This window comes from Ambystoma mexicanum, chromosome 3p (assembly GCF_040938575.1).
Source record: "Ambystoma mexicanum isolate Mex_15411 chromosome 3p, UKY_AmexF1_1, whole genome shotgun sequence".
Lineage (NCBI taxonomy): Eukaryota > Metazoa > Chordata > Amphibia > Caudata > Ambystomatidae > Ambystoma > Ambystoma mexicanum.
The window spans coordinates 979,880,233-979,952,321 of NC_090925.1; the positions used below are offsets into that span (position 1 = coordinate 979,880,233).

At 46.0% G+C, this 72,089-nt stretch overlaps 1 protein-coding gene and 1 long non-coding RNA gene across 2 annotated transcripts; one reads left to right on the top strand and one right to left on the bottom strand.

The window, feature by feature from the left end:
• Positions 1–8,404: 8,404 nt before the first annotated feature.
• MAFB (MAF bZIP transcription factor B) lies at positions 8,405–11,887 on the bottom strand. Its single transcript, XM_069652270.1, has one exon. The coding sequence runs from the start codon at positions 11,584–11,586 to the stop codon at positions 10,615–10,617; it is 972 nt and encodes a 323-aa protein (XP_069508371.1). The 5' UTR covers positions 11,587–11,887; the 3' UTR covers positions 8,405–10,614.
• A 2,744-nt stretch (positions 11,888–14,631) lies between these two features.
• Positions 14,632–52,043, top strand: LOC138581160 (uncharacterized). The gene is made up of 2 exons (XR_011304458.1): positions 14,632–14,785; positions 47,710–52,043. It is a non-coding gene; the product is annotated as an uncharacterized lncRNA (long non-coding RNA).
• The last annotated feature ends 20,046 nt before the right edge of the window (positions 52,044–72,089 follow it).

A 72,089-nucleotide genomic window follows, 5' to 3' on the forward strand; every position in this document is an offset into this window, starting at 1 on the left:
TGAACAGATTTCAAGTATTTCCCTTCAACATTAGCTAATGAAATGTAATGTCTTGAAACACTTGTGTATAGGCGCGACATAAATGCCATATCATGTCATATCATATCTTCACCAGTCTCTCTCTATTCAGTTCAGTGTAAGAAACCCACAATGCATTTGTGTGCACGCTTTTAAACGTTAGGCAGAAACAGAATGAATCTGTACAGACCTGCCAATGGTGGCTTTTGCAATTCTGCCCTCTTTGGACTCCTGGCATACACTGGCATTCAGGAGGAGATCCTTCTGCAGGGAAAATCCAACAGTAGCTTTCACACAACTAGGATCACAATAGTGGTGAAATGCTCGCTGTCTGCAAGGACAGTTCAAAGCAACTAAACGAATCCTAACGGTTCAGCCTATATTTGTATGTAGCCTCTGGGTGCAAGGAATGATGCGCAGGGGCACGTTGGCAGCACATAGGAGGTCAGCTTTGGAGTGGGCATATCGACCAACAGATGGAGTGGTGGATGACGAGCATGAAGGACAACATGACATCATGGCCTAGAGGGTCATTCAGTCCGAGGTGGGTCCATGTCATGTCTTGCTTCAGTGGGCAGCAGAAATGCCTGGCCATTCTTAGGGTGTACGGAAGTCTTGTGACCACTCCAAGAAACCAGGCATTGGAGCAGTGCATAGATTTAGAGAGCACTTAGAGAACGATTTGACAATGGTGTCTAAAGGTGAATATTCCAAATCTTAGGCACGTGTATTTCAGCAGCCTAACAAGATACATGATTCACGTGTTGCAGAAGATTCCAGAGGCAGACAATAAAAGAACTCCATGGGCAATGCTGTTGTGGGAGAGAGGCGATAGATGGAGGCTAATGGACACTGACTTGCTTTGTATACTCACATCGCCAGGAAATCAGAGAAAGCGGCAGTTCTCGCTTGCATGATGGGGGGGAGAGAAATACCACTGGAAGTGAGAGATTTAGGGATCCAGAATTTCTCATCTTTCAGAGTCAAACAACTAAAAAGAATACCAATGAATTTCAAATGTGTCAGTGATTTTAACTAAAAAAGCATGCATACCCCGATTTGCATTTGAAATTATATTTTGTGACCACTAAACAGATGGCTAATAGCAATGCACTTTCCCTGTCCTCGCGCTGGGAGATTTGAACCGCAGCAGAGCTGCCACATCATCGCAAACACAATCTTCTGTCAATAACGCTTTTAGCTTCATCAAAACATGTCCAATTCCCGCCATTAAAAGTGTGCATGTGTTTGATTTGGAAAAGAAAATGCTGTTCATCAAATTGTCTTGGTCCTTATAAACATTGTTTGATACGTGTGCAATCATTTGCAAATATGGCCGAGTGATAATGCAAGCCTTATAGTGATGAAGTAATCCACCTGGTGTTGCATCTACTTAGTTCTCTCTGAAAGTCACTCTTTCTAATGATGAAGCCTCCTTTTTAGCTGATGAATGGTTATTAATGTAATGTTATATATATCTAGGCCTTGGCAAACACTAGTTAATTGTCCTGCTATCAATTGCCTGTTCTGTGTGTCTCTGAGGCTCCACTGCTTAAGTGTAAGTACTCTGATCCGGTCACTGTTTGCGCTAGCTTCACGGACATGGTCGCTTCAGAATGAATATATCCGCGGTACTGAAAAGTGTCGTCACCAATGAAATGCTTACAAAAAATAATATCGACGTCATTTTCTAAATAGATATATATGGTGATTTGCAAGCCAAACGCACAGTGGCGCCAGTCTAGTATTACTTGCCTGTATGTGGGTACACAACTTTAGAAAACATAATCCCATTAGACGAAGACCGCTGACTCGGGTCCCATGCCCAAGGCTAAACAGGTATGCAAGGATAGAGACGGAGGGGCTGATTTAGAAAAATGCTTTACAAAGGCGCAACCCCATTGGAAAACTTTTGGGAAATCAGGCCCTCCGTTTGGAAATGATGGGAAGCAGAGATTGTGTTCCTGCCCTGTGACAGATGCCATTAATAAATCAGACCGCTTATCTCACCAGCACGAATGAAAAATAAAGAGTGCCTGCAGGTCTTACAGATGCAGGGTAGGCCACCAATCTTGATCCAATTTAATGGATACGTGTCCGTGGGTGCAGGGCAGGCTGCTCATCTTGATCCAATTTAATGGATACGTGTCCGTAGGTGCAGGACAGGGCACCCATTTTGATCCAATTTAATGGATACAAGTCCGTGGGTGCAGGGCAGGGCGCCCATCTTGATATAATTTAATGCATACGTACGTGTCTGTGGTGCAGGGCAGGGCACCCATCTTGATCCAATTTAATGGTTACGTGTCCGTAGGTGCAGGACAGGGCACCCATTTTGATCCAATTTAATGGATACAAGTCCGTGGGTGCAGGGCAGGGCGCCCATCTTGATATAATTTAATGGATACGTACGTGTCTGTGGTGCAGGGCAGGGCGCCCATCTTGATCCAATTTAATGGTTACGTGTCCATGGGTGCAGGGCGGGGCGCCCATCTTGATCCAATTTAATGGCTACGTGTCCATGGGTGCAGGACAGGGCACCCATCTTGATCCAATTTAATGGATACGTGTCCGTGGGTGCAGGGCAGGCCGCCAATTTCGATCCAATTTAATGGATACGTGTCCGTGGGTGCAGGACAGCCCACGAATTTTGATCCAATTTAATGGATACGTGTCCGTGGGTGCAGGGTAGGCCACCAATCTTGATCCAATTTAATGGATACATGTCCGTGGGTGCAGGGCAGGGCGCCCATCTTAATCCAATTGAATGGATACGTGTCCGGGGGTGCAGAATAGGCCACTAATCTTGATCCAATTTAATGGATACGTGTCCGTAGGCCTGATTTACAAAAAACTGTTTTAAATGGGAAAGTCCCATTGAAAACAGTTTATTAAATCAGGCCTCATAACATTGGCGAAGCAGTTTACGAAATCTGACAAGAGAGGGGCCTTCTGGTACATACAACCAAAGTGCCTATATGTGAATTGTTTTACATCATTTCCCAACACCATACCACTTGACACCCAACAACCAGCAGGCCTGTTGAACAATCAGAGACATCACAGGAATGATAACGTGTCTGTAAAGTTGGGAATGAGGTTTCAGGAACTTCTAGTGCTCCAACCAACGATGAAGTGGCAAGTAGATTGGCACACGATGAGAAGAGCCAATGCTAACAGGAGACTAAAACAGTTTCACTACGAGAATACATTGGTTCCATGCCAATATGCAAGCTGGTCATTTCACTGACACTTAAAGACATTGACACCTACAAGCCAAAGCACTGTCTAGAGGGTCAATAAGTGGAATAATAATCGGCTTGTGAGGCGATGTGGGCACATATGTGCGTGATTGAACCTTGCAAGCAATACATTGCAAGCCTGGAGTAGGACTCTTGGCCATAGAGTAACACAGCCCTACCAGCCTTGTTATTTGGCTCTAGTTTCAGCCAAAAGACCTGTGGTGCATCCTTCTGAAAAGAGTGCAGCCAAGAGGCGTAATAACATGCTATGGAAAGTGCAGGGATCGCCAATTGCATGGCTGCTTGGTGCTGTAAGCCCTCCCAAGATGGAAAGGATATTCTTATTGGCCGATTGACCTGAAACAAATAACTGCTAATACCAACAACAACAACAAGTTAGCACATTTGGACAGAATATAATGACTCCAAATCATTGAGCAGCACTAATCTTCGCAGTTGAGTTATGGGGCCTGATTTACAATGTGTTGTTCAATGGGGTTTTCCCATTGAAAAACACATTCGCAAATCAGGCCCATGGTATCATTGAGTAGGAGCAGCCGTCTAGATAAGTGGCATAGCCTGTCTATTTCACTCCCTACAATGAGGCATTCACTAGAAAAGAAGCAGGGAGTTAACAGATGCACGGGTGACTGCCACGGCATCAGCAGCGTGCACTACACATAGGAGGAGTGCACTCACCTGTCAGGTGAGCTGGTCCTAATAGGCCCTGTTACATGAAGAGCATATTTCCGTGGATGCTAATTAACGGGCTCAAGCAATTCATGCTATAACAAAAATGCCTATGTTTGTATAATTAAAATGTGTTATTTGCCTAAAAATATTTTTTTACTCCCGGAAAAATCAACGTACCTCTGATTTTCAAAAGCATGGGCTGAAATATACACACCTCAAATCTTATGTGAACCTCGAGTAGGAGGCAATTTAAATTTTTATTTCAAAAACTTGAGCTTGGGGTGGAAATGCTCTTCAAGTGTGCACTGTGTGAGATAAACATGATATTCATGGTGTAATTTTCAAAAAGCAATATTTCAAAAGTGTTAAAAATAATCATGAAAGTATTTCTTTGATAACAACAAACATACACAAGCCCTTCTTTTATTTCGCGCCGGTGGACATGCTGTAGACATTTCCGATTTCCCAGGCCAGATGTGCGGGAAGCAGCTTTGTGAATTGCAGACAGTGATCCATTTTATTTTCAGAATTGCCCTTGCAGCCGGGCATCAGAGGTGCAATCGGTCACAGAGCAGCACCCACCACAATGCAACATGGAGAGCCCAGCTAAGGAGAAAGGGTCGAACCGACTTGCAAGTCTATTGCTGTGCATTGCATGTACTGTGCTCTTCTGTGGCTCTAGATGAGCTATGGTGGGTGCACTGACAGGGCACTTGTCTCGGAAAGTTTTAATGGAATGTAACTGCTAGATTTCATTTTTGAAGACACATTTGAAATAGCCAGCAGGCTTCAAACACGCCAAATGGGGGGTCTTGTTAATACGAGTCTATGCCACCCGTTGCTGTGTGCACTGCTGGTGATGCTACAGCGAGGTTTCCGGACGGAAAAGGCCGGAATAACTTGTGTATCATTCATTCATGGGAAAAGGCCCAAACACTAGGCCGGGTTGGTCGTGCAAAGTGAATGGATGAACTGAATTGGCGATAAGCCGGTAGTATGATATTATGTGTGGCGCATCTTGGGCTTTTGTAGCCAGGCCTGCATTGCAGTGTGCGTCAGCAGCGTACAGCGTAACGTGCAGCAGAACGTCAGATTACATTCAGTCGGTTCAAGTTGGTCTTAATGAGTGTACCAGTGCGCCTACAGTGCATGCGTTGCGCTACATTGCCCACTACATGTACATGGAATTGTGAATGGAGGGCGGTGCAACCTTTGGGACATGGTCTGGCAAGAAGCTGGGGGCTTCGCGGGCTCTCCTTGGATTGGGCAGGCTGTGTGCAGCTCGCCATTCCTCCTCACGTCAGAAGTAGGATTGCAGGATCTGCAGGCGTCTCACGCCACTTTTAATAGAAGTTATGAAAATGCGTATGACGACCAGGACTAACCTTCCAATTGAAAAGAAGGGAAACGTATTGCCTGGAGCTGGAGGTCTTGCCTGTGCTGGCATATAAATAGGCGGCTTGCTTTTTGCAGAAATCCTCAGCGCCCGTGAGAGCAGAGTGAAATGCAGGAAGGGGCCCAGCTTGGAATTTGTAAAAACGATCCCAGGACATACCTCTCTCTGCAGTGCGAAGAGCGCAATGCTCGTGGGAGCACTCCCTGCGCAGTGCGTGCACCTGTTACATGCACAGGCATGTCCAGCTGCCATGTTTACTCTCCCGGCCTCTTGGGGAAACCCACAGTTCCCCGCGAATGCCCACGGGGAGGGAACCCATGTGTAAATGAATGCCACAGAGGACACAGGCCTGATATGCAAAGCGTGTTTATTGGGGCTGTGCCATTGTGAACGGCTTGTCTAAATCAGGCCCATTCTACCCCACTGATATATAATACATGTGTTTTCCCTCTTGCGTGCAATGTATTTGTTTTTTTTATATGTGCAGCTATGGTGCTAATCAGAAGCATTGTATGTTGGCATGTTTTACACATCTTGCATAAATGCACTTAGGGCCCGATTTAGAAAAGCGTTTTGCAATGGTGCAATCCCATTGAAAAATGCTTTGTAACCAGGCCCTTAGACTTCTGGACTGTGTGCATGCCCAGCATATTGCTTCCCTGTCTTCCTTATTCAGTTAGGCCAAGCGGTGTATTCCATCCATGCATGAGAGCACATTAATAAGCCCGGACTGTTCCCACAAGCAATATTCCTCCCAGACTCCCACCCAGGCAATCCCCTGCATTTTCTTACCAAGAAAACACTATGGCGCGTCTGTGTATGTCTTCAATGTCATAGGCAAGGTTTCAGAAATGGTTCAGTCCTAGGGGGTTTCATGTTCCCACTCAGAGGCCCCCCGTCATCAGGGGTGTGTGCTCCTAGACATGTCGCTGCTAGTAGTGGTATGGCCCTCGCACAGTGGCACCGAAAGGTCATCCGCAGGGCTATTTTAGTGTCCGTGCTTCACCCATCAACCCTCTCTGCCTCCCTGCCGCTTCCAAGGGGGAGACCACCTTCTGATCATTTCCTATGCACGTCTTTCAGAATGAGGCTCTGCCAAGCAAATGATGCTCCGTTGTGGATCTCTCACGGCGTGACTTAAAGCAGCAGAGATAAGCCGCCCGGCCCATGCACCATGTTTCCATTGGGATTCCAGAGGATCAAAGTGACTGGGAACTCCAATCGATATGTAATGTGTGCGATGGTTAAGGGTGACACTGAGTAAGTGATGTATGACACAGGCGTAGGCGAAGCGATAAAGTCAAGGGGGTTACATTGAAAACAAAAACCTGAATTCGTTTTCAAACAAGGCATATGCAGAAATATCCTAGATCTAAAATCAGCTGAAGAATTTTAGAGTACGGCCGGGAGGGTTATATGTGATCTTATCGGCTGCAATTACAGAGTGGTAAATTTCATTGTTGAAAAAATACAGAAAAACACTGATTTCTATATTTTAAAACACAAAACGAGTGGTGAACATCAGAAAACTGAACTGCATTTGCCAACATTACCAGCATTGCAGTGAGTGAGCGATCAGTCAATGCCATTGTTATTGCCTGGTAAAAGCTAAAGAAGGAGGACGTGTGCCCTTGGTTGGTGCATGTGCAGGGAGCATGGCATGCAGCAATCACTGTCATGAGTGGCAGTGAATATGTATTGCTCTGAGGGTGCACAAAGTGAGACAGCGGGGCACAAGAGCTCATCGCCAGCTACGGTAGAGACCATAGAAGGGCAGAATGAAGAATATGAGGCATTAGATCAGAATAGTACCTTTCCCAGCACTGCGGGAACCAGGGAACTTCTATACCTGCCGGCGTCTGGCAGGCATTATGCACCACCAATGTAGATATGCAACTCCACATACTCACCAGGGGAGAGTAAAGAGTGGGCAAACATGAGTCCTACAGCAACTTCTTGGCCCATCCCTGTCATGCTTGGCACAGATTCCCGCCCCTCCTCGTGTCAGATACTGCCAGGCGCTGGCGCTGTAGGCCAGCAAGGCCCACTGAGACCAGTGCACTTTGTGTTTAGTGAAGATATTGACATTTCATTTACAGACTTCCCAAAACCAAGTCAAAAACCAAAAATGCGAATCATATTGTGTATAAAGTGTAATGCAGCAGGGAACTCTGCATGACCCCGTGACGGCACAACAGTCAAAGCCGCCTAATGCCAAACTGAACAGGGTGACCAGAAACTACCCAGGTGATGACGTCTTGGTACAGTAAATGAACCATGAATGAGGTGGCCTTTCGTGTGCGTTATGTTGATCTGCTTTTATACTGTATCAAATCACCACCAGTGTAGTTTCCGAGCACCCAGGCGTGCCTGTGGAGTGGCAGGCTGTGCCCCAGACCAGACCATGGTATCTACCCCTTTATTTTGACGAGCAAGGGGGTATCAATATTATATACCCTGTGAATATATCTAAGAAACACTATGTGTAAGCAAGTGCTCCGATACCCATATAATGGATCGTGCCAGCATCAGCATCAGCAGACATTAGAGTTATAGTAGAAGGTTGCTTTCAAAATGTATGATTTTAAACAGAAGTCGTGTTTAAAAAGAACCTCCAAAGCATAAGCGAAAGATGTAAAGGTATGTTTGGGCTCAGCGCCAGCTGCAGACACGTATATGTGACAGCTAAGCGTGGTGCTCCATCTCCAATCTGAAACACTACCACTAAACATGTGTGCTGCTTGCAAAAACCCATGACCTCAACCTGATGGTGCCGAGCACAAACCTGGGGATTAGTTCTGCTGCAAGGTTCCGCGCTGTTGTGGAAAAGGAAATGCATATTTGCAACACGGCTGCACTGGGCATGTGCACGTGTCTTGACGGTCACACTCAAATGCATAAGAGGTTACCTTTCTGTTGAGTTTGCCAATGGCTTCAGCGTGTGCTTTCTGTGACTTCCTACGGCTACTACACATCCCGAATACACTGAAAGACGCGTCACGAAAGAGCAATTCCTTGCAACTAGACATCAGGGAAGACATTTCTCGGAAACAAATGTCATTTCAATGATTTTAATAAGCAAAATAGGAAAGGATTTGAATAACAAAAACAGAAACCAGTCTGAATAAAACTACAATAGACCAGGTTTTAATATTTCCATATCATAAGCAGGATTTGAAATTGATCCCTCTGAACTTTACATGAAATAAAAACAATTTCTGCTGCTGCAGGTTTGATTTCAACACAGTTGAATCAGTAAAAACCAAAGATTGTTTCTGATGCATGACTGATTTCCACAATATTTAAAACTGCAAGCACCATGCTGTTCATACAATCTTGTTATCACTGTTAATTTATAAACCGATAAAAACTTAAAATGCATCCGGCCAGCAGAGCCAGAATTCTAAAGAAAATGTGTAAAAAAAAAAAAGTTTTCATTTTGGTTTTTGTCAGTGCAGGCAATACTTTTACTGTCCAGCAGAAAAAAAAGTATTGCAGCACTCTCTCTCTCTGTCAAGCCTACTGCAAGTGAAATACTCTTAAGGGGGTAAAACATGCCCCGTCCGTGGCGAGTAAATGAGCAAAGTTGCAGCGCTCTTCTGAAACATTTAAAAAGGGGGAGTGCACGCACTATGCTTTCCAGCGACCCAAAGGGGGCAAAATAATGTCTGCCGATTACACATGGCGCGGATTAGTGAGCAATAGGGTGGGTGCATCTCAATATGAAATGCAGGTTAGGATCACGTGCTGGGACTGCGTACTAATGGCGCCATAGATATTGTGCGCTCTGCAGGCGTTTAGCCGGGCATTAGCTTGGCTCCACACATTGGTGTTCGTCCGTTTTGTTTCTTCACCTTTCGAGCGTGCATGCACCTTGAAGCGTGCACTGTGTGGGTCAGTATCACTTGCATTGCAATCTATGATCGTTTTAGAAATTCGTTTCCCAGACCAGTTATGCTTTTGTAAACAGACAGTGGGACTCGGGTCTGCTATCTGAGCGTGCAGCGCACCTCGTCGTGCCCGAGCGTGTGCGCGTGTCGCTTCCACACTCGTGTCGATCGTGGATATGCGGCAAGTGTCAGGCAGGCAGACAGTTTTAACTGTGTCTTCAAATATTGGCGGGAAGGTCCTCGACTATGTGTGGGAGACAAGTGTAGTTTATGCGTGCCGCCCCCCGGCTGCAAAAGTGTCTTCTAGGCCACTAACCTGCTCCCGTTATCGCGCCGATCAACAAATCCCAAAATGAAAAGTACAAAAAAGTCAACTTAAAAGTGCACACAATATACAAAGTTGTTTTCTGAAAGCAATGCCAAATGCCCATTAACTTTCTTCCTTTTTCTTTAAAAAAACGTATACCAGCCTGCTGAAATGTTTCTCTACGGTCGGATGTGGCAACTATTTACAAGCTAACAACCATAACAGAAAACAACTGCCCAAGCAGTAAAACTTTATATTGTGAAGACTTCTTGCCAAATGATAACAAAACCACGAAACAAACAATATGCTCCATGATCAACAACATGCTAACGTTTAAGACGCGAAAAATGGTACAAAATAGAAATTATTACCATACATGTCCAGCATGCAGGATTAATATTTTTAATGCAGGTTTTCGTATTTTTCTATATAATCAAGCAGGCAATAAAACCGATGAGATGTCCTGTCCGATCTGTCCATATACTGTCCGGTTTTTTCCTCTCTCCTTCTCCCCGCCTTTCCTTGTGCATGAGACGCCGCCGAGAAGTCCCGTCTTTGGCCTCCGAGCAGGCGGCGGCGGCGCGCCTCGCTGTCTCCCCTCAAGTCTGCGAGTGCCCCGGGGCCGGCAAGCGGTCTTTCGCGGGAGTTCAGTCTTTCCCAGTCCTTGCCCTGCACCCGCCGGCGTGGGGAGCAGTGCGGTGGCGCGGGTCTGCCGCCCCTCCCCCCTCTACTTGTCCCAGCTACATCTAGTAGAAAATATACATTTCCCGTGGAAACCCCGCAGCCGCCCCGAGGCCCCTTACTGAGATGTCCCGCCCCCCTAGGATGGAGGCAGCTGTGGGTGCACACGTGGGAAAGTGCCAGTTCAGGAGGCGCTCTTGTGTCTGTGTCGCGCCCTCGGGGAGCGGGCAGGTGGATGGAGACAGCGCGCCCGCGGCTTCTGAGCAAGTGCGGGGGTTCCGGGCGCGCCGCTAGAGGCGGGCCCGGGTCAGTCCCAGTCTGGCCCTGCGGCAGCGGCTCCGGGCCGCCCTCCCGACGGCCCAATGTTCACCGCCGGCCCGCCGCCAGTCACATGAAGTACTCGGGCGAGGAGGGGTTGTCGCTGGCCGAGCCGGCCTCCCTGAAGCCGGGCCCACCGGCCAGCTTCTCGCACTTGATCTTGTAGGCGTCGCGCTCGCGGGCCAGCCGCGACACCTCGAGCTTGAGCTGCTCCACCTGCTGGATGAGCTGCGTCTTCTCGCTCTCCAGGTGGTGCTTCTGCTGCACCCGCTTGAAGCGGCAGGACTGCGCGTAGCCGCGGTTCTTCAGGGTGCGCCGCTTCTGCTTCAGGCGGATGACCTCGTCCTTGGTGAAGCCGCGCAGGTGCCGGTTCAGCTCCCGCACCGACATGGACACCAGCTGGTCGTCCGAGAAGCGGTCCTCCACGTTGCCCGAGGAGGGGTGCGTGTTCTGCAGCTGCTGGGACGAGGTGGACGAGCCCGAGGGCGAGGGCGACGCCTGCTGGTGGTGCTGGTGGTGGTGATGGTGGTGGTGCAGCGGGTGCCCGTTGCCGGACAGGTCTTCGTGGGTGACCCCCTGGTACTGGTGGTGCGGGTGGTGGTGCTGCTGCGCATGGTGGTGCTGGGGCTGGTGGTGGTGGTGCGGCCTGAAGGTGTCAAAGCCCTGCAGCTGCTGCTGTTGGGGCACCGGGTGGGGGGCGATGAGCGCCTCCACGGCGTCCTCGGGGGTCAGGTTGAGCGCCTCGGGGTTCATCTGCTGGTAGCTGTTGGCCATCCAGTACAGGTCCTCCAGGTGAGTCTTCTGCTCGGCCGGGCTGAAGCTGGGCGACGAGGGCACCGAGCTGCAGGGCGTGCTGATGGGCGTGGAGGACACCGAGCCTCCCGTGGGCTGCAGCCGGTTGCAGTGGCGCACAGGCCGCTCGCCGGCCCGGCCCAGGGGCTCCTTCTTCACGTCGAACTTCATCAGGTCAAAGTCATTGACGTACTCCATGGCCAGGGGGCTGGTGGGTAAATCGGTGCCGATGGGCAGCTCTCCGGCCATCCCTCTTCAGATGCGCCGTGCCCCCGGGTCACTCCAGGGTACAGGTGGAGGCGCCCCCTCTACAGATGAAAAGTTCTGCTCCGGGCGCGGGGCGGGCCGGCTTTCGGCGGGACAGGGGGTGGGCCCCGGCTGCAGTCGTGCGAGTCGTGTGCCGCCTCCCTGGGTGCAGCCCCCACCGGCGCGGGGCGCGGGGTCGACGGAGCAGGGTCTGTAACTTTGCAAGCCGAGCAGCTCTGGTTCCCCTCCCTCAGTGCAGGCATCCAGGCTGCTCTTGGCGTGCTTCTGCGCTCTGCGATGCGCCCGGGCCCGTTTTATCCCCTTCTGATGTCACCAGCAGAAAGGGGCTGGTTTCAATCACTGCACTCCAATGGCGTGGGAGCCGGGCGGCGCATTCGCACAGCACGGCGGGGCGGTGCGGGATCTGACAGGAGGCGGTCAGCTGACCAGCAGCTGGAGAGCCGGGGCCGGCCACGCCGGGAGGGCAGCTCGCCAATGCGCCCCGACCGGCGCGCTCCGCGGGGGCCCCTGCATGCAGCTCTTTCGTCATCCTGCCTGAGAACGCTCATGCGCTCTTCCTCGACACAAAACAACTCTCCGTTCGCGTGCACGAAAGCAAGAGTTACACGCGTACACGGCCCAGCACCGTGGGAACCCACCGTATCATGGCACGTGGATGGGAAGCTTCCCCGTGAACCTGCGCACCACCTCTGCCCCCTATCAGCAAGGGGGTCACCCCAGAGTCAAGGCAAGCGGCGTGGCTGCGCAAATATGCAAGGCGCCTACACTCCACCTACACACCAAGCAGACCCTTGTCGCCGTTTAGCAATGAGTTTCATCCCACGAGGAAGTTTCAGCCAGAACATCGGTGTGCAGATTCTCACCGAGGACGACCACTTTCACTTGCAGAGATGCGACTGTGTCAGCCAAAGAGGAGCATCTCTCAATTATACTCAACAATCATAGACGCGAATTGTCTGTTGTGAGACTCGGAAGTATACATACATTGTGTTTAATTCAGAAATCCTTAAAGCCACTTTCTTCCATTGGTATCATTAGTAACACCAGCTCACTTTATTCACACATGCTTACTGCCATAGGGTGGCGTGGGGGAGGGGCGGTGTTAAACACATTGCAGCGTGCACTGGTGTCGTGGTTCAGCTCCCATACATATGGCCGCAACACATACAGGAGTTCCCGGTGGCTTTCGCACAAGACTGGTTGCATAGAGAAAAACACAGCGTGTAGAATAGTTTTTTTCTTCTTCTTCATAACCAGGAACAGGGTTGTGTTTTCTTTTGAACATTTCGTAAAGCTACGTGACATTTTTTCTCGGTTCGAGCTCAAACAGATCTAAAGTGCGACCCCAAGTGGCCACTTAAGGTACAACACCACGGGAAAGCTCAGAAAATGCCAATACACCAAATGATAAAACACATCGATACCCAAGAAAAGGGCGCCTGCAGCCAGAATCCGTCATGCTGTCTCCGAAAAGGGAGACATCACGTCCCTTCCGGATTTACGAATCACCCTTCTCTGCTAGTTTGAGACCCGTGTAATGTAAAAGCACGAATCCCATGTGCCTGCTGCCGCTCCAGCGCACATCTGCACCACACGCCACTGCCTCGCTGGAGTAGCAACGTATGTTTCGGACCAGACAGATGTTTCAAGCCCGGCCCGAAAGAAAAGTTAAGATGCAGATGGAACAAGCAAACGCATCTGCCCCCGGGGAAATGCCACAGGCGGGTTATCTGGAGCGCGCGGCGTGGCACTACACAGGTCTGCGACCGGCACTAGCAACCCCAGAACGAACTTTCGGGCAGCAGAGGGAAAGCTAAACGGGCGCCTCCGCGGTCCAAGGAAAAGTACCGAGGCATTGCCACCGACCTCTTCCCGCAGAGAGCTGCGCCCGAACCCGCGGGGCCGCCTGGGGTCCAGGAAAGCACTCCACGCCAGGGACCCCAGGCGCCTGTGCACATTTACGGGCACTCTCTAAGCGTGCACTTTATACCCACTCGCTCATTCGTCATCACAAGCCGGACATACATTCAACACGAAAAGCCGCCAACCTGCGGTATTCCACGTACAGCCAAGACGAACAACGCGCACACGCAGCCCTGGAGGATTCCTTCTCATATCGCGCTATTCTGAGGGATTTCCTGTAATCCAGCACTGAATCCAAGTGACCCACGCGCCCATCCCTTTCCATTTACAAAGCTTGCCAAATCTATCCTTCCCGGCGGAGACAGTTCCCCGTCACAGTTCAGATTTTCTACGCGGTTAGCACCCACAAAATGTTGCACATTTACCCCTAAACCAAATCCGAAAGGGATTCTGCGCGGGTATTATTTTTATAAAATGGGGCTATGTCGATATAGCTATTATTTACAAATGATGCACCAGCGTCTTTCAACACTAAAAACACATGTCTTTTCTAAATCTATCATAAATGCGGAAGGGGGGGTTGATACACCCCCCGATTATTAACCCCCCTGTGCAAAATTAAAACACGTTTATATCCCGAAATGGTTGGGATAAACATATATCTCAACGGCTTGCGCCCAGACCAAAAATAACCAGAGGGACCTCGAAATCAATAATAAGAATAATAACCGCAGAACATAAAAATGCAACGGCCCAGGCATCCGAAAAGTGCCAGGAAAACCTGTCTATAGTCAACGCTGAGTACTGCACCCCCTACCAATGAATCGGGTAAGGTCAATAGTAAAGAGGGCAGAGTGGGGGGCACGGAGGGGAGGCCACGCGCGCAGAGCCTTCAGCAATAGCGTTACCTTTGCGGCTGGGGCGACTTTTATCTCAAAGGCACGGCATTGCATTGCGCCCGAGTAATCAACATGCGCCCAGTTAATCATCTACCCGCAAGAAACGCTTGATCGCTGCACGACCCTTCACGCGCGCACACTCCCACCATTTTAGGAGAAAAGTGCGAAATAGAATTCTTCATCTGGTGTCTTTTTTGCTGCCCCAACAAAATCCCGCCGCAATAGAACACTTCCTCTTTTCAACAACGATCGCCATTTAGTCGGCCCCGCGGTTGCCGCGATGGGAGGCTGCTCCGCTCCTCGCTCTGGGAGTTCCTGCGCTCCGTGCCTTTTTTAAAATAAAAACAGAAACACGCCGTAATTTAAACAATGCATCGCAACATCATCCCAAAGCAGATGGACCAGGAACCATCAAGATGGTAATTTTTTGCGTTATGTAGTGAGGGGATGCTAAGGTTTGTGTGACTGAAAGTTGCTTTACAGTTAATTATTTATTTCATAGTGTCTTTTCATATGTTATACTTACAAACACCCACATACTCTGTTTACAGATATGGCGAGTATTTACCGTTATAGGTGTGTGCAGGCGTGCAACAATATATAAACAATACTCAATGTATTATTTATAGTGCTTTGTAAATACTGTTTGTTGTCCATACTTTGCAACACAATTCTTATAGTGCGAATCAAGCCAGCGATATTTGCCGAGCGCGTGTACTATTGCGGGGATGTACATGCGTAGGCATCTGCACGCGCGGGTCATGCGAATACATGAATATAAAGGAGATACATGTAAGGAAAGGGTACGCATGGGGGGTCCGCTCGTCCCGAACCGCCCAAACTCGTACCTCATTTGTTTAGTACAAAGGTCGTAATTAGTTTTAATATCCGAGGCCTGTCGTACCTTTTGGAAAAAAAACCTAATGCATTCTTGTCTAATGGATTCAGCGTAGAGTGCAAATCGATGAGCATTTTGCTAAGCCACAGGAAAAATATATGCGTCCCCAAATGTTTTTGCGCCATGAGGCTGCTTTTGGAGCTGTGGCTTGTGCGCGCAGGCGCGTCACGGCGGCTCCCGCGCGGCGCCCACTGTGCTTGGCGGAAACAAAGCGCTTAGAGGCGGAGCGCAAGAGGGCCGGAGCCACCCAAAAGCAGAAGACCGGGTGCCAAGACTCGAGTGGGGGTGAACCACACCGGCAAAACACGGGAGGAAGCGGAAGCGCTTATGAGGCTCTCAAGGCCTGGTCTGTGAAGTGAGCCCGCGGCCCACTGCAGCAGCACAGACACTCTCGGGCACATACAATTCAGTCCTCCAGTAATGGCGCATTCGCCCCATTCCAGTGGTGTCCGAGCACACAAGTACTAACTGCCCCCCTCGGGTTTACGCCCGGCTTCCTTCTCATATCAGTACTCCCCAGCCATGTCGACACACAGAAAGTAACCTCCCCCATTCCCCGGCTGCCCTCCCATACACTTGCTGCCCTCCCACTCATGCTACCTCGCTCACTCCTCCCATGACAGTTATGTCCACACACGCATACAGTGACACCCCCATGCCCTAGCTGCCCTCCACGCTAACGCTCCCCTTTCTCATTCCATTGCTGTCCATGTGCACAAGTTCCGCGCGCACGCTCGCTGCATTTCCATGCACTTACTGCGCTTGAATTCCAACCCTGCCAGACACGCGGGCGCGCGCTCAAACACACACACACACACACACACGCACGCACACACACACACGTGCGTGCCGCCAGCTTTGATTCACTCCCATGCCACGGATGGCCAGTGACCGAACTGCTGCTCCATACATTTAGCTGCCCAGCTATATCCCAGGCACACTGCAGACCCACACAATGCCACAGATGCGGCCTCATACATTTGCAACCCCCCCCCACATCCTTGATGCATGCCAGTCCTGTCCACAGACACGCGCGCTGGGCCACACGGACCTGCTCTGCCAGAACCTGCTTGCACTCAGGCAGAGCTGTCCCCGCACACACGTGCAGCCCAGTGCCTGCAGGGCCCTCCAGCCCACACGCTCCTTCTTGCCTCATACAAACTATTGTTCTCCATCAAACAGCCAGGAGTGTGGGAGCAGAAATCGGTGCAAGCGAGCTCCTCACCCACCAGCGTCCTTAAAGGCAATCACACAAGGCCCGTTGCATGGGCGCACAGAGAAACACAAGGGTGTTCACCGAGTTAATAACACCAGCCATGGGTAACAGAACGCGTTCGAGACAATGATGCTACGTTATGTTGATGTATACCGCGCACCGCTACCGCCCAGGGCCTGAAGCGCGGGCAATGCAAGGCCATTGGGCCGGCGTGTCGGGCAGCCGATCTCACCGCAGCAGCTGCATGTGGCGAAGGTGTGTGGAGGTCGGAGGTGCATGTGTGCACCCGCGCCTCTGCCCTTTCCCTGGGCAATCCAGCACTGCAGACCGGACAGCAGTCCACGCCAATGCACAACGCAGTGGACTATCGAGGCGAGGGCGCCGCCAAACGCGCGCAAAGTCGAAAAGCCAAAGAGGGATGGCTACACCCGTCGGAATATACCATGTCAAGGGATATTAACTCAACCACTACTCCGGTTGGTCTTGAAGTAAGGACAAAACGTACTTGTTATGTGCGAATGCCGCCACCAGAGGCGTATAAGCCATTTGAAAATGCACATTGAATGTCGTGAGGTGTTTGTTTTGACTAAAAAACATGGTCAGACGAGAGTGATCGCACTAAGAGACCTTGCATCATCGCAGCACCCGAAGTTATAATGCACGAAAATACACAGGTGCTCGGGTAATGGACCGTATAACACCCATTCGATATTAGAAAACCCCGTCTGGCCCAGCTAACGCAAACCCGCAGCAATAATTAGGGCGTAACGTGTCACTATCACTACGCCGCGTCGCCGGGCCCACTCGACGCTACTTGCGCTGCTCCACACGCTCACTCCGGTCACAGCCGCGCATACCCGCTGGAGCAGGAGGACACGCGAGGGGGTGTTCTCTCGTGTGTGGTTCTTTGTGTTTTTATGTAAACAGGCAACCCGCATACGTAGGGATGCCGGGAGGGGGCACGGAAAGCCACGCGTGAAGCAGCACGCGCTGGCAGCTCGCGGACTGCAAACGCTCCAGTTGGGTAAAGCTGCTGGGTGGGCATCGGCTGCAAGGCATTCAATGCGCACATAGAGCCAATCTCCCGGAGGAGGTGGGCTCCATGCGCACTAAATAGACTCTGCACGTGCACAGTGCAGGAGCCCACGGTATGGATTGGGAGGGCCACTGGGTGGGGGACGCTGCCGTATGCATCTCTGTAGTGAATCCATAAGGGCAATTGCTAGACTATATTCAGAGAAGCAGCAAGCGTGCCCGATTTTTTTAAGCGTTATATTTGACAGTGTGTGTGTGGGATGCTAGTGCTCCAGACTCAAATCCTTATATTACACACGCCTAATATTCCCCTCCAAAATCACCTATGCAAATCTTCGTCTACCCCCCCACACCCAAGCTTTTCTCACATCTCCTAAGCCACAATATATCGCATTCTCATCTCCTGCCTCCTACCAAATTACCACCAATCCTTTACAGGGCCAAGCCATTTTGCACTCTGGTCGATCTGTTTGCTCCTCATATGGTCAAAGGCTTAGGCCCTCATTATAACTTTGCTGGTCCAGAAATACGGTGCCAGTAACAACGTTACCAGCACCTTTTCCAGACCAGCAAACTACATGTCTGCCGGTAAGAGCAGTAAACTACCGACATGCCTTACCTGCCAGCAGATTTTTCAATGAAGCACCGGCACCGTGCCTCAGTGTTCCCATTCCTATGGAGTCCCGAGGGACACCATGGGAATTTACCGTTCCTCAGCCACCCGTAATATCGGAATTTACCGTTCCTCAGCCACCCGTAATATCCTGGGCCTTAGTCTCAATCACTTTCCCCTATCTCTTTGAGCTCTTTTGTCTCACTCTATCTGCTGGATTCTTCCCTGCCTCCTTCAAATCTGCAAAGGTCTTACCCTTTTTGAAGAAGCCCTGTGCTGACCCAAACGTCCTGGTTAAATAATGCCTCGTTTCCCTCCTTCCCCATTATTCAAGGGTCCATGAGCAGATGGCGTTCAATCGTATCGCTAAGTACATTGAGGATAATGGCCTTGGAGTAGGGGTGCACTGAGTTTCGGCTGCGAGTAAATATTTGGCCAAATTCCAGCTGAAAATCAACTATTCAGCATTCGGCCGAATACTTTCTTGAATGGTACTTGAAGCGGAAGCTGCACCCCTAGTACGTATGAGGATAGTGGTCACGATCGATAGGCCGAGTTTGCATGAGCCCCAAAAGTACAGAGGGAGCACGAGTAAGCTGTAGACCGTGTCGGGTACATACATGTTGAAGAATAGGAGCAAAGTTGGTTAACTGTTGCCACTGGTATCAATGTTGGCGTTTTACATTTAAAGGGGAGATACTACAAAGGACCGTAAAGTTGCCCTCATTAACCAAAAAGCCCCTGCTGCACCTAAGGGGCTAAGCGAGTGTGCTAATCCTACTTGCACAGGGTGTGCAATGACCAATAGCCCGGGCACTGCTCCTGCTCTGCTGATGTGGATGGAACCCGAATGCAGGGGCACATCTGTGTATTCCGTGACCCGCAGAGGAAAGGGCCAACACCCCGAGGCTGGCAACAAAGTGCCACGTGACGTCCTCTGTGCGCCACAACATCTTACACCCGCATGACTAATACTGCATCGATTGGGAAGGGGATATGCTAGAGAGGTGGCGGGGACAGAGGGGGATATTTATTGGGAGATGAATCCCACAAAGAGTAGTGGAGAATGCGGCATTGTATGTGCGTTGCATGGGTTATTTTGTGCACACTTCGCTGACATTTATGAGAATGTGGTATATAATGAGAAGCAATGAGGTCCATAGTAAAATTCAGTGCATAAGGAAAGCTATCTACGAAAATAACTCATGCGTGAATTCTAACCGTTTATTGAAAGGCCATCCTCAGCATTGGGAGTTCCTGCCCTCCCCACTCAAGGTGTCTTGCAACCAACTGTTTAACCAATTATTTTATTCACCCCTATCTCAGACTCCTATCATGCCCCTTCCAACTCTCCCGCCCGAGCTACCAATGAGCCAATTACCAGGCCAGTGTACAGGAAATATATTTGTATTCATTTCAATTAAAAGTAATAGAAATGTGCACAAAAATGTCAAAGACCGCTTTATATGTGGCAACTTCTCTCAACATAACACAAATCACAATTCTTTACTCTCTAACCATTTCACTTTAAGAAATAATTAAACTGATCAATAACCAAAACAATTATAAAAGTAGTGCTGTGCAATTTTGATTTTCATGCAGGGTTAAAAGGCTAGCAGTAGGATTTCAAGATTGGTACAAATGCATATGGCAATTATGATTTTGCCCACAATTTTGGTTTAAAATAAACACAGGGTGATTTAGTGGTTTCTTTTTCAGGCCCCCACCCCTACTTTGGTCTGTGTTGGGGAAGTCAGACAAAAACATTTGAATGATTTGGGGAATTTTGGATTTCAGACCCCCCTCCACTGAAAGGCCTGTGTTGGGGAAGCTGGATAACATGTTGGACTGATTTAAGAAGAAAGACACCCCTCTACCTTAAAGAAGTCAGGGCCAGCAGGAAAAAAAGGATTACCCAATTAAATTATCTATCTATCTATCTATCTATCTATCTATCTATCTATCTATCTATCTATCTATCTATCTATGTAATTTTTATATTGCGCCACTCGCCCGCAGGCTTCAGGGTGCTCACAAAGACAGAAAACATAAAACATAAAGTGGCAAGCATTCGGAAAATATCCGATTAACAGCAAGACGGGTTAGTGATAACTAAAATGTCCCTCCGTCAAACAACATTGTTTTCAACTGTTTTTCAAAAAGAGCAATAGAGACACAGCTCCTAAGTTAAACAGGGAGAGAATTCCTGGTAGTTGGTGCCCAGGCACTAAAACTGGCGCCACCAATCTTCTTGAGGACCACGCACGGCTTGTACAACATCAGGTTACTATTTGAGCAGAGGGTCCTCCTTTCAGGAGCTCTTTCTATCCAGGAAAAAAGGTAAAGCGTTGCATCGCCTGAGAGGCACTTCTACACCAAAACAGCACTCTTAAATTTGATTCATTGCTCAACTGGGGGCCAATGCAACTTTCTCCTCGAAGTAGAAATCTTGGAGCGCCAGCCCAGTCCATAGACTGCTCTGACGGCTCCATTTTGAGCCAACTGGAGCCTTTTTATGTTGGCCATAGAGGTACCCATCAAGAGGCTATTACAGTAGTCCAGCTTTGTGTTAATGATTGCAGCAGCAATCAATGCTCTGTTGTCCTCTCATAGGAAAAGATGAATTTGCCAGATTACATTTGTATAATAGGAGCAAAATGATTTCCGTTAGGAAATATGCTTCTTAGATGACAAGTGGGCATCAAATAATACACCTAAAGATTTCACATTTTCTGACACAGTAATGATGTTATCGTTCACAGTGACACACTTGTACAGACAGTCAATCTTTTTTAGTTTTTGTTGGGTGCCTTCAATAAGCAACTCTGTCTTTGATTCATTTAAGGGATGAGAGTTTACCACCATCCATGTTTGTATGGCTTCAAAGACTCTGTTGACTTTATTCACATCCTCAATATTCACCCCAGTCAGCTAAAAAATGACCTGTGTGTCATCAGCGTAGTTTGCAAACTGAACACCCACAGCAATCTTGAGGATGATTTGTGTGTCATCATCATAGTTGTAGCAGATGAGATTGAGGGAAAGGATGCGATTGGGAAGGGGCAAAATGTACACACTTGCATACAGACACAACGATTCAGCTTAAGTTGAGTCATACCGGTGCTCTATCAGACATGGTTTCTATTTATACAGGTCCAATGCAGGGGTGGTTGCTGGCCCCTGCCAGTTTAATCTCTATGTCTCTGATATTGAGGAATCCCTAAAGAGGGCAGCATTCATTGCACCCATGCTAGGTGACATTAAATTCACCTGGCTGGTTTATGCTGATGACTTTATCCTATTTGACAATATTCCCATTAGTCCTCAGCACCTAATTCGTGCATTTTGTGAGTACATGGGTAAACACCTTTGGAGAATGAACCCATTGAATACAAAAGTCAGAAGGTTCTCTAAGCAGAAAAAATCTTGCAAAGTTACATTGTCTATTTATTTCATGTTCTATTCTTATCCAACTCTTATTGATTTTCACTTGCACTAGCTGTCTATTCCCCTTTCCATTTTAGGTCACCTTCTACATCCCATTGAGCAACCCTTTTGGAACAATCCCGGTTCTTCTCCAGTCCCCTACTATCTATCCCACCTTCTTCACCTCCTTGGGCACCATCTTCATCCATTTCTCATTACTCTTGGGGTTTCCTTTCGTCCCTTCATGTGAGCAGCCTATTCCCTTTTTTCACTGCATATGGCTGCTCTGAAGTTATTAAATGGTGTGCCATTGTGTGCTGTGTTCTGTGCCTTCACTCTGGGGTACCGTACCCATTTCCAAAGATCACCTGCTACCTGCCCAAGAGTGACTCAGTAATCACTTCATGTCACCCACTGCCAATGTCGTCCCTGCTGTCATTCTTTCTAACTCATGGATCAATTTCCCTGCACCTGCAGTCAACAAGGCTAACTTACACCTCAACTTGTTCTTGTCCATCTGTTGCCACGGTATATATTGTGGTAGTCCGCTATTACCCAAATTGGTAGTTTAGAATTAACAGTATGGTACAACTGGCTGAATTTGTCCAGTACCATTTCGTCATTTTGACACAACCAATGTGGGTAATCACTACCAAACATAGGGAGCGCGGGTTGCGGGGGTGTCCCCCGCTCCCCATGTTTGGTAGTGATTGCCTTATAGATAGCGGGGGGGGGGGTCCCCTGCTTCCGGAGGTCTGGAGGCAGGGGACCAAAAAAGAAAAGAAAAAGAAAACCAGGCCCTGCGGCATCGGATCCAATCTGTGTAGGAGCGATGGATCCGAAGCTGCAGGATAACAACATGCACGGACGTCAAAAACGTAAGTATGGGGTGGTTGTAATTTTTGATTAGGGCCATTTTGGCCAGGACAAAATTGTCTTTGCGGCCGAATTTACCACAGTAAATTTGGCCGTGAACAATTTTGCCACGGCCAAAATGTATACAACGGGTAGTCCGCCACCCTTTTCTAGCAACGGAAACTGTGTCGCCCAACACCTCTGTCATATTTCCCTGCATCGTCATATTGGTTTTTTTTTGTCCTCGTAGGGCTCTCAGCCTCTGTGCATGATATGATATGATATTTTATTTATATCGCGCTCATACACAAGTGTTTCAGAGTGTGACGAGGCAAGGGAGGGGAACAAGGGAGGACAAAATAACAATCTTACTAGGCCCAGTGACATTGAGAATGCGCAAGTGCAGGGGGGAGGGAAGGGGAAAGTCCAAGGGGCAGGGGAGGAGTGGAAAGTGCTGAACATGTCGTGCCACAACAGGTAGTGCAGCCAGCAGGTGGAAAGTGATTAGGCGCAGACAACAAGTGTCTAATAAGTGCAGGCGGGGGACTGTAGGGTTGCAGATGCTGTCCCACGTGCACGGGTTGCAAGGAGGCAGTGCAGGTATGAGGCTGGGTGAGCAGGGATCTGGACCGGAAATCAGAGGGTAACTAGGTGCCCAGTGACAAAGCAGACATGGATCAGCAGGGGAGAGGAAGGGTGAAGGCAGAATCAAAGGGGAAGGGCTTGAGCTGCTTCTGGAACCGAAGATGGTTCTCCTCCAATTTCAGAGATACAGGGAGGCTGTTCCAGACGGAGGCCCCAGCCTAAGAAGGAGATCTACCCCAACCTGTTGCTTCGAGACCCTGAGGGAGTTTGAGGTGGAGGCAGGAAGAGCTCGAGTAGGAAGGTATTTCTGAAGGGAGAGTTGAAGGTATTGAGGACCCAGTTCCCAGAAGGCCTTGTGGACAATACAAAGGGTATTGTACTCAATCCTTGCAGCCACTGGGAGGCAATGAAGAGATGTCAGGGCTGGAGAGATACAATCCCTGGTCTTGAGACAAAGGACAAGTCTTGCAGTCCTGTTGTGGAGGAGTTGAAGAGAGCGGAGTGTAGTTGCAGGCAGATTTAGAAAGAGGCTGTTGCAATAATCCAGCTTAGAGAGAAACAGTACTCTAGAGACAGTGAGCTTCTGGGGGAAGGATAAGAAAGGAAGAATACCTCTGAGGGGGTGCAGTTGGTAGTTTGACTTCTTGGAGACGTCAGAGATGTGTGAGAAAAGTAAAGCATGGAGTCGAAAATGACCCCATGGTTTTTACCCTCACAGGGAGAAGGCCAAGGTAGGCCAGTCAGAGAGTGACAGGAAAGCAATGTACAGGTGTGACGATGAGGAGGATCTCTGTCTTTCTGGCATTAAGGCAGAGGTTGTTGGCTGCACACCACACCTGGATTGTAGATAGACAGTCAGAGATGAGAGAGGGAGAAGCAGTGGCAGAAGGGAGCCTGAAAACGAGCAAAGTGTCATGCGCATAGCACTTAAAATTGGAGCAGAGAGCAGCAATGCAGTGGTCGAGAGGTGTCAGGTATTGGTTGAAAAGCCAGAGAGAGAAGTTAGACCCCTGGGGAACACCACAGGTAGAGAGTGAGATAGAGGAAAGGAGGAACCCAAGTTGGACCTAGGAGGGTCAGTTGGAGAGGAAGGAGATCAGCTAACCCAGGGACTGATCAGTGATACCCAGGTTATCACAGAGGCAGTTGAGCAGGATGGCGTGGTTGACCGTGTCAAAAGCGGAAAAGAGTTTGAGTAGGATGAAGACAGATGGGATATTAGAGTCAAGGTTGGAGAGCACGTCTTCACGGATGTTCAGGAGAGCAGTTTCTGTGCTTCTGGCTGCTCTAAAGCCAGACTGATGGTCATGGAGACAACCACCAGAATCAGTGTGTAGGTTAGGCTGGGAGATGGCCAGATTTTCCAGTAGTTTTCCCAGGAAAGGAGTGATAGCGATCAGGCGATAGCTAGCTGGGGAGGAGGGGCCGGCTGTGGGTTTTATGAGAAGAGTGTGCACAAGAGAGTGCTTCAGAGGGGAGGGGAAGGCTCAAGTGGTGAAGGAGTGGTTGCAGAAGTCAGCCAGGGCAGGAGAGAGGGTGTCAATATGGTCCTTGATGGTTTTGGATCAGTAAGGAAGAACCTGATTTGATGATACTTTCATAGATCAGACTTGTCTTGAAATCTCGCCAGGTGAGAACAGAGGAAAAGAAGAGAAAGAGTGAGGTGAGGCGGCTGCCCGGGGGGGCGATGCGGGCAGAGGAAGAAAGGCAAGAGGGGGGAAAGTATGTCCTGGGTTTTAAAGATGAAATGAGAAGCCAGGGCAGTGCAGAGTGCCTGGAAGGCCAGTTTGTTACAGGATGCACAAGATGACCGTCATTTCCTCTCGTCCACCCTACACTTGCGTTTAAGGGTGACAAGGTCAGAGTCGTACCAAGAGTTGCACTTGGCTTTGGGCTTCAAGCAGATCCTCATGACAAGGGCAAGAACATCGAGAGTGTCACAGATAGCAGAATACAGCTGTGTCAGGATGGGAGTCAGCCAGAGGTGGAGAAGGGGGAGAGAAAGTGGCACTGAAAGCCTCAACTGACACACGCTTCATGGGCCGGATGACAGGCGGCAGTGCTGGAGCTGGCTTGGACTGTGAGGTAGAGAGGGAGAGATGGGAGGAAAGGTGAAAGTGATCGCTCCAGGAGAGAGGAGTGGTGAGAGGGTTAGAGAGTGGAAGGTCAAAGGAGATGAGAACATCCAGAGTGTGCCCTGCAGAGTGAGTCAGGCCAGAGGGAAGAATAGAAAGAGAGAGGAAGTCACAGAGGTCGCGAAAGAGTCCACAGGAGGGACAGGAAGCATCCAGGTGGATGTTGAGGTCACCAAGGAGGAGTTGAGTCGTCAAGGCAGGAGGGAGAAGGAGAGATCAGCCACTCAGAGGAAAGAGGTAGCCTGACCAGCAATGGTGAGAGAGTGGCCAGGACAGAGAGAACGCCTAAAGACAAGGCATTTGAAGGAAGAGTAGGCCTGCATACGGATGACAGAGGTAGGAATCCACTCTGGGAAGATCAAGGCTACACCACCACCTGGGCGGAGGGATCTGGGCACTGAGAGGATTGTGTAGCCATCATGGAGCAGAGTGTAAAAGCTTGTGACAAAGCTGGCCGTGAACCATGTCTCGGTGAGACCGTGGACATCCAGGTCAAGTTCTTTAAGGAGGCAGCAGATGTCAGAGGAGTGTTTGACAGCTTAGCGAGAGTTGAGGGTGGCAATATGGATGAGGTTGCCACCCTTGAATGACTTCCGGGGAGAGGTACAAATCAGAGGTGTGCCCTGCGGAGGTGTAGAAGGAGCCCGAGGGGGGAGGGGGCAGCAGAGGAAGGAGGAGAGGGCAAGGTAGCCAAGGAGTAGGCAAAAGTGGGAGACTGGGAAGCCAAAGAGGACAGAGAAGGCATAGCAGGAGTAGGGAGGAAGTTGATGAGGTGTGGGAAGCGTCTATCAAAGAGGAGAATGTTGGCCTGAGGGCCTTGGACCAGGAGGGTGCGATTCAGGTAGACATTAACAATTACCATAAAGGAGTGGAAGGGGTCAAGGAGGGCCTCCCAACGGGTGCCACCATTAATGGGTGAAGAAAAGACAGGAGAAAGCAAAGAGACAATTTGAGTAGTCCAAAGTTCCGGTAAAGGAACGACAAAGAGGATGTCAGTGAGGGTTTGTCAGGAGGAAGCACTGGTATATGTGTCAGCGATAGGGAGGCCTGGGTTGGAGACCAGGATATCCTTTTAGGACTTCTTCCTACCAGACTTAGTGAGAAGAGCAGGATAGTCAATAGAGAAGCAGTTAGAGAAGATAGGAGAAACAGAGAGCGCCATTGGTGATGTGGAGGTGGGGGAAGAAGAGAAAAAGTGGGGGAGAGTGAGAGATGGGGGAAAGGCAGGAACAGTGGGATAGGTTAGCACAACATAGTCACTGAGCGCAGACAGGTCAAAGCAAGGTACAGACACAGTGCAAGCTCGATTACATTTGTTTAGCCTCTTCTTCTCCCTTCCTTCTCTCTCCTTCTCTTCTGCTTTCTCTTCCTCCCTTTTTAACTTAATTGCTCTGGTTCCTCTTTCTCTACCCTCTCCCTTCTCTTCCTCCATTACCTCTGCCTGTTCTCTGTCCTCTTCCTCTTTCTCCCTGTGTGTCTGTACTTCCTCCTCAATGCTTCTCGTCAATGCTTCTCCTGCAGCCCTTCTGTCATGAGCAGTATCTGTCCTCCTAAACACTCGTTTGGTGGGGCTGTCACTTTCGTTATCCCCACTGTGTCCCGGTGCCACCTTGAGCCGCCCATCAATTTCACGTGCAGGTCACTGTGCTCTTTGCATTCATCAATTATAGTCCCTATTTTCTTATTTGCGCCACTAAGTGTGTCTTCGCTACTATACGCAGGTGGTGCATAAAGGGGGTTGGTATACCCTGCTGCTGCTTTTCATTCTTTTAAGGTGTAAACTCCCTGGCCTTCTGTGTGAGAGTCAGTGGTTTGAGGAGGAGGAAGAGGAGTTGTGGGCGCTTCGGCCCCGCATCATGCTGGCTCAGCTTTCACTCTTTCTTGGGTAGGTCCTCTTCCCTGTCCTCAAACATTTTCCATAGCTTCAATGTAGCTAATCGGTTACTAAATTTGTTTCCTTTATATGCAGCTTGTAAATATGTGGTCATGTGTTACAGCACAGATTTCGAAAGACTGCCCTCTGGGGTCCACTGCTTTGCCATTTTGCCATCTGCATCGCAAGTCCATTCTGTGCTATTCTTGCAATTTCTGTCCTGATACCATGGAAGGGACTTGAACAAGTGCTTAAGGACTGTATCCCCCATGATTCCACATCACATTCTGACCACTGATACTTACTTGACTTCAACTTTTTTTTTTACACGTTTAAACAATCGTGAAATTATTTATCACAATTATCATCCATTCGGAATCAGTTTCTCCAAAACCACAACAGTACTCATTACTCAAGGTATTTCACCAGCCTCTCTGGCTCATCAACATCAACAAGCGCATGCTCCATGCACTCCCCACACTCTATTTTCCACCCTCAAAGGCAAGTCACAATCCGTCCACGTGCTCCTTGAGCCCAACCCAAATGGTACACCACTCTTTTCTACAACTCCAGCATCACCTCTATAAGTTAAAAACCACCATCTTCTCCCATATTTTCCTTTTCACTCGCCAACATTTCTGTGCCTCGCTGCAGACCTTCACCCTCACATCAATGTGTCATGTCCTATTAACCAACGTTTCTGTGATCCCACAAGCCCAAGGCAAAATCCCAATCCTTTGAGTGCACTCTCAAATCCCACAATACACCAAGACACAACACAAATGACTTATGGCTGTCCTCCTGCTTTTCAAATCAGAGGGGAATGCAAAAAACATGTTGTCCTTCTATCCCGGAGCATAGGGATACATCTATAAAGATAAACTAAGAAACTACATTCTGTGATCTAAGCTAGTGCCTAGGCACAGGGATTCATACATAATTTATATGTAAACTAAGCTAAGCACCTAGAAAAAGGTTGTACACTAAAATAACCACCTAGTAAAAGGTATCCATACATAATTCAGCTGAAAACCAAGCTAGCACCTAGAAACAGGTATATATCTTCATCCGTAACCTAGATAACACCTGAAAACAGGGATCCATGAATAACGCAAAACGAATCACAAACAATTTCCTCCCCAATATGTGTCATATGGCTGAGTCTATACTTAAACTCTGCAGATCAGCTGGAGCCCTCGGGAACCGTCTCTCGCACAATCTGCCACGGGGAGCAGGCAGGAATTTCTCCAAGGCGTGGTTTAATCCAGTCTTCGAGGGTCAAAACTCATCCCCTCGGGCACGTGGCAGGAAAAAACTGTATTAATTGCGGGGGTCTTAGTGACCATCCTCTGATACCACCTGAAGTCAGGCAGGCGAATTATTATCAATCTCCCTGATTACATGCAAGAGGAACTGGGCCAAGGAAATCCTCTGCACCAAAAAACAGAAGATCCAGCAATGAGACAAAGTTTTACTGTGTTTATTCAAAATTCAACAACTGGGATTGCGATATGAACAATGCGGCATTCTACACACTCGCTCCTCAAATGTCACCCCGTTTTGATGATGCATGACATCTGCTGATAAAGATACACCCTAAAATACCTAACGTGGATCAGAATTGGTTAATAAGGTAAACTGTATACACATTACATAGGTGGTTAGAAAGACTGTTGGATAAAACATATCTGGTGGCTCCTCCCTCGACCACCTCAAAAATGTTGCCAATTGAAACATTACAGGTTAGTGTGCGGTGATTGGGCAATGCACCAAAGTGTGCGCTTAACCTGGAAGGTGGATACGGATTGGGCAAAGAGGGTCTTCTTAGCCTTGAAGCTTTCAAAAGTTACCAGGCCAAGTGCAACTATTCAACATGGTTAGAGTGATGCTGAAGTTGCTGCATGTTATCAACAAGTTCCCATTTCCAATCTCCTAGGCCTTGAAACTGAACATTCAGCTTTGAACCTGGTATTACTTTTGTTTCACCCTGCCTTCGGTTGGATGGGAACAGCCACCTTAGTCTGGCTTGAAAGAATATGCTCTGTCTTGCAGATTCAGAACACGTGTGTAGGGACCACATCATTCATTTCTCCTTCTTGCAATTACACAGATTTTCAGCTCATATTCCTTGCAGGTATCCTATCTCTTCTCTTAACTTGGAACTTTTCCCTCTCTTGGCGTCCGTGGCAAGGCTGTGTACAGTGGCTGAACTGCAAGCCCGGTCTGCTTGTTTCAGCTGGATCAACCTGTCAGCTTCTCTTTGTATTCTCGAGTCCTTTCTGCTCCTTCCATTCACTCCAATGTACTTGTGGTGTCCATCTTGATTTACATGGCTGCCCATGTTAGTCGTGCTTAAGCATCAGCAAGTGGTTCATATGTATTCATGAGCAACTTTCGGTTTCTGCATAGCGCAAGTGTGTCAGTCCTCTATCTATGTGAGTCATAAGCATGTTCTTCATGTCTGCCAGAAATAAATCTAAGTGTCTGCATAACATCATCCCTAAATGCTTCATGTCTAACGCATCTATGCCATGGTGTCAGTTGTGAAGTCATCGGCTTTCTTCAAGGTCACAGTCAGTCGACTTGCTCCATTGATTGCAGCTGTATCTCTTCAATACTATCATCAGGGTACGGTCTGAATAGTTATCTGAGTGAACAGCGTTTCTCACCCCCGCGATACATCAACGATGGGGAGGACGGGCCCAGGAATGATGTACAACTCTCGTTTTTCTGCTGCGGGGATGAGAGTGGGAAAGGTGCAACGAAGACCACGCTTACGTCTCCCTCTTCAATTCCTTGCCTTCCACTCATGGCATGATGAGGGCACCCCAGAGGTGTTGCTAGGTCTGTAAAAGATCTGCGGCTCTGCTAATGTCGGGACTTTCGGGACTCAGGGCTCGCTAGCCTTTTGGTTGTAACCGCTGAGTGTCTATCCGGGGCTTCAACCAAAAGACCTGGGCTATAGCCCCATCAGCCCTCTTAGTTACGCCTATGAGGCAGCTAGAGGAACCTCTCTACACCCTCCACCGCTGGGCCCAGTATCATGGAGTTTGTGGCATAACCCGGTCACTAACCAACAAGTTTAGGCAGCAACTGTGTCAAAGTGCACAGAATACTTTTATTTTTGTGAGTGTCATTGTTTTGTGCTATTATGATAAGGTAGATAACGCCATGCCTTTAAAACACAAGTAATGCCAAAAATAATCGATCTACACATTCAATCAAATATTCTGCAAGTTTTAATTCGAACTGATTAGCATATTGTGCAAATAAGTGTCGTTCAAACGCTTGAGCTTTCAATTGGGTAGCTTTCATTGCTTCATCTGTGTCGGAGGTAACAACTGCTACATTGCCGGCATAAAATAAGCTGTTGATTTTAAGTCGGCCATGTGTTCGAGTGAAATATATTTTTTTTAAAAGGCAAAGTTGCCAGTCATTATAACGGACACAGGCTTTCTGTACTCGCTGATTTAACAATGAAGTGAAGTGTGCTTACTGACCTATATCCTGGCCATGCGAAGTTAGAGCTTTGATCTATTGAATACATTTGGGCTGAATGCCTTGTTTGGCCATCACTCGCTACAGAACTTACCATGACACGAATCAAATGGTATGCAGAGATTTAAACAAATAGAAAATAACTAACCACATTCATATCTAAACATTCATAATGAAAAAAAAAAATACCGAATTTTTGTAAATATATAAATGGGGGCTGGGGTAAGGGGGTAAAAAGGTTGTGAAGGGGGTAGGGTGGGATTATAAACGAAGGTAAATGCAGAACTTGGGGGTGGGGCAAATAAAAAACAAAAAGAAATTTGGTATTTTTTTCGTTAAAAATGTTCAGATAAAAACTTTGTTCGTTATTGTCTACTCGTTAAAATCAAATGTAACCGAATCAAATATCTGTTGCACCTCTGGTGATATTACAGGGGACAGGTCACTTTATTTAAATTCATAATGAAAGCGCCGATTCGCAGAGTGTCAGACTTTCACTGGTCCGCAGCATAAACTGAGAGCATGGTCCGCCCCAAATATTGTGCTAGATAAGCTCTCCACGAACCAGGTGTTCCAGTTCCTCTCAAGAATTAGACAAATCAGAACTTCTATTTTCCTTAGCTCACCCTGTTGGTAGCCTTGGACGAACAACAGTAGCTACTCTGCAGGAGGGTGGTGTATATTCGGGAACAACACAACTCAACAACGTGATATTAAATAAATAGCCTAAGAAAATGTATTAATATGATGCCAATCAATGGCTCTTAAATGTGTTTACCCCGACACAACAGAAACAAAAAAAAAGTTCAAGCCAGAAATGCGCAGCTCTTCCAGTTTAGATGTTACAAAATGATGAAACCAAAGACCTACTCGTTCAAAAAGTGTCTTTTTTCATCTTGTTGAATATTGCACTTATGTGTAGGAGACATGGATCTCCAGTATAAGCTATTTCAATTCATCAGTACCATGTAGTTTTTATCAAGTGCTGGAATTATGGTTCAAGTAGTTCTGAAGCTGGGGCTTGCAAAGGAAGTTCCATGCTTGCTCTTAAACATATATCCTTAAAGCCCTCTATCATGTCGTGGAGCTAGCATGCTCACAGAGAAACACACGGCCCAGCATGTCGGCGTGGCTTCCAGCAGCTTCCAGTAGAACCCCCGGTGTTTGAGCATACAATGTCCCTCTCTGGCTGGCATGGACAACATTGCTTCGGCTCCCTACCAATACAAAAGTCATTACAATGAAGCTGGTATGGAACAAACTCATGATTGCCTCCACGTTTGGAGAGTGACCATTCATTTTCGGGTAAAAGTGCAAGTGGGCCAGAGGAGCTCCCCTTTACAGATGGTCCTATGGGCCGTGTTTCAAGAAGCTCGCAAGACCTGGCATGAAGTAATTCATGCTGGATTTAAATACACTGCAGGGAGTGTTCGGCAGGTGCGTTTTGCAAACCCTAAAGGCTATTTTGTGCAAATTAGGGCAGCGTTCTGTCCACTTTCCTCTAGCCAGCCGGGGACCTCTAGGAAAATCACACTGATGGCTCTGTCAGTGGAAGAAAGCACGCTTCTGCTGACCATGCAAGGCAATTTTGTTTATATTGCTCTCATATACAAGTGTTTCAGAGCGCAACCAGGCAAAAGGGAGGGGAACATGGGAGATCTTACTAGGCCCAGTGACATTAAGAGTGGATGGGAAATGGAAAAGGGGGAAAAGTGCATGGAAGGGGGGGAGAACTGGAAAGTGCGGAATAAAAAGTAAACAAAAAAAAGCGATAAACTGTGGTAGTGCATCCAGCAAGTGGCAAGTGCTAGGTTAGTCAGATAGGGTATAACTGATAAGTGCAGAATAGTTAAATGTCCAATGTGCAACCAATAAACTCTTTAATTTTGTTGTTGTTTTGAATATATGTCCTAATGTAAATTCCAAAGTGTGATTTCCCCGGATTTCATCATTGAGTGTGCATATAGAAGGGCATCTTGAACCTTTGTAATGGTTTATTGAGGGGCCACCTTCAACCCAAGGACTCCCCCCCCCAAGCTGTGTCACACAATAAACGGTTAATGTCAGTTCTTTCATTCAGCCCTATCTCCAGTTCATCCAATACCCCCTGAGTTACCAATGAACCTAGAACCAGGCTGGTGTACAGGAAATATATTTATATTTATTTGAAGTATATGTTAAGAAAATCACACTAAAATTTCAAACACCACTTTCTCCGTGACACAACACAATATACTTCTCTCAAAATAAATAAGTCACACAAGTGGGTTGAAAAGCACACAAATCACAACTACTTACTTTCTACAAATTTCACTTCAAGAAATAATTAAAATGATCAATAAACCAAAAACGATTATGTATGCATTACAGTTCATTTTCGATTTTCCTGCACGCTTAAACGGCTTACAGTTTAGTTTTACAAATTTGTGCAAATGCATATGCCACTTATTATTCCACCCACCTGTTTGCTTTAAAATAAAACACAGGATGATTTAGCAGTTTGTTTTTCAGAACCCCACCCTAGTTTGGTCTGTGTTGGGGAAATTTGACAGAAAAATTTGAATGATTTGGGAATTTTGGATTTCTGACCCCCCCTACACTTGATCTGTGTTGGGGAAGCTGAACAGAAAGAGTGCCCAGTTAAATGACACACTATAGTTTTCAGCGCCTCCTGGGAATGAACTTTGTTAATTTTAAATTTTAACAAAAATCATCCAGTGGTGTTCCACCAAATGTGGAATTAATTATATTTATATTTTTAGTTAAATAGGTTAAGGATCTACACAGCTTTGCCCCCCACCCCAGCCCGGTACAAAGGGAAATAATTTAAGGCCAGCAGATCCCCTTCCCTTTTGGTTGCAAAGCGTTCAATTCTACTGACATAGAAAACCTCTGTTTAAAGTTCAGCAAAGTAAGCTGCATGTCAGGACCCTCTGGAAGGACAGGGCAGGGGTCTGGTCACTTCACTCTCCATGATGGTCCCCAGCTCTTCAGCATAGAGTCCAGGCAGCTCTTTAGGCCTCCCTATAGACAGCTCCACCCAGATGCATTCTCCTTTGGTGATTCCTTGTGGATGTCCGATGGTAAGTTTCAGCAGCTGTGTCCCTTCCTCATAGTGCATCCACTTTATATAGCTGTGATGACACCATCAAGTTTACAATCTTGGGGAACACCCTCCCAGTGTTCTCGTAGATAGGATTGGACAGTTACCCTTCTCTCTCCTCCCAATTCCATCCCCTCTCTAAGGATTGGCTTAGGAGTCTCGGGCAGACATATGACAGCTTCCATTTGCAATCCCCATTTGTTGTCATTTATTTGTCCATTTATATAGCACCAGAGCCTGCATGCATCAAGGTGCAGAGAGAGGGGGAAAGTAAGGTGTGGAGCCTGAGTCGAATCACTGGGAAACCATAGCTATTCAAGAAGGAACATTTTCAGATGTTTTCTGAAGTTCAAGAGAATTTAGGTATGTGTCAAAAATGTTTTGATTTACTAGTAACTGCCATAATATATAGATTTTCTGATTAAGCTTATCAGGGGGAACTTAATAATACAACAGCCGGCTCCGCACCATGTTGCACAGCCATTTCACAATGTTCTGCCATTTTTACAAAAAGCATAATCGTTAGGAACATGCAATGTATGATCTATATTCCTAATTTTCCACTCCACTAGTTTGCCAATTTTCAAATTTTGAACATTTTCAATTCAACCGGAAACCCATTTTAGATCACCAAACAGTTCCCTGAGTCACAGGTCGATGAATTATATATCACAAAATCACCTGGAAATTACCTAAACAATGACACCTCAATCAAGAAAGTACAACTTTTGGTTGCTGAGAAAAAGGCCTAAATTATAATAATCCTTTAAAATTAATAGAACATTTTCATTTTGGGTAAAATCGGGTCTCTACTTCCTCTAGGGCATTTGTCTCTTTATTGTTTGAAGTTGGTTGTTTGCAGATCGTAAATACCTGGGATGCACCAGCTAGAGCCATTTGTCCTGCCCCAAGCTGGGCTTTCAGAGACAGCAAGTCTGGCGGACAATTGGTTTTTGACACCTTTCCCAGGAAGCACTTCATTGCAGTTGTAAATAACTGGAGGATGTAAAAGCCAGACTTGCAGTGTAGGAGTTCTTTGTGAAGTGTGCCCACCAACATGCAAAAAGGGCCTGCCCTGGGCCTAAATGAAATCTTCATGTGACCCATGGAAAAAAGTTTTTCTTTGTCTCGGGAGGATAGCTCAGTGGCAGCGCGCTCGCCTTGGAAGCAAGTCAGCTTAGAGCAACACAGGTTTGATCCCCGGTTCTGCACTTAGAAACCTCTGGCTGTTAAGTGTGTTATAAATAACCAATTATTATATATAAATTCCCTTGTTGCCAGTATTTTGCAGGTGAAGCATAATATACATGACATCTTGTTTACACGCACCATGTCTTTACCCTGACATCTTTATGTTGGCAGGGGCACATTTTGTTCATGTCTTGCTTTAAACTGCAAACAGACATGCAAAGCCGTTTTGGTGTCTGTGTTTAAAAATCCTGTGTTTTCATGTGAAAGGGGCCATTGAATTTCCTCTGCCTTTGGGGATTAACATGCTGCTTTTCCTTGGTAATGGGAGATAGGCCTTTTTCACATGGCCCTTAAGCTCTGTTGGTTTGGGGCCTTTAATTACACCCTGCACTTCATTTTTCTCCAAGTATAATCTGCAAGTCACTGTTCCACACAAAAGAGTTGAAAGCAGGAAAAAAACACATCTATGATAATTTAACAACTTTTGGCGATTTGTCTTTAATTTGTAAAGACTGATGCAGCCCTAGTGAACATGCCCATACAATTGGCCTCCGATCGGTGGCTTGTTTCGGTGACAGAATCCTACATAAAGCCATGGAGGGAGGGGGTTATTGGCTGCAGAGTATCACGCGAAAGGTGTGCTGGCCTCTTCACAGCAGAATTGAGAAAAGGAGTCAGCATGGGAGGCGAAAACCAAAAGGACCACTTAGAAAAAGTTACTACATTTTCGCTCTCAGAGTCACCATCTTTGGAGGCCCTTTTCAATTCCAGATGTTGATATGTGATAGTCCCAGCACTGACAACCTGTAATTAAAAGATTGCAGTTTTAGTAAAGGAGGCTTTTGTAATCTAAATTCAGATGAAATATAAGCCAATACCAGCCTTTCTGTACCCTGACCACACACTTCACACACACACTTAACAGCATTCAAAGTATGACGCTGTGAAAATTTGCCACATCACTATGCATAACAGAAATAGGACTAGAAAACAAATAGACCCACTGAGCACATATTTACTGTAACCGCTTGTGAAATGGCAATATCAGAGCAAGCTTTCCATTTTAACAAATCAAAACTACCTGGACAACACAAGGAGAACATTAATTGGGGGGAAAATATCCTCTGTATGTGCAGTGGGTAGGTACATTATATCACATCTCCCTACCAAGCCATGCATTCCAATTGGTTACTTTTTTAGGTGGCTACCTTTAATCTTGGTTGAAATAAATGGTGCTTGTTTTTTAGTACTATTGTGGGCAATGTATATGCCCCGCCAGCAGTGTCCAGCAAACAGCACCTTCTAATGTAATCACAGGCACATTCAGGGCTTTAAGTCAGCGGGGAACAGAGTCCAGACAGTCTCTAAAAATGAATTCTGAGACAGGGTACTTCCGGGCCTCCCTGAAGCACCGGTACCCCCGGCCGATGAGCCCAGATGAACTTCCAAGGCTTTTATTTCTAAAGGCCAAGCTCCCATTAATGCGCCAGAGCTCAGGTGTTAACAAAAAAAGCCTGGGCCTGCCTTTTGTTACATAATGGTGGCGTAGGCCTCCTGATGAGTAATTTCAACTAAAAGATGTAGCGATCACCGAGGAGTGATCGCTGCATTTCTTAGGTAAACGGACACCCGGCAGTGGTCAGCACCACCACTAAGGGAGAAAAGTGGTGGTGCCGACCACCCTCAAGGCATCCCTTTAATGAAGAGATGTAGGGATCAGCACTCTCTCTCTCCACCCCTTCAACTACCCCCCACACCCTTCAGGGAGAGGAAGATGATCTCTGCCAAGGTTTTCATGGAGAGGGCCATCAACCAATTAGGCCACACACCCTAAATGAGCCCTGGCCGAATATGCCATACCACTTAACCCCCTGGCATTGCATTACAAAAATAAATTTACAAAAATAAAAGTATATCAAGTTTTTTCAGTGTGTACATTTTAAATGCAGCCTCTTGCCTATAAAAAAGAATGTGTGTAGAAGCATTTGATTTTTTGCCATCAATCTGCATGTGCTCCTGAATCTGCTTGACGTTCTGATCCTTTGTCCAGCACTGCAGCAGCCATTTACCATTTCAAGATGGCCAGTTGCTTTTTCATGCTGTCTCTGCAACATGACTTGGCCCTCTGAAAATTGGCTACCTCTTTTTCCTCAAATACCAATTGGCTGGACCAGGAGGCGAAAGCCAGCCCTTAGTTCAAAGACCCATTTCTAAGTCCCCTGTCTGCTCCCTGTCTGCTACTGGAACGGTACACGAATCCACTACTACTACCTGACCCTCCCTGGGGCTGCCAGCTCACTCATCTATGAAACTGGACTACCAAGACTCTCTTACTTCCCTCTCTTGGTGCTAGTTCCCTCCTCTGTTACCCTTTCACCTTCCTCCATGTTCCTTCACTCTCCCTTCTGCCTGCTATAACTTGTCTCCTTGTTTTGCTCTCTAATCGCTCTCGTTTCAACACTCACCTCTATACCTCATTTATTTTACCTCTGGGGCCTTAGCATTTTCCTTTGTTAATTAAATTTGGTTGTGTTTTCGTAAGTCAAATTTGGGTGTGTTTTCATATTGGGTGTGTTTTCATAAGTCAAATTTGGGTGTGTTTTCATAAGTCAAATTTGTGTGTGTTTTTGAAAGTCAGATTTTGGTGTGTTTTCATAAGTCAAATTTGGATGTGTTTTTGAAAGTCAAATCTGGGTGTGTTTTCATAAGTCAACTATAGGTGTGATTTTGAAAGCCAAATTTGGGTGTGTTTTTGAAAGTCAAATGTGGGTGTGTTTTTCATTTAACTTTTGGCCCTAAATTGTAACCTGCTAGCCCAGTGACTGTTCCTTTACCGTTGTACTTGCATACTTCTCCTACTGCCTCCTTACTCTACCTGCCCACGGCGTTATCTGTTTCTCCTATCTACTCAAACTGCTTCTCTATCAACTATCCATCACTTCTCACTAATTCTAGTAAGAAGAAATGGAAAAAGGATATTTTGGCCTCCAACCCAGGTCTCCCCATTGCTGATACCTATTCCAGCACCTCTGACAGACAAACCCTCACTGCGATCCTCTTTGGCATTCCTTTGCCAGATTTCTGGACCCCTCATATGATCTACAACTTTAGTCCTACTTCTATGTCGCTGGCCTGTTGTGGGGGGAGTGGTGGTGAGGGGGGGCAGGCGGGGGCGTGCTAACAGGCACACTCCTCTAATTGGAGGAGAGTGCCGGGGAGGGGACGGGGAGGAAATAGGGGCACTTTTCAACTTTTCACGCCCCCATTCACACAGGAAAAGTTGCGCAGGCATCCGATTTCGGGATTTCGAAATTGCGTCCGGGCGGGCAAAAAAAAGTACCGTAGGTGAAAGCCCACACTGGGTTTATAAAATAAAAAAACTTCCCGGACCCCGGGACGTTGTGTGATTTCGCCGGACGCCCGAGAAAACCCGGACGTCTGGTCACCTATTGTAGGGTCTTGTGAAAGAAGCGTATGAGCCACACGACCAGTGGACTCGTTCCTACAGCTGTATTTAGGAACCAACGGCTGTTTCCAGTCAGTGTTGCGCACAGCTGCTTCGCTCACTCCCCTTGTTACTAAGTGCGAGGGTTGTGTGTACACATTAGCAGTCTGTCTTGAGTGACCTGGGAAAAGATTATTCTGTTTTTAGTGGATCCCGAGGGAGGGCCAACATTCGCGTAGATATTTGCATGCAAGGAGTCTCAGGGGAACCAGGATGGAGCAACGCGAGAGGTCACTGTGTCCTAGAGAACACGTGCGATGCCGCGGCCTATTAAGATCAATTCATCAATGCAGCTCGCGTTAGAGAGGCAACTGTATTTCATCGGCAGCACGCAGTGCCGTATTTACTCTGCGTTTCCTACATTTTACTTACGTATTTCGGCGTCGCGATAGAGCTTGTAATGCAGACATGATGGCTGCGAGAACACCCAATTTCAAGCATTTTGCGTTGCCCACAGTTTTGTGCACGTGTCTGCATGGTTCTTTTAAGATGTTAATGCCCCACCATGCAAGCCTGACCTGTGTCTGGCTGCCTCTCAATCCTGCTGGCCTTGAGCTCGGTGCCCTCACTTCACTAGCCTGTTTGTTCTCCCCTATAGCCCTCCTCTCATTGTTCGAGTGTCCACCAGAGGTAGGCACCTGGTATCACTCAATGAACTTCAATATTTTTAGATTCATATAATTATTAATATACAAGAATAACATACATTGCGAATATACCAAACGGCGCGGTATTGCAAAATGAATAAGGACACATTTATGATAGCAAAAGTGGGCATTCATTAATTGGACTGTGACATGAATGTGTGCACAGACACGAGATTGCCAGGGATGCTAGCTGTCCTTCGAGGGCTACATATATCTTGAAGCAGGATTCAGCAAGAATTCAGTGTCTTGCATTGTTAGGTTTATTTGCTGTAGCTTGGGCTAGACGGGCATGGCTTCAGCTGAGCCTGTGTCAGCATAGAACAGGCACCGATTGTCAGGGTGAACGAACCTCTGGCTCGTGACTCCTGAATATTCTTTTTTAACAGGTGCAACATAATCCAAAATGCTAACACGTCTGCAACTGCACCCTGCCTGTGAAATCGATTGCCGGCACGTGTGCACCATAGATTGTGAAGTAAAATCCATCTTTTTTTTTGTTTTGTTTGTCTTAGTGATCAACTACTTCGATACCAGTGAATTATCAGTTCCAAGAGGTGAACAGTGTAATCATTAAGACTATAGCAGAGTATTAACGTAGCCTAAACGGTTTGGTGTACTCTGTTATTGGGCCCTTTCATTTCTCAAGGGTTGAACACATCTGGCTCGAACTTGTTCCTTTCAGCGCAGAAGATTTCAGTATGACTGGGAAGTGGCTTCCTAACTCTATGAATGGATTGCGTTCTTTGGCATAATCAGTGGCCGACATCTTCACAATAGATGCTCAGTTTAGTGGGTGTGAATGGTGTTCACATGCTGAACAATGTGGTTCCACTCCCTGGAGATTAAAATTGATACATTCTCTCTTTCTCCTCCTTCATTTGATCAAGGTCTGTGTTATCCAGGTTTCCAAAGAAACCTCCATCTGCCTAATGGGGATAAACATTAATCTGGAAAAAGAAACCCACACGTTTCTGTTTAATCAGAATGTAGGGACAGTTAAATACACGGACTTATTGTTTGAAGGTCAGAATGATGTATTCCTGCTTTCAAACACTGATCTCAGGTTCTGAGATAGAACCTCCAATTCCTCCAGTGCTAGCCTGGTGTTGATGCTCACAGTCCCAGTCCTCGCCATTCCACAGAAATCTCTGTCTTGGGCCTGCAGAGCCACCCCAATTCCGTTTAGAGTAGCAGGCATGGATCGGCCATTGATAAGCCTCTGCTGTGCCTGTCCTCACAGCAGCCAATGAAACCCTTCTGTCACCTGGGATGCTGCAATGTCCTAATTGTGGTGACCCCAAGTATTCCATCTTGGCAGTAGGCCTGTACCCTGCCATCCTCAAGAGGCTGCAGAATCAAAGCAAATCTATAGATGCGCTACGGCCATTTTGGAACCATTCAGCTAGCTGAAATTTTGCGAGGCATGCTTCTTGATAGGAAGAGCAGAATAACTTTCTACTCTGCCAGGACAGGTGTGATTTCTGTCAGACCCCACAACTTGATAACACACTGCAAACCTGGTATGGACAGATACGCTTTCTTTGAGAAGTTACTGCTTAAAATGTGTCAGTTACCACATCTTGTTTGGGTACTAGAAAATGTCTTACAATCGGAAAGGGTGAGCCTGACTTCACTGTGAAAGCCCTATACATTTCAACTTTCCCACAAAAGGGCTCTTGCATATTCTTGTTCAGTTCCCTGCCCTGGAACTTTAGTTACTGTGGGTGCTCAAGGCTCAATCAGTGGTGGCAGCCCCCCTTTGTCGGAGTGGAGCTAGTAGAGTCGCCATCCCAGAACTAAATGGTTTGCTATGATAAGTGCATATTACAAAAAAGACTTCACATACTTAAGCACAATGGGCCTCATAACGAGGTTGGAGGTAGTCATGGAGCTATTAGCCCTGGTGAATGGAGCAATTACCGGTCCATTCCCAGGTCGGATGGACAAGTAATTCCTCATTCACTAGGGACATTCCCCATTCCCATTCGAGCCCCCATAGGGCTCAATGGGAATGGGGAAGGCGCTAATAACGGTACCGCAAATTACGGTACCGTTATTAGCTCTAGAGTCCCTTTGCGGGTCCCATCCTTAACGCCTGCAAAAACCAGGCGTTAAGGAAGGACCCGCAAAGGGAACTCGTAGTAGGGAGGTAAGGGATTACCGGCACCGGTGCCCTTACCGGTGCCAGTAATCCCTTACCTCCCACCTCGTAATGAGGCCCAATGTTTTAAAGTCACGCAAAGCAGGGAAACTAGTTTGTACCACCTTCATTTTGCTATATTATCTGAGCTATCAAAACCACCGCAGATGACCTCTGTGATGAATCCCAGGGTATTGTCACTACTCCCATGGGGGCAGCTTCTGCCAATGGGGTCAAGGAGGTGAGGCCGTTATCCGAATTTTGACCCCTCTCTCCTTGCAACCCCCTCAGTCCGCTGTGGTCCCCCACACCTCTATGTATCTCTGTAGAGGTCATCATCCCTGCAAACCATAAAGGGATGAGGAAGAATGAGGCTTACCCAGGTAGAGTGCAGACTGTCACTGGAATGAGGAAGATCAGGCAAGGATGCAAAACCCTACTGCAGAATCAACATACGCTGTACAGTCTAATGGAGCCAGTTCCGGTGATAAAAAGCAAGGGAGTACTGTGTATTATGTCAATCCAGCTCTGGAGAAGTGATGAACCAGACGCTGGTTCCGCAGGGCGGGATACACAAAGGAAGGAGAACGGGACGCTGTCGATGGAGGACAAGTGTCTGTAGGAGGTCCATTGAGCAGGGACCTGTTTGGTGATGGGGAAAGAGGAAACCTGACTACTGAATCTAAAGCAGGGAGAAGGCACGCCGCCGAGAATGTGAGAGAGAGCCTGCTGCTGCAGAGCTGCCAAAAGCAGGATGCCATGCCTGGAAGCATCAGAGAAGCCCTGCTCGACTCCCAGGACAGACCGCAGACTGCAACAGCATTTCCCAAAGGTAGGGAAAAGGTTGGACCGGCTGGTGGGACACGGAGGGGGCCAAACAGATTAAAGAGACACATACCAATATCCTTTGAGGAAAAAAGGGATAGCGAAAGAACTGTAAAAGCTTGAACAAACTTTATGAGATATCCTATGTGGGAGAGTATCTAGCAGGAGAGTACATCAGGTCTGTCCAATTGTACATTGGGTGAAGCAGGGGAAAAGGCCTGCAAAAGCAGTACACCAGGGTCAGGGACCATATGAAGTTGGGAAATCCCCGCCAGAATTATACAGCAGCTCTGGGACCGATACAAAGGTAGACAAGGCCTGCAAAAGCAGCACACAGAGGTCAGGGATACACACAATCCTGAAGAAACACACAGCCAAGGGACTAGGGCCCAGAGAAATTTGGGGAGATCCCAAATGGATATAAAGGGGTTGGCGACCCATACAAAAAAGAAACAAGCTACAGAACAAGGCAAGGAGATGTAGAGACAGCTCTCAGGAGTCTGGGACTCATGTGACAGAGAAATAGAGTTACAAGAAGCTAAACCAAAGAGTCGAGAACCCATTACCAAAGAAAGACACATTTGGTGGAATTCTAAAGTTCACAGTTAAGACTGGAAGCATAGTGAAGCAGACTTGACACTACACTGGTGAGCAGGAGAAAGAACAGGGGAAGGGTCTTCACCCCTTATACTTGGGAACTGTGTGTTGTATACGTTTTGGAGAGCATTCGAGATCAAGAACTTTTAAGTGAATCATTCATTGTGTTCCTCATCAAGAACTGAACATTTGAATCTATATCCAGAATGAGAGGAGCCTCCTTCTGGATCAAGAAGACGCCCAGTGCTTCCTTAGTTTAGAGTGTAAGGGACAAGTAGGTTTGGGCATAGAACGGTGGATATTTTACTTTACTTGACATCCTGACAGAGCCCTTAGTATCTTTGTTGAGGTAGGGGAACCCCTCATAGAAGTAGGGCAAGATAGGTGTTTCCTGTTCTTTCATGTTTATATATAAAAGGTTTTGCCAACCAACATGCCACCACTGTGTCAGACCTGTACTTCTGCACTCATACTCCTCCCAGGATGAAGAAGGCCACTCCTTCAAAGACTTCCAAGACTTTAGGGGCTTTCATGCTAGGACTTGGAACAGGATGGACCACAGCAATGCTCTTTCTGGGGGACTTCCCCAGAGGAGGCTACACACAACCAGGGGACTTTTTTGTGAGCGTCCACCTCTGCTGACAAACTGAACATTTTACAATTCCAAAGACCACGAGCACATGATACAGATTGGTGTCAGTATCTCCAAATTACTCCTTTCTTGGAAGCTCATCTCACCAGACCATGATCTTTCTTTCTCACGGGCAGAGGGTGCAGACTACCTTTGCCTCTACTCTATCAACTCATAACAGCTTTCAACAAATATGTCAGGGTAGTATGAAAGCTTCCGGTGATGAAGGCTACATAAGCTGTGCCAGTGATGAACCGTTCAGAAGGCTTCTATTCTTACTTCGTTTCCATTGCCAAAAATGACAAGGTGGTGCTCAGGACGATTTTTCATCTCCCATATTTCAAAAAATGCCATCCCAACAAACGATTCAAGATAATCACTCAAGTGCAGATCCTTTTCTCCCTCTAGGAGAGGGGCTGGATGTGCACCCTGGACCACCAAGATGCATCTATGTACCTCTCCATGTGGGAGCCACACTAGTTTGTCTTGTCCAAACATTTCCAGTTCAGGATTTTTCGAAGGTGAAGTTGCCAATTTCTTTCCACTTTTCTCAGGGAGGAGTCCACATATACCCATATGTAGTCAGCTGGCCTATTCATTCCTCGAGTCCAAAGTTGCCCTTCTCCTTTGTGTGACAGACACTGGTTATGGTCCTTTCCCTATTTCTTTCACTCTATCAGAAGAAATCAACTCTCTGTTCAACCAAAAGTCCACTGTACACTGGCCAACAGTGGGATACTGCAATGCCAAGACATTCTCCCCAGAGGAGAGCATTCAGGAGATTTATAGGACCTGCTTGCAGATTCGAGAGGCAAAGACAGTGCCGACCCTTCTTTACCAGAGATCTCTGGGTCTCGAGGCCAGTTGTGTATTGGTGGTACTCCATGCCATACTAGATTTGAGGGACACAAGCTTCCTCTGGCAGAGTGCTGGAGATACAACTCTTCACCTAAATGCAGTTTGATCCCTCTTTCTTTTCAGGCCCAGACACACCCTAAATAGTGGTTAGAGGCAAGCACCCTCTCTCTGTGAGTTCCATTTTACCATTACAGACCCTGGGACTAAAACTTTGATAGATTTCTCTCTTTCTGGGAGGTAAGTCTTTCCAAATGGCCTGCAGATGCAAGAGTTTGGGTCCAGAGGAATACAGTTCACACCTCATCCAGCTGAGTGGAAAGTGATACTTCTGTCTCTGTAGGCATTATTACAATTGGTGCAAGTCCAGAGAGTATGGATCTACTCATCCAATGTCACAACATTGCTATATGTTAACTAGCAGCATGGGACCTGATCGACCCCTCTTTGTAAGCTTAGCCAAGAAAAGTGGAGATAGTGTATTCTCTACAGTATTTGTACAATCTGCACACCATTCAATCATTTTCAAATGGAGCCTCCCCTTGAGTACAAATATTCTTTGTGCCCCCACCCAGGCTCTTTAAAACATAAGCAGATTTTCTACTGCTTATATTTTCTATTAAACACAGTCGCCTTAATCCCAGTCATCTTAATCCCTTTTTAAAAAGCCTAAGCCCCCACCCCAGACATCATTTGGGCCCCCCGTAGGGTGGCCAGCCCTCCAGTTCAAGTGTGTCCTCCTCGCCACCTGCACCACAACACTGGAACCAGGGTATTTAGAGAGTTGTGCATTATCGAATCTGAGATCTCCCTTTTCTCTGGCTTTATTTAGAATTAAACAGCCAGGGGCCGGTTGGAGATCAGAAATACAATGCACTCTTTCGACAAGAACCTGATCAGAAAGGACAGGGTGTCCTAGTGTTTAAGCCGCTGTTTCTTTAGGAATACCTCCAGCGGGCCCTTTGCTGCCAACTCTGGAAAGCCGACTATTCATATGTTATTGCGTTGAAACCTAGGCTCCAGGTCATCAATCATTTGTTGTACCAGCTTCATTTCCTTTGCTTGGTGCAAGACATTCTCTTCTAGAACTAACCCCAAATCCTCCATGCAGCCAACACGTGTCTCCACTTCCGTCATGCACCCACAGAGCTGCTCAATTTTATGCTTCACTCCTTCCAGGTCCTGGCTAAAGTGTCAATTTCAGGTCCATCAATGCCAGTGTACCCTTCACTTCAAGCACGATGACAAGTAACTCATCAGGTTGCTGTTCACCAGAAGCATGAGCTGCTTCCACCATAGGAGCACCTTGCCATTTATGTGCCTTCTTAGTAAAGGCATCCATTCGACTTTTCTTTTTGGAACTTGAGCATGGCATGGTAATGGATGTGTGTTCTAATCCACCTGCCAGGATGATTGGGTGCAGGTATAGGCTCTCCTTCACCAGTACAGACAGCAACTATGTTGTTACAAAGGTCATAGCAACCAGACTACATATGGGAATTCATTCAGGCCTTTTGCACTAGATAGCTCACAGCATCTCGGGGTACAATGGTACAATGTCTTGTTTAGTACTCCGTTGGATAAGGATTATTCCAGCTCAGGGTTAGCAACAATTTTCAGATGAGGTTCTCTAACCTTCCACTGTCCATGCATGTGTCTGTTGCTTAGAGCGCATCTCACGCCGTCCCATGCATTGTGCCAGACAGCAAGCACACTCCCTGCACTACGACCCAGCAGGGACAGCAGTTACCCACTGCAATAACGATGCCTGCATGGCATCTGGTAGACTGCCCTGTATCCCTTTGACCACCTGGTCTGCACAGACTCACCGTTTTCACTCTGTGACATCACCGCATCAATGGGCCGAGCGGAGTCAATCGAGTTCATTCACTTCAATGTAGATCTCGCAGGTCCTGTTGCCCGGGCACCTTGGCTCGGCTCAGCGAGCAGTCCCACACGATCATGTCACCTTCCAGGCTTGACCTGGGATAACCAAAATCCTATCGGCAGCCTACATCGCATCCCTCCACCTCCTTTCAGGCTATATCATGCACAGGTTGCCACCGTTCTTGTGACTGCTCCTCCTCTAATTCATACAAATGACTGGCTCTCTGCCCGGAGCCCAAAGATCAGGCGGTTATTAACATCGACACCCTCTGGCACCCCCGCTTTAGAAGCTCTTTAATGGGCACTCCAGGTTACCTCCTCTGATTCGACCTCGGCGCCTATCTGGACATATTAATGTAGTCCTCCATCCTCTGATGCACAAACCATTAAAACCAATGAGACTCGTGACTTGGGAAAAAAAATGTCTTTAGCGGTGTCTTCAGCATTCAGGACTGGAAACATGTGAGCTGGATTGGCTGAGGAACCCATCCTTATCTCCCATAAATAATATGAATAATGATTTTAACCTGGTGGTGTAAAGCCCCCTGTGGCTATTTTGTTGGCCTCACTGCATCTTGCTTTGCAAGAAAATGCGATTGGGTTTGTAAGTGGGATAGTTGGAGAGACAGATGCACAACCTTTGGTGTTATTGGGTGCAGGTCAGAAGTACACGGTTCCTGTGTACCTGTGCGCTTTCTATGTTTTTAGAGTAGTCCTTTGGGGGGGTATATTATCCTGAAAGTAGATTCCGAAAACGGAAACTGCAGAAAAGGCTTTCGAGTGTTTTGCCCACTAATGTGGGGGTCCGAGGTAAAAATGAAAAGGGGAGTGTTGTTCCTAGTTTGGCGAGTGTCCTATGGTTTCGACTAGACCTGTGATTTGCTGACAGTGGGATGTGTTATCTGACCTTCCATAGATGCAAGAAATATGTCCAATAGCAAGTATGTGACCTTCCATGCTCATGCCTTCTTTCTGCCTACGGTAGTGATGAAGTTCCATGTGGGTGTGTGCACTCTGTGTGTGTTTGAATGGAGACCAACACGTTCCACAATAAAGTACCGTGCTACGAAACCAAGGCAAGCTCATTGATGCTCATTGATGGGCTAGTGCTGAGCCAAGAGGCGGCCACCACAAAAACGAAAAGTCCCCCGACAGAGAAAGAAAATAATCCCCCGAAGGCAAAGAAGATTCTAGCGCATCGGATGAGAAACAAGGCCCTCTTCTTCGCCTCGTGCAAGGTACTGTGTTATCTGCTGTGCCTCTTTCTTGTCTCATCCCCTATTATTAACCAGTACATTTTCTAATGGCATGGGAACAGTTTGGTATGAGAGTACAGTTCTCTGTCATTCATTTTTTATTGGCCTTAGAGGGGTGGGATTCAAGGGTACTTTATCGTAGGTCACAATCTTGCTATTTAAGAGTGGCATTCATTTTCTATTGGTCTTGGAAAAGTTTGAGATGAGAGGATGGTACTGTACGATGTTTCCTCGAAACATGATTCCGGTGTACCTACAAATCTGGAGACGCTGCCTGTATAGTCAAAGCTACCAATGATAATGTTACATACACATAGAATCAAATAATGTCTGATGCATTAAACATTCTTAATGTATCTTCTTCTGTGACAGAGAAGGGGCTGCTGCCAATGTATTTCGGACCCATGGGGTCCATCATCAGGGCAAGGCTCTACAATGATGTGTACAATGAATATTAATGACAATGGCTCAGGATATTAGCGGTGCTGTATGTACGTAGAAGAGCATTATATATGTTCTCCCCATGTGTGAGAGTCCATGACATTAACATGTTATATATTTGTTTTCTTTAGTGCCAACAATCTAATCTGCTCATAGCAGTGGCATACCCTGTGTTGGCGAGGCATTGCCACTGAAACCCACCATCACGTGGGGAAAGGCCTCAGAAAAGCCTGCATGCAATCTTGGTGACAGAGCGGAGGCAATGAACGTGCAGGAGGCGGCACCGTTCATTCAACCAGTGGGGGACGCCATTGCGTGTGAACATGAGCAGCGGTCAGGAGAACCTATCTGCGATCTTTGGGAAGAAGATGGGGTGCAGATAGTGCAGGAGAAAACTCCCACTGAGCTATAGAGTCCTTCAAAGGAAGCACAAGAACTATTGGGTTCTCGCAAAAACAGCCTGGCACCTTTGGGACTACCCCACCCCCACACACCTCTGTATGCAGAAGATTTTAAGAAGAACTGTAAATCCAGAGGTGGCATTTGCACCTCACAAGCACACATGTGCTCCTATTAGGGGAGAGTGTTCAAAAGAAAGCAGGAAGGAGATCTGGCTGCAAAGGCTCCGGAGCAGTGAGAAACACAGGGGCTTCTCTTCTTGTCATTTACAAGGTATCATCAAGGATGAACTCAAGATGAAGAATGCATTACTTCTAGAACAGTCTTCCATGATTTCCACACACGTACACTGCAATATCATTGCCACTGCTCCATAGAATGCCTTCACATCAACACCACCAGATGTTATTGCTGTGCCCCTCGCTCTTTCAACAAACTGCCTTCTGCAGTGGACTGGTGAACCACCATGACACCTCTCTCCTTGACAGCATCGCCCATGACTGCGTTCCCCACACTACCACAAACCTGAGTACTGCACATGGAAGCACCAGTAATAGAAAGCCACCTGCAGTTGCTCCCCATGGTAGCACATGTTCCTTGTCACTCCCACATGGTTTCAAGGAGGAAGAGAACACATAGCCCTTTGTGGATCTTGCCATTGCCAGCCGTTGTTGTGGAGGATGAGCAGGCCATTGTTAGTAAATTGAAACACGTGCTCTGTGATATGGTCTGCATTCATTTCAAACATTTGGCCAGTTTTGAACAGTATCCGCTGGGGTTCATTAAGTTAAGTTTGATGACTCAGACACCAAGACTTTCCTGCCTCTTAATGCAAGTGAAACAATACTGTCGTTTGTCCTCACAAGGTTCATAGGGCATCATCCAGAACCACAAGAATAAGAGCAGTGAATTCTTGGGGATGCTACGATGGCATGCCTGGCTACCATTGCACACGCTCTCACACACGCGGGCGCATTCCCTCCGCAGTCTGGCAAGGCCCTATCCCATCCACCACTGACAACTAACGCACACATTGTTCGAATGTTCAGGGGCTCCCTCTGAAACACCACAAACCTGCAACCCCCAGACCGAATGTCCCTTGATGTATATTTATTCAAACAATGACTCACAATGGTGTATTTCGTTTTAATGATCCATAAAAGTAAACATATACAAATCAAAGCATAAAACATGAAATAATAAATCTGACCAGTCCAGCACCATGTACAACTGTCTCACATAAGTCATACGCAACTGAGATCTATAGCTGTATACAATAATAACATGTATATAGAGTTATTCAGTTAAAACCAATACTCAATGCCTTGTAAAGGACAACACAGAACTAAATGAGTCACTGGGCTTTATTCTGAGGTTGGCGGGTTGCCTCTGATGCAGAAACACTCAATCCAGCACCTGACTTCCTGGTGCTACCGGGATATTATAGACCTCGGCGTCCCAGGAAGTCAGGCGCCGGATTTTGTAAGTCCTTATTCCCATGGAGGACCATAGGATTCCATGTGAATGGTGCCGGTGCTTTTGTGACGACTCTTGCTTCCGGGGCCAATGCGCCGGGCATGGCAGACTCTTAGTGTGGCAGTCTGGAAACAAGGGTGCCAGTAAACTTACCGGCACCCTTTTTTCCAGACCTCCACACCTGTAATGAGGCCCACTGTTTCCAAGTCACCAGTCACCAGGTCCACAATTGCATTTCATTTCACTAGATTCCTTATGTTCCCAAATTCTTATTATGGTTGTCTGTGGTAACAAACCCAACGTAGAGTGAGTCCACATTTTTCAATATACGACTTTTGGAACAATCTTCAATAATTCCATTAATCCATTCAGTGGTGACTATGCAAGTATACCTTAACCATATTTTGGCTAACTGAGCTTCCTCCCTCTGCTCACATAAATTACACGCATCACTGTATGGATAACGCCAAGAATTACGGATTACATTAAAGAGAATATGAATATGGTTTCTTCTACATTTAAATTAGACATAGAGAGCTGGAGACAACTTCATCTATCTCTTTGGGGGAAGGTGAATGCTTTGAAAATGGTTTTGACCGCAAGGATAAACTATATTTTAAGCATGATACCACTGGATATTGAGAAAAAAAAATATTGGATGGAGCTGGACAGGATTGTTCAGAACTTCCTTTGGGACCAAAAACCACCATGTTTGAAGCTAAGTAAATTGCAATTGCCCTTGTCGAAAGGTGGTTTGGGTGTACCAAACATTAAGGTATACCATTTGGGTTTTGTTTCACAATTCCTAGTTGAATTTTTAGAACCTGGACCAAAGGAGTGGGGGCTTGCTAAGACCAGTTTTCACAGACCACTCACACCAAAAGCAATGTTGATGACTTTGTCTAGAACAGATTGTATACATGATCCCATAACTAGGAATATAAGGAGCACATGGGAGAAATTGAATGGTTACCTTGGAATCAATGCCATGAGAGATCCAGGGCCATCACTGTGGATGAATCCAAACATTGAAATAGAGGGAAAAGTCATTTTTTGGCATGAGTGGTTCCTTTGTGGTGTGAGATGGATTGGAGACCTTTACAAAAATGGACGATGGATGACAGGCAACAAAATTCAATCTACCTTTACTATTCCAAATTTCAGTGGGTCAGACTACCGAAAAATAAGGAAAGCTATAGGTGAGATTGAAGTGAAAGAAGGGTTGAATTTGGACCTGTTCAGAAAGATTCCAAAAGCAGGTGAGAGCGGGTTAGCCAGCCGTATATATGGAATGATTGCGGCTGCATACAATGGTAATGATTTATTAAGGGAGGAATGGGGCAAGTGAATTGGAAGCGAGATCGATACAAGTGAGTGGTGTTGTATGTGTGTAAATGTCAAGTTATGCTCTCTGGGGTTAACAGAGAGATCACGTCAGATCAAGATCTTGAATCGGGTCTTCTGGACGCCAGAGCGATTAGAGAAGAGAGGCATGAGTGATAATTCAGATTGTTGGGCTTGTGTACAGGAGTCTGGAATGCTAGAGCATATGTTATGGGATTGCACGAGAGTGAGAGGTTTTTGGTTAGAGTATGATAATATCTGTGAGAAGATTATAGGTGAAAGACTAAAATATGATTTCAAGATTGTGATATTGGGAAGTGATGTAATGTTAGACAATCAGACTACTTGGCAGAAAAAAAATGATTTTCAGAAGCGCTATTGTGGGGGAAAAAATTATCCTGAGAGAATGGAAGACAGCGGAATCTGTCGCTATTGCTGTGTGGCTCGTTGAGATGCATAATTTAGCAGAGATTGAAAGAGTGCTTTACCGAAGAGACAAGAAACTTGCATTGTTTGAAAAGATTTGGGGTAAATTTCTAACTTTATACTGAGCAATTGCATACAAATGTGAAACTTGAACTTTGGAGCGGGGCTGGATTTGATGTACATAATATGTGTTTGTATATTATATGTTAATTTGTATATAGTTCAAATTAAAATAAAATTACATGTATTACTGTCTTTACTAATTTCCCTGCCATCTGGCAAAATAATGTTGATGTTATTATACCAATGGCATTTACCCAAGTCATCTAGATTCCTTCATGTATGGCTCGCCAGGGTATTTTATGTGTTGATTACACCTCTTCATATGTGATAGATTGAATTGACAACATCTTCTCGTCCCGCCATAGAGAGGCCCAGAGTTCTAAAGGTTGGAGAGAAAGAAATTGCTTAAATAAGGCTTTCCCCCTTCTTGGTGTTATTAGAAGTACATAATGCTAGTAAATACTAATAATAGTAAACATCTGTGCTACAAGTTGATGGGACACGATCTTATGAATCAAAATATGCTGTTTTGGACCCAAGACGTTTTCATATTTATTTGGTCAATACCGCCCTTCCTTCATAGCATTTGCTTACCTCTAAGATGCTGATTGTCAAAGTACTACACTTTTCCACTTTCTGGCCATTTAATAATATCCCCTTGCTTTTGTATTTCGTTTTGTTTATTGATTTACTTATTTATTTGTAACCAAATGCATATTCAATCAATATATGTAAATAAAACATTAAACAGACAGTACCACTATGTGTCACTTCTCCCTCTGTGGGGCCCAACCTGTGGAAAATAAAAACAAGCCATGTCATATCACATTACTAAACATCAGGGAAAGGCAACCCGTGGCTTCCCAGATGCTTAGCTAGACAGGACCTTTTGTCCCCCTAGAGTTGCTTTACAAACAGTAGCACACATTTCAATCACATAGTGTGTTTTAATTGTAGGACATTGTAGAAGGAAAACTAAAATCAACTGCTTTGGCATTTAGGGGGTACCAATTTCGGCATGTTGCTGATTGTTAGACTAACCCAAGCTATCTAAGCAGTGGCTGTCCCCTCTGACCATCAAAGCTGTGAGCTGCCAAAGCACCAGTATCATGTAAACCGCTTCTGTGGCATACACTTCTATGACTATATCTTGCTGAGTATTATTTATTTTATTTATTTATTGGTCACTTGTTAGGCGATTATACAATTAGCAAAACTGTTTCAAAGCACCCACAGGGCAACAAGGTGGGGACAAGGGAAGGAAGACAATGAATTGCAACAAGATGAATAATTGAATTAGTAGTACAAACAAATCAGAAGAATAATAGGGAGGGGAGACAAACCTGCTATACCTTGTGAGTGTTCAGAATGTGCAAGTGCAGAGGGGGTAAAGGATGAGGGATAGGTGCTGTGGTGCTTATGGAGAAGTGCTCAGGATGAAGTGCTAAGAAGAGAAAACATAAGTACAACCTCCGTTGAGGAGGGTGAGCCTAAATAGACAGCGGCTAGGATGAGAGATGTGGGGTGTCAGGGCCCTGACTATACATAAGGGCCCTGCACATCAGTCACGCTACTGTATAATTAGCAGGGAAGAAAGGAGAAGAAGGAAGAGGTAAAGAGAAAGGTCTTAAGGCTTTTTTGGAACTTAAGGAGGTCCTGCTCAAGACGCAAAGGGGTAAAGGGAGGCTATTCCATAGAAGGGAGCCCACAGAGGAAAGCGAACAACCACCAGCTCTCTGTTTAGCAAACCGATTCACAAGCACGGAGTTGGTGCCAGAGGAACACAGGAGTCTAGAAGGGGAGTATTTCATCAGGAAGAGTTGAAGATAGAGTGGTCCCCACCCCCATATAGCCCTATGGATGATACAGAGGGATTTGAATTTAATCGGTGCTGAGACCGGGAGCCAGTGACAGCTTTGTTGGGCAGGAGATTCACGGTCCCTGGGCTTAAGTACAAGGATAAGTCTTGCTGCCCTATTCTGGATTAGCTGGAGGGGTCAAGAGTGGACAAATGAAAATTAAGGAAGAGGCTATTGCAATAGTCTAGCCTGGATAAAACCAGGGCACGGGTAACATGGAGTCTCTGGGGGAAGGTGAGGATGCGTAGAATTCCTTTGAGAAGGAAGAGCTCAAAGTGGGACTTCTTGACAATGTCCTGAATATGAGGGATGAAGGAAAGGGAGGATTTGAAGATGACTCAGAGATTCCTGGCTTCAGAGGAGGGGGCAGGGGGAGAGTCCATGGAGGAAGGCCAGAGTGCAGGGAAGAAGTATGGTGCAGATGACCCAAAGGGGAGAATCTCTGTTCTGCTGGCATTGAGGCAGAGGTCATTAGCAGTGCACCAGGCCTGGATGGCAGAGAGGCAGTCAGGGATGAAGGAAGGTGCAGGGGCGTCAGTAGGAAGTTTGAAAAAGAGTTGTGTGTCATCAGCGTAGAACTGGAAGTTGGGGTGAAGGATGGAATGAGGCATGCCAGCAGAGAAAGGTATATGTTAAAGAGCCAGGGTGAAATAATGGAGCTCTGGGGGTTGCCACAGGTGGAGGAGCAAGTAGGGGAGGAGAAAGGGCCCAGTATGATTTTTGAGCAATGGTCCATTAGGAAGGAGGTAAGCCAGTCCAGTGCCCGCTCTGGGATACCAAGGATATCATGGAGCCTTTTTATGAGGATGGAATGGTTCATGTTGTCAAATGCAGAAGAAAGATCAATGAGGATGAGAACAGGAGGGGAGTTGGAATAAAGGGATACACGCAGTTCTTCACAGGTGTTTAGAAGAGGAGTTTCCGTGCCTGGTGATCAGGAAGACCGCCAACAAGTTCGGTATGAGAGTTAAGTTCGGGGAGGGACAACTTCTCAAGTAGTTTTCTCAAGAAGGGTGTGATGAAAATGGGATGGTAGTTGGCTGGGCAGGAAGGGTCTGCAGAGGGTTTTTTAAGGAGGGGCACACAAGGGAGTGCTTGAGGGAGGATGAAAAAGAGCCAGTAGCAAAGGAGTGGTTGCAGAGATCAGCAAGAGCATGGGTGAGAGAGGAGAGGAGTTGACAACTCCACTGACGTCTTCTGGGGAGACAGGAGTGAAGGAGGAGAAGGAGGAGGGTGAGTGATTGGGGAGGCAGAGGGGGGAGGGTTGGGTTGGAAGAGTGCATGACTAGGCTGTTCAGTATGTCCTGGGTTTTGGAGTAGGGGCAGAAGATACTGCAAATAGGTGGGAAAGTTCCCTGCAGATTTTGAAGAGTTCAGCTATGCTGTTGGACGCATTGGACACTTGTGCCTCAATGTAGGCTCTTTCTTGGCATGGATGGAGAGTCTGTAGTGTCTCTGGATTAGGCAGCAGGTCAGTTTGACAGAGGTTGAGCCTGAAGTGTGCCACTTCTGTTCATCAACCCTGCACTTACGTTTCTGGTCTGCAAGTTCGGAGTTGTACCAGGTGTTACAATTTGGAGGCAGGTTTCAGGCGGATCCTCATGACTGGGGAAAGGATTTTGATGGTGTTGGTAATGGAGAGGTTGAGCTTGCTAAAGGCAGAGTCAGCGGTAACGTCCGAATTGGGAGGGCAAGGGGGAATGAAGGTGGAGGTGAAGGCAGCAGCTGACACTTGTTTCATCGGATGGATGTTCATGAACGAGGTTGGCAGTACTATTGGAGGAGTTGTCATGAGACCGTAGGGACCCAAGTGGTGGGTGAGAAGCGAGTGGGTGGACCAAGAGTGAGGGGTGATCTGGGGAGTAGTGCGAGGGAGATTGGAGTGGATAATGGGTTCCATTATGTGTTTAGCAGAGTGGGTCACCGGAGGGACAGATGGAGAGGCATAGGGGGGAGCATAGGAAGATGAAGAGGGAGGGTGATGTGCACAGAGAGTCTATGTGAATGTTGAAGTCACACAGGAGCAGTAAGTTGGAGGTGGTAGAAAATAGGGAGGAACAGAAGTCAGCCGTCTCCTAGAGAAACAGAGAGGAAGTGACTGGAGGCCAGTAAATGGTAGAAATGATCAGAGTCGTGGTGGGAGAGATGACCAGTTTGCATACTAGGTTTTCAAAGAATGAAGAGAGCTGAGTGGGTAGGATGGAAGAAGGGATCCAGTCAAGGAAGATTATGGCACGCTAGCCACCTGCACTGTGAGGTTGTGGCTTGTAGGTGATCTTAAAGCCGTCAGGAAGAAGACAGTCGAAGAAAATGACTGAGTTGGTGTTGAACCAAGTCTCAGTGAGTGCAAGTTTATCCAGGTCAGTGTCTTTAAGGAGAAGGGAGATGTCAGCAGAATGTTTGCTGGCTGAGCGTGTGTTGAGAGTCGCCAGATGGAAACGATCACTCGCTTTGAAGGTTTTTTGTGGTGGAGTACAGGGGCATGGAACATCAGTCAGAGTTGGCAGGGAGAATGGCAGGCGAAGGAGGGAAGTTAATGAGGGACGGTATGGTTCGGTCAAAGAGTAGCAGGTTGGAGTGAGGGCCATGAACCAGGATTGTACCCGTGTGGCAGACAATAATACAGCAACGAGAAGAGAAGAAGCATACCCGGAGGACTTTCCACTTGTGCCGCCGTTAATGGTAGTGGAGGAGTAGTGGTAGAGAGTAGAGATTAGATGAGAGCTCCTTAGGTCAGGAGATGGGACAGAAAAAAGGATGTCTGTGAAGATTTTTCTGGAGGAAGCACTGACAGTATGGAAAATTATACATCTGACAATGTATACTATTATTATTATTATTGTAACTACAGGCTGTTATAGAGCATTTTATGCCCTAACAGTTCACATTAAAAAACGGCATTGAAAGAGATGTTTGAACTCACACCCCAAGACTGATCCTTTTTTCCAGTCGAGTGTTCAAACCTATTAGCAACCATTTCTGTGCACATGACGCATGCATCACTATGTGCAAAGTACAATCTTGGGATTCAGTGCCTACTTTCCAGGGCAATGGATAGTGTGACGAGTTAGAAATAATTCAAATTTTATTTTGTGGATGACCATTGTGGTTTGCATCTGGTGCCACATTATGGTGAGCATAAAGGTAGAGTTACTTTGTCTTAAGCCTATAGTGATGGGGGAAATACATATTTTGAACGCTGCCTACTGGGACACTGGGTCCTGTATTGCTGTAAATGGTGTATGGTTACAAATGTCAATGACAAGTAATGTACCAGGCCATGATACCCTACTAAGGGATGAACACACGGATCATTTCTCTCTTGCCCACATGTATCTCCTCCCACCTCAGGAGGGCCCCCGGCACCCTGCAGTAGCATATGAGTGTCGATTCTGTCCACCTCACTGTGTGCATACCATGACCGTTCTCTCTGTAAGAAAGGGAATGGCATATACATATCTGATTACCCGTCAGTGGATCCTTCTATGTGTATTTGCCTGGTCTAAAGCCACACACACATTCCTAGTAGAGCAGGGACTTAACACTGCCACTGCTTCCTGAGAGTACTCGAGTACAAGGATGTATCACTGTCAAACTAACATGCTTGGTTACCATGTGAAGAGACTCGGCTAATGCTGTGCTTCCCTTTGGCTCTGATCCACAGCCAAAGATGGATGCCATGTGTTTATATATGTCTGTCTGAACATTCAAGCTAGTTCAGGTGTTCTTACTTGTGGGCAGCTTTTTTTGTGTCCATAAGCAGTGCTTACTTTGTAAGAAAATAAGTGCCAGGACCCATATATTTTCTTGCACGCTTGTCACACAGCGGGCGGGCAGTTCCCCACCATTGCTGCCACCACCCACGGCTGCTCCCCACACTGTCGATACATTTGCGGGTAAACTACAGCTCACACATGCTCACTGGGGTTGATTGATGCTCTGGCTATCATTACTTCATAATCAATCTGAGTCTGAGACAATAAGTGCTGGGGCTCTGAAATAAGTGCTAGGGATGAGCCACACAAATTAAGCACTGGACCAGAGGTTTCCTGGCCTTAGTCCTAGATAGCAGCAAGAAGCAAGAATGGACCACATAAGTGGTGCATTCATGTGATTGTTATGAGATGGCCATGCATGAGCACATTACAAAGAAGATGAATAATGAGCCACACCCATCTTATATTAGTAACGGCATTGGAGCATCTCACAGTTTTCTACTGCTCTCTCCTGATGGAATTGGATTACTTTCTGCAATTCTACTCCACCATAGGCTTCCACAGCTGGGTGCCCCACGTTGAATGGAAATGTGTGATCTTCTTTAAGGACCTGGTTTTTACCTCACACATTCCCTCTCCCCTGTCCGACCAACCCAATGCACGCCAGGCCTAAGGATATTCTTTTTACGATTCTTGGAATACACATTAATGAGGCAGGAGGCTTTTCATGATTTTTGTAAGGCTTTAGTTTTAAAGTTACTCCTCAGGTCAATTCCATAAGACTTGAGTAGACATGAACACCCAGAGACAGCCATCAGCCACTTCATTCATCTCAGTTTAGCCTCCAACTGACATTTACAGAGAACACTCATTAGCTTCTGGTGAAAGCGGGTGACGGGGGCAGCAAATCTGCTCCCTCCAATGCAATGCGTGAGCAGGCAGTGAAAGTCCACGTTCGGAGAGAGTGGCTGACTCTCCTGCGCTACGGACACTATTGTCTGCCCGGCCTCTGGATCCTTGTTTCTCTACTGCCACCTGGCAGTCCCCTCTTATCCTCCACATGCCCACTTCGCCAGGACACACTGGCCCCTGCAATTTTCCTTCTCCATGAAGGCCACCGAGATAGCGACAGGGGACTCCGTTCTGAGTTCCTGTTAATTGTCCATGGAGGCCATTGTTGTTTTCGGAAACATTCACCTTGCTGATACAGTGCACACTGCGTGTATCCCCCCTTCAAAGGGAGCAATTTAGCAGGCCACCACACCAGTGGCATCGCTAGGTGGGGTAGCGGGTGGGGGGTCCCTCCTCTGAAATCCTGGTCCCTCTCTTGCATCCCCCCTATGTCAGCTGGGCTAATCACACTGCACTGCCTGCAGTGCTGTGTTCGCCCGTATGGCACACACACAGGGCCGCAATCAACAATGAAGAGCCGTTAACTTCCCTCTGCCGTCAAGTGCAGTGGGGTTTGGTAGTTTGTGTGCACAAAATATTCTTTGCAGGAGTGCTTGTGACATCACACATTCCCTTTCATAGGCAACCCCCCTACTTTTGTCTTTGGTCTCCGTGTGTGCCCCCGAAATATGATTCCTGACAATGCCACTGCACAACACTACTAGCACCCTGCACTGCATGCTGGTAATTTATTGGTGTTAACACCAGCGTGTGCATGCTGACCTGGCCATTAACAGTCCGCAACCTTCGCACAGAACCTTGCTTTACTCAAGCCTACTTTGGCTCAGGCTGGTGGGCTGTTATTGGTCAAATCTACCTGTGAATGGGGCTTTTAATTCTGAATTATATCCTGATGCAAGGGAGCCAGCCAATCAGCTTGCTCCAATGTCCGGTGGGAACAGGTAGCGAAAGCCCACACTCAGAGGGAGTTGATGGACTCCATTTTAAGCCATGGCTCCTGGTTCCTTCTTTCTTTGCCTGCTGCCGGCAGTCTCCTTTCATCCTTCTCAGGCCCGCCCTCCTCTTCCCACCCCTACCTGAGCCGCCATGCTTCAGCACAACTCTAGAACTCCAGCCTGTGCAATATTTACACCTTCAGGACAGCCACCATAAACAGCGACAAGGGACTCACTCACAAGCCTCTGTAACATGTCCATGGCCACCATCTTTGTTTTGGAAAAGCTTTATTTTATCAATGATAAGGTTTTTCTTTTGCTACCACACTATGTGTACCTTGCGCATCGTGCCATGGTGCTAATGGCATTAACAATCACATTCATAGGAGGTCTTGCCCATTAATGTCCTACAGCCCTTGCAGAGGCCCTTGCTTCACTCGTTCCTACTTTGATTCGGGCTGGCAGGCTGTTAATGTCAAGGCCCTTCCTCAAACACAGGAGTTACTGCCACATTATCACCCACTGCAGGGAAGCTAGGCCATCACATCCCTCCAACTCCAGGCATGAACTCTCACAACATTATTAGAGCTCCACATGCACCCATCATTCATCAAAATTCTGTCCTCACGCCTCTTTGCCAGAAGGAAAATCAAACAGGACACAACATAGTACTTTATATTTTATTTGAATTGCATTTTGATGTGATATGCCATTTACAACACGCCTATACGCAAGTGTTTCAATGCGTGACATGGCAAGGGAGGGGGAACAGAGGCAGCACTGAGACAACGATCTTACTAGGCCAGGTGACAATGAGATTGTGCAAGGGGAGGCGGAGGGCGAAAAGGGAGGGGGCAGTGCACTACATAGGATCAGGATGTGGATATTCAATATTGTCTTTTGTTGTATTTAAATGTGACTAACTTTGTCATTGTTCTCAGCGACTCTTAAGGGTAGCCTTGCGTTCTGCTTCAACCACCAAGAGAAGCCAAATAAATGTTCAGTGATTTCAGGAAAAGTCTTTGCTCCACCGGAACCATCTAAGATGTTCTTTCATTGTTGGATTCTGTGTTCTAGACTTTTAACACCCACCAACGATCTGCTGTTATTATGGAACAATAGGGAATTTATGGTGCCTCTCAAAGGAACTGAATTACCTATGGCATGACACACAAAACACTGGGTTATTTGCGGTGGCACAAACCTTCTCAATGACCACATACGTTGCCGTGGATTACTCATGTCACCGCACATTGGATCACGCAAGGCATTGCACAGAAAGGCCAGGGTGGCCTGTGGTGCTATAAATGTATGCCCTTCATCGCACATTGTACCACTCACTAATGCCTCAGATGGCTAATTGTTCCACGTAGTAATGTCCTGGATCGTCAACGAGATACAGGAAAAAAGATACATGTAGTGTAGCCTTAAGTATGGCTCAGCCCATCGCTGGCTGTAATGTGAAGAAATGCTGATATAACCCCATGTACCAACCAAGCAGGTATGAGTTAATATTAATGTTAAAGGATATTTGTAATGCGCATTATCACCACCAAAGTGGTCCCCTGGCACCCTGACGGATCCAAAGGGTGGTAGGTTAGGCGTGTTAGTAGGATGAAGTTTGGAGAAGAGCAAGTGAGCTGTCAAGTACTGTTGCCAGCTTCTTTTCGGTTAACACCATTCGCCGAGCTTATGGTGTGTCATTGGGTTCTGAGTCTGTTGTGTGCTGTTGCTTGCGGTTCAGTGTGGTGTGGACCGGTTGTTGTTGCGATGTGTTGAAAGATGTGCACGTTGCTGCGGTTTAAGAGGTGTGGTTGTGTTTGATTAGAGTGTGAGAGGTGTGTGAGGAGTGGTGAGCTTTTTAGTAGTTTTTGGGGTTGGTTAGTATCCTTGTTAGGAGAGATGCATATTCCATATACAGAGGGACCCAGCCATGCTGAAGTCCTCACTTCATTAAATTGACGAATGAGGTGCCACTCGCCAGATCTTTAGAAAGGATGCTTTTATAATCTGCATTCCCGTGATTGTGATCTTCAAATAGCTGCCTTACACGCTAAAAAATGTTGCAGAGACAACTATTCGACTTTTATTTAACCTTTCACTGTGGATTTCGTGAAATGAAATGCAACTTTGCAAGTTCATGAAGCAGAAACAAATGAGTGTGTTTTGTGCTTGATCGGATTTAAATCTCGCCAGCGACATTGGGGACGAGCAACCATCGAAGTAGGCACTGCTTTGCTGGGGAGCTACGGGATGTCTGCAAGAGATGCTCCGCTGCCTCTGCCACCTTGTCAACAACCTTAGCACAATGGAGCAAAGCGTTGGTCGCAAATTGTTAGGGGTGGAAAGATCCCCGGAGTGGTGATTTATGACCTCACAAAGACCAATAATGGAGAAAAAAAACGTCCACCCTGAAAACTGTTAGCCAAACAATTAAAGTCCTGTTATTAAGTTCAGCGCTTTCTCCCCATTCCTCGTTACTGGCATGCATAAATCTTCCTGACACAAACTTAACAGGGCTGTGCCTGGCTTGTTTTGCTTGCTAGATTTGTGTTTTGCTTCATTTGTGGTTGGACTAGTGTTTTAATAATAGGCAATCAGGCTCATTCTGGCTGACAGCCATAGTGGGGCGAACAGCCACATATGGATGGATGGCCATCGTTTGGGGCGCCTTCTTTTGTGGCTACGCCCAAGAGTACAGAAAAGGGAGGATTATTTTTTCAAATTATTATTTCTGCTTTATATGGACAGCACTGGAACACAGCACAAGACAATTACAGATAAAAACCACATTGTGTTTTTTTAAATAAAAAAGTAATGGGAGAACACAAAAAATCTCCACCTTTTAAAATTCACTATACAATTTTGAAATATTTCTTGAGTACAAGGTAGCCAGATCTATTAATAAAGATTACTAAAACAATGACAGAAATCCTATTGGAAAAACAAATTTCGAATTTATCCTGAAAATTCCACATAGGTATGCTCTTAGTGCTAAATACTTTCTTTAGCTAGGCTGGCCTTACCGCGATAGCGAGCCTTGCATGATCTTAATTTTCATTTTTGTTAATGAATGGATATGGTTAAGTTGCTCAACCCATAGGAAGATCACCTTTTGGGTGGTTTATAACTTTGTCCCCCCTGGACGAATCCTCACAAAACTTTACAAAACAGGTATGTGGCACCATCAGATTGATTCTGCAAAAGTTGGTGAGGTTTCGTGCAGGGGGGGGCAAATTTATAAGGGGGTCCCAAAATGTATGTTTTTTCCCATTGACGCAATGGAACAACATTTTTTGCTCACACCTACATGCCAATCCGCAGGACAGATTTTCACCAACTTTGCAGCAGGTGCGGCGGTTTTGTCCCAAAAGTATGCCTATGTGGATTTGGTGTAAATCTGCCCAGTAGGTTTTTTTTTAAATGGCCAAAAAGTAGGTAAACAAATAGTGATATCTGGGTTTGTTCCGTGGGCTCACTTCCCTGTTCGGCCCGCGGACGGGCCTCCGATTGGCCCAAAGGACGACATGATGTCCACTGACATTAGACGCACCCGCTGATTGGATGGTGAAAAGTTTGAGGTGCATCAGATTTTTTTAAACACCCGCCATGTTGGATTCCTGGACAGAGCCCATTGTCTGCAAACACCGCAGTAAAAACATGTTAAAAAACACAACATTGCACTGCTCAAACTAATGAAACAAACTCTGGAGAGGTGAGGGGTGATAAGGATATGGCTTAAAAAAGCTAAAAAAACAGGTGTTTTTTCAACTCTGAAGTCTGCAAACAGTCCAGAAGTCCCAGGCAGTCCTGTGATGTTTGCGAACATCTGAGATGTTCGGGGCAACTATGTTTATTTCTGCATTACAGGGTTGGTGAAAAGTAGTTTTTGGATGGCTAATAACTTTGCTGCCAGTCAATGAAACTGCATGAACATTTTAGAATTTCACTCTAGACCTGACTCTAAATGGTTCTGCAAAGTGTGGGGCTGTTTTGTCAAGAGGGAACACAATTAGATGGGGGGGTCCCAAAATAATGCAAAGACTTATAAATGTGATGCCATTTGACAAATCTGCACACGTTTGCAAAATGATTTTAGACCTAGACATGAATGTTTTTGCAAAGATTGGTGGAGTTTTGCCAAGATGGCTTATAACTTTGTTGCTGTTTGATGAATGTGGACAAAGGTTTTCAGAAAGATTATAGACCCAACCTTGAATCTGTGTGCAAAGTCTGAATGGATTTTGTCAAGTGGGGCTAAGTTATATGACTATTCTATGTACATATATGTTGACACTTCAAAAAATAAAACATGAAAAGTGTCACAATGTAAGTACAAAAAACAGTGATATACCTTTGGTGAATGAGGTATAGCCTGTAGCCAAGGGCAGTGGACAGATTGTCCGGGTCATGGTCTAAGGCCATGACCCAGACAATCTGGCTATTAGCCATGACCATGAGGGATCAGCAATGGGATTAAAGTGGGCATAGTCACCAGGGACAGTGCTGGATGGGATTGCAGCAGATATGCACAAGGAGGGTCAGCAAGAAATTGAAAGTATGGTTTTGCAAATATGTCCCATGTTTTATTTTTTTGAAAGTGTGAAAATGTAAGTGCACAACACAGTCCTATGACATTGGTGTCTGGGAAATGATCCTGGCCGTCAGGAGGAGAAATGTGTACTGTCATTTGCTTATTGGGGCATGCAGCATGGCCGAAGCGGTAGGTTTGAATGGGAAAATATTCTGCTTGAGGTTACAGCCTGAAGTGGTAGAATAGATTTCAGCAAACTTGAGGGACGAGCATTAGCAAGGACCTGAAAGCATATTTTTGGAAATATGTCTTGTTTTCTATTTTTCCAAAGTGTAAGAATGTACATAGAAAAACTAGTAATACACATTTGGGATCTGGGTAGTGGGCATGGCCCTCGGCAAATGCAAATGTGTACTCCAATATGCTTATTGGGGAATTCAGCATGGCTAAATCCCATGCCTCATGGATTTGGACACTGGCCATGGCTGTAAGCCATGAGCACTGGCCATTTGTTACATTATTAGGGAATAGTGGACACAGAGCTAGGATGAAGTGTAGGTGCAGTGAATAATACGGGTGGTTTGGTTTGGCTGGGGTCATGGTTAAGCATTATGCCGTAGGCAATTGAACAATGATTTGCATCGCCAGCAGGCACTGCAGATAACGTCTGACATAAGTATGTGTTGCAAAAAATATGTTTGTAAAGGAGGTTTATTGTTCTTTCATATATATGAACACCTAATAAATTGACGGAATAAACTTTGTTAAAGGGATCTTATGGTTAAGATACACCCCACCCTTGGGACGCCTCTGCTCCAGTAGTTGCACAGTCTTGTCCCACCTAGTCATACCTTCGAATTTCCCTCCTGGCTACTCATGTGCAGTTGCCCATCTGTACTGCCCCTTCTAGTTATGCACTTCTCTCACTGCACAGTGCATATGTGAATTTATAGGAGCATTGTGTAAAATGCATTTTTATAAGTAAGGGAAATGCAGATGCAAAAAATGTGTAGAAGATTGTTAAGTGGCAGTTGGTGTGTGGAAGCTTAATATGGTCATTGGGATATATGTACAGTTTTTAGAAGTGATTGGTTGCTGGATGTGTGACTGCTTGAAAGCAGGCATTGAAGGAGTGATAAAAATATAAAATTAAAAAGCCTAGAAGGGCTGCCCTGTGCAATAGTGTACATGTGCCATCCAGGTCTTTTAATGATCCATGGCCTGGGACGGGGACTTTGAAGACTGCGGATAGTTATAAAGGTCCATTGATTATGGTCCTTATTGTATGCTTGAGAAAAGTATATGGGACATGGGAAAGAAAATTGTTTCTGTCCTTTTATATTTTTCTCTAGTGTACAATTCCCATTAGCATTACATAAAATGCTAATGGGTATGTTGGAGAATCTTATTGAGTCTATCTGAGAAATGTAAACTAGATGGACTCGATTTTTTAACTGTGAAAGGTGGTTGCTAAAGGAACCTTTTTTTTTGCAGGAGAGGTTAGAAAGTAAGGTGGGGAGGGAAATGTAGAAGTGCATGGTGCTGACGCGAGTTATGGTTGCTTAGCTTACCATAACTGGTGAATTTCTGGGGGTTTTCGGTTTTACTTGTAACCATAACGTCACTTTAACAAAGTTTTTTCATTGAATTTCATAGGTTTATATTAGTGCAACTTAACCATCCCCTTCCTTTAATAAATTTTTTTCATTGAATATATATACATATATATTCACTGAAAAAACTTTGTTAAAGGGATGCTATGGTTAAGTTGGACTAATAAAAACCTATGAAAAACTGATGTTATGGTTCCAAGTAAAACCGAAAACCCCCTGAAATTCACCAGTTATGGTAAGCTAAGAATCCATAGCTCGCGCCACCACCATGCACAGCTAAGACTAAAACACAGGACATGAAAGATGACATCACAAATGTCATTGATGACATCACTGATGGCATCACATATCTGGGCCACTTGTTTTTGTTCCTTGACATATATAGGCCAGGTGGTTTTCTTCACTGGCAGTCAGAATAATAACATTTTAAAAGGTGCTATATATCTAGTTGGTAACCTTGTCATATGTTCTTTAAATACTTTCCTTAGGGTTTGGTCTCAGCTCATGGTGCACATACATGGGGAAATGAGCAGATCTCAAACACACAATTCATTTGTATACATGAAGATAAACTTTAATGTCATTAACATTTTCCGATGATGCAGTTTCTTTCTTCCTTACTTTAGTTTCCCTGTATGTGCCTCTGATTTGTTTGCATTGTGGTGCTTCATATGTATTGTTTGTACCAGCACAAGTGCTGTAAGTCTTGAATTGTTAGCTAGTTATTACATGTTTAACATTACTCAAAACTCTGATAATGGAGCATTCATTATTGTACTATCCAAAATTACAATAATATAAATAGTGTACTTCTATGATGCATGCTGCAGTCATTGCCTATGTTTATATATGATTAGGTTTCCGTATTAACAACAACACTCCAATGCAATGATAATAGATGAGTACATTCTTTAATAGATTAAGTAGTTCATGATAGGTCTCCCGATCACTCCTGACATCTTGTCATCAACAATTTAACACAACTCCTTGTAGAGACTTTTCATCAAAATGTATTTCACGTGTGATGTCATCAGTGATGTCATCAATGAAATTTGTGATGTCATCTTTGATGTCCTGGGTGTTAGTCTTAGCAGTGCAGAGTAGTAGCGTGAGTTATGGTTGCTTAGCTTACCATAACTGGCAACTTTCAGGGGGGTTTTGGTTTTACTTGGAACCATAACGTCCGTTTAACAAAGTTTTTTCTTTGAATTTCATAGGTTTTTATTAGTCCAACTTAACCATAACGTCCATTTAACAAAGTTTTTTCAGTGAATTTCAAAGGTTTTTATTAGTGCAACTTAACCATAACGTCCCTCTAACTAAGTCTTTTCATTGAATTTCACAGGTTTTTACCAGTGCATGCTATTTTCCTACAACTAACTAATATCATACTTACCCAATATACCAATATTTGTGTCCAATTTCCAAAGTTTCACCTTAAAACTCTGCCATTTCCCACCATCTGGAATAATTTTTAACACTTCTATACACTTCTTGCAACTATTTCAACTAGTTTCGCATCCGTAGACGTCTATGAACATCTGACTTCATAGCGGACTTTCCGGACAGTGCCACATGACCATACGCTGGAGCACAGCCTGATGACGTGTCTGAGAACCCATCCGCACTTCACGATAAGATCTCTGCTTAGCAGACAATTCGGAACTGCATTTTCTACTGATCTAGGAACTTCCTACTTCAAAATTTCCCTTGCACAGCTCCAATGCCTATTCCTACTCATTAGCCATTAACAATCTAGTACACAGTACATACTTTTAGCAAAACTGCTATTTATCCTAAAATGGCATGAGCTAATGCCATCCCTCCTCCCCAAGAGCCACCACCACTGCTGTAATCAAGGAGCATGAGAAACAGTGCCCCCTAACTTAGAAATAACACACGCGCAGCATTTTCCCTTGTTCACCTAGCCCTCCATATTAGTGTTTGGCTGCTCTTCCCTCATTTCCCTCCCCACCTTTTGTTCTCAGCTCTCCTGCCAAAAAAAATACATCCAAAAACAACAAACAACATATTCCTTTAGGAACTACCTTTCACAGAAATAGAACTAAAAAATAGAACTAAAAAAAATGTATAGACTCCACCTACTTTATATTTCTCAGTAAAGTACATAGACTAAATAAGATTTTCCAACATTTCCAATTGCATTTGTGTTATGCTAATGGAAATATTGTGGCGTTCATCCTCTGTTCCAGGGACTAGAACGGTGGATACCGGCCCAGCAGCCCAAGTTATCAGCCCAAGCAAAGCGAGGGTGGATAACGAGGTCTCTGGACCATTATTCCCCAATTCCAGCCACTGAAATGGGGGATGAAGGCCATTAGCACCCTAGGTTCCCAAAGCGGGAACCCGGGGTGCTACAAAATAGGGTTTTTCTTCCAATACCGGGACGCCTGCAGCGTCCCAGTGTAGGAAGGAAAATCCTTTTCTAGGATGGCCACCATGTAAAGGGAAGGTGAGGGTTCCATACAGGGACCCTCTTCGCTTTCCATAGCAGCCTGCAGAAGGCAAAAAGAGAACCCTATGACCATATTACCATGAGCACATTTTTCTTCCCTTTCAAATCTATCCTAATTTCGAATAACTTTACCACAAAGCCAGTCCCAGGTGGACCTGACCACTTTAATCCTATGTTTTGTCCCTTGTGGTCATGGCCAATAGCCGGATTGTCCGGATCATGACCTTATTCCATGACCCGGACAATCTGGCCACTGCCCATGGCCACAGGCTACCCCTCAGTCACTAAAGGTATACCACTATTATTTGTAGCTACATTATGACACTTGTCAAATAATAAAAAACTGGCACATTTGCAAAACCATGCTTGTAGGTCTTGCCAATACTCCTTACGCAAGTTTGCTGGAAATCCACCCATGTTTTATTTTTTCAAAAGTGTCAAATGTATGCACATAGAATCGTCAAATAACCAAGCCCCACTTGACAAAATCCATTCAGACTTTATGAAAACATCTAAATCTAGATCTATAATCTTTTTGCAAACCTTTGTGTAGATTTGTCAAATGGCACCACATTTATAAGCCTTTACAATATTTTGGGAACCCCACCCTAATTTTGCCCCCTCTTGACAGAATGCCACCAAACTTCGCAAAAACATGTATATCTTGATCTATTATCAGTTTGCCAAATGAAGTGTAGAATTGTCAAATGGCACTTCATTTATAAGCCTTTACATTATTTTGGGACATCCCCTCTAATTTTGCCCCCTCTTCACAAAATTCTACTAAACTTCGGAAAAACATTCATATCTAAATGTATTATCAGTTTCCAAAATTAAGTGAGGATTTGTGAAATGGCACCTCATTTATAAGACTTTACATTATTTTGGGACCCCCCCCTCTAATTTTGCCCCCTCATTACAGAATCCCACCAAGCTTTGCATACTCACTCATCCCAGGAATATACATGCAAAATTTCATGCATTTCTATTAAGTTGGGTCAAAGTTATAAGCCATCCAAAACTGCATTTTATCCACCCTGTAATGCTAGGGTGTTCGCAAACTTTCACAGGACTGTTCGCGAACATCAGGACTGTTTGCGGACTTTCGAGGCGAAAAACACCCGTTTTTTTTTGCTTCTTGCAGCCATATGCCATCCCATCCTCATCACCCCTCACCTCCCCAGAGATTATTTGATAAGTTTGACGAGTGGAATGCTGTGTTTTTTCATATGTTTTTACTGAGATGTCCGCGGACATCGGCGGATGTCTGCGAATCCGAGATGGCAGGCTTTTCCAAAAATCTGACACACTTCACACTCCTCACCATCCAATCACTGAACACGTTGCATGTCCGTGGACATGACGCAAGCCGATTAGCCAATCAGGACACTGTCCACGGAGGGAACAGGGAAGTGTGTCCGCGGACCGGACATAGATATCATTAATTTTTTGTGACCTACTTTTTGGTCATTTTTAAAAAAACTACTGGATGGATTTTCACCATATTTACAAAAGCACACTTTCAGGACCAATCCGCTGCTCCTGGCACAAATTTGGTGAAAATCCGTCCAGCGGTTTGGGCTTTAGGCGTGAGCAAAGTTGTTTCTTCATTCAGTCTATGGGAAAAAAAGAAATTTTGGGTCCCCCCTATAACCTTGCCGCCCCGTGGACCAAACCTCACCAAACTTTGCAAAACATTCAGAGTGGGACATATACTTTTTTTGCAAAGTTTGGTGAGGATTCGTACAGGGAAAGCAAAGTTATAAGCCGCCCAAAACCCAAAAAGTGCTCTTCCTATGGGATTAGCACCTTAACCATAGCTACACGGCCACTACCGTGTCTGTGTAATATATATATATTCACTGAAAAAAGTTTAGATAAATTGACTAGATTTATCGCAACAAAACCCTTTGTAATTCAGCAGATGTGGGAAGTCATGACTGGCTTAACTCGGCGCGCCTTCGGTTGTGCCCACTCTATATTTTGCAAAACTACCAAGACACAATTGATGCCCTTCAGCCGTGTACACTGGATGTGTCCCCTCAATATGTTTCTTTTGCACTCACTAGGTGGCCACAGCCTTTGACTGTGGCCACTTTCCATGTCTTTTGTGCCTTCTAGTTGTTTTCTAGTCTACTGTGGGAAAGCCAAATCTAGATTTAATTTACTCTGCTTTTTCAACTGAAATCTAGGCTTTGCATTCTAGTGCACCATGCAAAAGTTGAATCTAGATGTAACTTACTTCTGCCTTTTAACTGCATTCTAGGCTTTGCATTCTAGTGCACTGTAGGAAAGTTGAATCTTGATGTAACTTACTTTGCTTTTTTAACTACATTCTGCTGCATTTCTAGTGTGCTGCCCCCTTGTGTGACCCTCTCTTCCAGTATTTATAACTCTGTTACTCTTGTGCAAATCATGTTTGAAGCACTGCCTTCATCTGTGCCTGCCTGCTGATAGGTCCATCTGGTGTTCTTGCATGTCCCATCCAGGCAGAAGGGACCTGCAATAACACTGAAGTGCCGCCTCGCAGCGAGACGGCAACTAACAAGCCCCCAGCAGGGTTTCCTGACACAATCTGAAGCTAAGCCCCATTGTCTGGGGTGCCTGCAGACCGCAGAGCACTTGCTGGGAAAAATCTATTTATTCTGCAATTTGCGCTGTATTTACATTGAAGGCCTGCTGATGTTGCTGGGGATGTCTACATGTTTTGTGTGAGGCTGCAAATCATCTGCCTCACTGGGGTAGCCCTGTTTTTCTGCCTTTTGGATTGCTAGACAGCACTCCAAAATGGCCGACAACATCTGACATGGAGGTGTGCTTCCCCTATCAGCTCCACAGTGATTCCTATTGGCTAGCCCATGGCCAAATAAGCCAATCACAGTGCCGGTAGGCTTTGCCCACCCCCTACCTATGCCCACCACTAAGGCCCCTGTCTGATCCTGCCCGGGCCTAGGACGGCTGGGAGGGCCCCTCTCCTTACCCCACAAAGCATGGAGCGGTTGAAAAGTAGACAGCCTGTTACAACACGAACCTGGCCTGCAACTCACTGCACCCTGCAGATTAGCAGTGAGTCGTGACTGATTATTGGGGACTACCTCTCCACTAATCTCTAACATCTGTTGAACCACAGTGAGCTTATAACACTTTACCTTAGCGATTTAGTTAATCTCACTCATTCCCACCAACATCACTTTTTGTCCTTTGGAAAAGTTGTGCTGAAATTTTGGTTTTGTGTGTTCAGAGTACCATGCATCAAAAACCAAATGTAGGTGCCCTTACATCTGTTCTGCCAATTTGGTTTCATGTGTACAGAGTACCATGCATCAGAAATCGAAGTAAGGTGTCCATACATCCGTGCTGCCAATTTAGTTTTGTGTGTTCAGAGTACCTTGCATCAAAAATCGAATTCAGGTGCCTTTACATCTGTGCTGCCAATTTTGTTGTATGTGTTCAGAGTATCTTGCATCAACAATCGAATTTAGGTGCCCTTACTTTTGTGCTGCCAATTTCTTTTTATGTGTTCAGAATACCTTGCATCAAAAATTTGGTTTATCAAAAATCAAATTTAGGTGCCCTTACATCTGTGCTGTCAATTTCGTTTTATGTGTTCAGAGTACCTGTATCAAAATAGAATTTAGGGACCCTACATATGTTTTGTGTGCCGCTTCCCATGGCTACTAGGACGCCTGGTGAGTTGTGCCCATACTGTGCTGTGGAGCCCTCCTCTTTCTTCCGCCTTTATTCCAACACTATTGCACTCATCATCTCCCACATCTGTCCTAACTGCTTTACTATCAACTATCCACCGTCTCTCAGAAAGTCTGGAAGAAAAAAGCATAAAAAATATATCCTGACCACTAAGCTTGGGCTACCTATCACAGACACATCTTTATTGATATCCGTTTCTCTGTCCCTTCTCCAGGTCTATGGACTCCTCATCTCATCTCTACTCTCTCTCCCATTAATGGTGGCACCATATGGGAAGTCCTTTGGCGGTCTTCGTATTCTTCCAGGTGTATAATTACTGTCTATCACACTATCACTATCTTGGTTCAGGGTCCTCGACCCAACCGCCTCTTCTTTGAACGGCGCCTGCTGTCCCTGTTAAGATAGATTTCTAAAATCTGACCCGGTGGGCAGATGTTTAGGAGGCCACCATTGGTTTAGTGGAACAGGGGAACCTTCTGGACAAGCCAGACCAATCTAGGTAGCTTGGCAGGTGGTCAAGACTAAGTCTCAGGAGGAGTGAGAGTTATCGGAAGCCCAAAATGAACACACACAGCAATGAACCACAAATTATTCTTAGACAAGAGTATGTAAAAAATATCTTTACATTTATTGTCGGCCGGCCCAAATAGACAGAAGTAACTTTAGCAGTCAATAAAACAAAAATCACAAAAATCCTTAAACTATGCAGTATATATACATTACATTTCCTCGTACAATTCAGTTTCAAGCTACAACCACAACCTGTGAAGAAAGGGGTGAAGTTTAGTACACAAATGGCAATAGTTATTCTTCAGAGTTCGTTCCCGGAGCTTCATGTCCAACCCTAAGAAGAGCAGAGCCTTATGCTCAACAGTACAGTTGTGCGTAAAAATGCATGATAGAACAGATGAACCAAAGAGCGGGTCTTCTTTGCAGGGCTGATTCAAGTCAGGAAGTGGCTTGAGGTTATGAAGAATAAGTTCTCACTATTCGAGTAGGCCCTTCCCTTGGCGGGAGAGCAGTATTCAAGTGGTGAGAAGGGAGCGCAGG

Coding starts and splice junctions, on each gene's coding strand:
- MAFB (XM_069652270.1), bottom strand. CDS start 11,586: ATGGCCGGAGAGCTGCCCATCGGCACCGATTTACCCACCAGCCCCCTG.